The sequence below is a fragment of the Somniosus microcephalus genome, chromosome 31 (assembly GCF_052327205.1).
Source record: "Somniosus microcephalus isolate GS21.2 chromosome 31, FLI_Smic_1.0, whole genome shotgun sequence".
Taxonomy (NCBI): Eukaryota; Metazoa; Chordata; class Chondrichthyes; order Squaliformes; family Somniosidae; genus Somniosus; species Somniosus microcephalus.
The window spans coordinates 36,329,298-36,390,245 of record NC_141017.1 but is presented as its reverse complement, the minus strand read 5'-3'; the positions used below and the strand labels follow the sequence as shown (position 1 = coordinate 36,390,245).

The window sequence follows — 60,948 nt, the reverse complement described above, 5'->3', positions numbered from 1 at the left end:
GGCCGAAGACAAACTAATTGATGGCGCAGAGTTGGGCTTTTTGCCCACAAACTGCCCAGCAATCATGCATGGAAATTTTACGTTTGTTGCAAACAGGCGCAGGGCCTGTTTGCATCAGCGTAAGGGGATACATACCTCAGGCATGTTGTAACCAGTTTCATCTCGGAAATCGGATAGTTTCGTTGTATCAAATGAGTATCAAATCTTGTTTCTGCAAAGATTGGAGTTTTAATGAGGTCGATAATTACCAGCAGAATTCATGTTTTACTAACGGAACTAAGACCGAGGGAAGTTGGTGGAATGAAGCGAATTAGGAATTAAATTCCAATCCTGTGAAGTGATTGTTATTGAATCCCATTACGGGATTCCCTTCTGAAATGATGTAAAATCTAATTCTGTTTCCTGACCGGAGGACCAGGCCCACGTGATCCTAGGTATACCTCCACACAGACTGCGCCCCCGGGATCCCTGGGCCATTACGCTGCCCTCGAAGGAGGGCCCTTGCATCAGGTGGGTCTGTATGCTTCTCGCGGGTGCGCGGCGTCCTCCGGAGCTATGCCTCGGACCGTAATTCTTGGGCCGTTATCTTCTCATGGTTTTTTTTTTCTCGCCCTATTTCTGGTGACAGTGGTGGGGGGGGGGTGGGTGCGGGGGGAGGGGGGTTAAACCTGCTCCTTCCCTCCCTCTGCCAGGAAGTGGGGAGTAAGAAACAGAAAAATGGCGGTGAGGGACAGGTAACCTCCCGTGTGCCGTCAGTGTCCATGCTTCGACACATCAGCTGGTTTGGTTTCTCATGTGCACTGGTCAACACGTGTCCATCAGATCTCTGCCTGCGCTATTTTAACTCTAGCTCAAGCTCAACGAAAATAGAAGGGCTAATTAAAACGTTGGACGACAGGAAATGAATGCGAACCCATTAACCCGTGCTGAAAAAACCCACATGCACACACAGACAAAGGGAATTAACGCTGAGCGGTTTTATTACCATCTCTTAAATCGACTAGAAATACAACAGGAGTAACTCAGTCATGGTGGAGAGAGAGCAGAAAAGGAATGAAAATGAAGAAATATAACATATTTGTCTTTATTCAGGCAGCTGTAAGGAGAAACAGAGCGCGCAAAAAAAAAACCAGGCAGAGACCAACGTTCCCGCTAAGCCCCTCGACCGCGCGGTGCGCTCTGGAGTGCCCCCCGCAGGCCGCTCACCGGGGGGGGGCGGGGGGGGAAACCAGCGTTTGCACGAAAATTTAAACAGGCCGCGCAGCCAGTTAAAGGAACCGCGAATGAAAAGAAAATGATGAGAGGGAACACTGGCACAGATTGCAAACAATCTCGATAAAGCAAGCACCTCTGCGGTTAATACTGTGGCGTGTTAATGCACCGAGTGATGTGGGCCACACGGAAGCGAAAGAAAGACTCGCGTGTATACAGCGTCTTTCACGGTCCAATGGGCTTAACGGCCAATGAAGTACTTCTGAAGCGTAGTCACTGTTGTAATGTGGGGAAACTCATGCCAACCTGGGTGTCTGGCCTCCGCTTGGCACGGTTGAGTTGAGCTGAGTTGAATATCGTGCCCCCTCAACCTGGCACATGGTACTTATTTCAGGTACCGACGGGCAGTTCGGAAAATGTGCGTTAATTTGTATTTTCGCGTGGCGCGGCAAGAATTTCATTCTGACTTTTCCTTTTGCTCGCAAATCCAGAATAATTTTGCGGTGCACGAGTTGTCGTTCCAGCTCCCTTTATTGTCGGTTTGGACGCAGTCCTCGCCTTTCCCCACGTTGTTGGGTTCTCCGGCAGCCCAGAACCTTTAAACATAAAAACCCGCAGAGGTGAGACTCAGGGAGTGATTTTGCCAATGGGGGCGCGTTGGAGGCGGGACTGCTGCTTGGGGGCTCGATGTCCCGCCTCCATCGATTTGTGGCCAACCCACGCTTTTGTCCCTTGGTTGACCTTGTTCAGCTCGCCCAGCGGGCTTAGCCGGCCAATGAAGGGAAAGCCGGTTACAGAGAACGTGAACGTATGACGTTTAATGTGTCAAACATTTTTGACAGATGAATTGTCATCGTTTGACAGCTCTGTGAAACTGTCAAACACTGACATTCTCTGTAGTTTGATGAGTTCTTGAATTCAAGACTCTCATCAAACCTCTTTCTTTTGCAGAAATTAGATGGTTGTTGCATTGGAGAATGCAACGGCCATCTGTCATCTCTACCGCGGAGGTGCGAGACTCTCCGCATACCCACCGATTGAAGCCTGCAGGAAGAAACACTTTTTCTAACACTTTCCACTTACCTCACATACTCACCTCTCCACACACCCATCACTTACCTTCACAGTGCACTTTTGGACCCCTCCGACCCCCGCAGACCCACTACTCGCTTTGGTGACTCTGGCGGGGTTCGGAGCCCTCGGGAAGCCCGCACTTTTGTGGGTAAAATGGGGATAATCCTCTTATCTGCCTGTTAACTATCTGTTAACAGGCAGTTAAGTGGCTGTAATCCACTTCCTGCCTCCAAGGAGACGGGACCCGGCGTGGGATGGCTACCCGCCTCCTGGCATAGAAACATAGAAGATAGGAGCAGGAGTAGGCCATTCGGCCCCTCGAGCCTGCTCCGCCATTCAATGAGATCATGGCTGATCATCCAAATTCAGTACCCTGTCCCTGCCTTCTCCCCATATCCCCTGATCCCTTTAGCCTTAAGAAATATATCCAACTCTTTCTTGAATATATTTAATGAATTGGCCTCTACTGCCTTCTGTGGTAGAGAATTCCACAGGTTCACCACTCTTTGGGTGAAGAAATTCCTCCTCATTTCAGTCCAAAATGTCCTAACCCTTATCCTTAGACTATGACCCCTGGTTCTGGACTCCCCGACCATCGGGAACATCCTTCCAGCATCTAGTCTGTCCAGGCCTGACAGGATTTTATAGGTTTCGATGAGATCCCCTCTCAATCTTCTAAACTCCAGTGAGTATAAACCCAATCGACCCAATCTCTCCTCATACGTCATTCCTGCCATCCCAGGTATCAGCCTGGTGAATCTTCGCTGCACTCCTTCCATGGCAAGAACATCCTTCCTCAGATAAGGCGACCAAAACTGCACACAATACTCAAGGTGTGGTCTCACCAAGGCCCTGTACAACTTGTGGTAAACCACGTTCACTATCGTATCACTGTTAGTAGTTAGCACTGTTCACCACTGTTCGTTATAACTGTATCACTGACCACTATTGTATCACGGTACGAGGTCGCCTCTTGCCACACTGCTATACCTGGGATGACCACTGCCGACTCCGCCTTGGCTCCACCCACCAGGCCAGGTATAAAGGTGAGCGACTGGCTGGTATTCCTCCTGCTTGGATCGGATCACCCACGAGAGTGGGCTCTGTTATTTAGTCAATAAAAACCTTTAGTCACCTTCGTAACTCTTCGCCTTTTATTGGAGGAATTGATAGGTATATCACAACTGCAGCAAGACATCCTTGTTCTTGTACTCGAACCCTCTTGCTACGAAGGCCAATATACCATTTGCCTTCTTAACCGCCTGCTGCACCTGCATGCTTACCTTCAGCGACTGGTGCACATGGACACCTAGGTCTCGTTGCACTTCCCCTTCTCCCAATCTATTGCCATTCAAATAATAATCTGCCTTCCTGTTTTTGCCACCAAAGTGGATAACCTCACAAGATGGCATGGGGGCGGGTTGGGGACGGGATGGGCACCCGCCCCCAGATTCTGCCATTTTCCCGGCAGTTCCGCCTCCATACCCACCTCCCCAGGGCTGGCAAGATCGCGCCCCCAGTGTGACACAGCAGATTACTCTAGAAGCAGCTACTGTTTGAATCATTGCATTTATATAGCGCCTTTAACGCAGTAATATGTCCCAAGGTGCTTCACAGGAGCTGGGTCATGTAGCGCCCATTTTTCAGGCACTAAGTCCCCAAAATGGCGGGCAAGAAACGCACGCACCCTTCCGACAGGCAGTGCGCCGCCCGCCATAATGGGTAAGGACAAACCGGGGGCGTTCTTTACCTGCGCCGGAAGCAGGCATTCGGCCCTTTGCACGTGGAAAGAAACTGCCTAACGCTTGCCTGAGGTCCCCTCTCCGACCTCGCTTTGGCCTGAGGCGTGAGTGTTGCTGCCTTATTCGGGCCAAGGAGAGCATCACAGCCCAGAGCTGGGCCTTGTCCTGAACAGAGGTTCACGCCTGCACACTTCGCAGTGGGAGGCCCTGCATGATTTGGGTTTTTTCCCCTTCCTTAGCCCTTTCTTAGAAGTTTTCTTTATTTGAAAGACCATTTGAAGAGAGGGTCTCCATAAGAACTCTTTTTTTAATCAGGAATCAGACCATCAGGATCGCACTACATATCAGACGGATGTTGTTCACCACTATGATAGTTTCCGTGTCTCTCTAACACAATAGCAATTGTTTCTCACAGTATCCAGCTATGGGACTATGTGGCATTATTGAAAGTGACGATATCGGAACCTGCAGTTTTGCATAAAGTCATCTATTTTTCGTGCAGTAAAGTCAGCCGTACACTGTGCCGTAATATACAGGGCCTTGGTGAGACCACACCTGGAGTACTGTCTGCAGTTTTGGTCTCCTTACCTAAGAAAGGATATACTTACCATAGAGGGTGACATAAGAAAACTACTAGGCACATGGTCTGAGTATTAAATAAGGCTTTAGTCAACTGTTTTTCAACATGGAGATCTAGTTGTGTCCTTCACTAGTTCCTGTTAAAGAATGTCCTGAGCAAGCTGGGCCCGTGCCCGAGTATTTATACTCTCCCTGGACAGCGCCACCAGCAGGCCGCCCAGTATTATTTCATAAGTCATTTCCACATGAATGGCAAGATTCATGTCAGAGGGAGTGTAGCGAAGGTTCACCAGACAGATTCCTGGGATGGCAGGACTGTCGTATGAGGAGAGATTGGGTCGACTAGGCCTGTATTCACTAGAGTTTATAAGAATGAGAGGGGATCTCATTGAAACGTATAAAATTCTGACAGGGCTAGACAGACTGGATGCAGGGAGGATGTTTCCCCTGGCTGGGGGGTCACAGTCTCAGGATACGGGGTAGGACATTTAGGACTGAGATGAGGAGAAATTTCTTCACTCAGAGGGTGGTGAACCTGTGGAATTCTCTACCACAGAAGGCTGTGGAAGCCAAGTCACTGAATATATTTAAGAAGGAGATAGATAGATTCCTAGACACAAAAGGCATCAAGGGGTATGGGGAGAGAGCAGGAATATGGTATTGAGATAGAGGATCAGCCATGATCATATTGAATGGCGGAGCAGGCTCGAAGGGCCGAATGGCCTACTCCTGCTCCTAGTTTTCTATGATTCTACGTGGGTCACTCAGACGGCCAGTGCCTGGCACTTGTTGTGCACAAACTTACGTTGGTGTTGTTTCGTAAGATGTGCCATCCACCCATTGCCAGTTGTCCTCGTTCACATGATCAGTCAGACCAATCCAGAATGCCTTGGAGTTACTTTCCATCGTAACAAAATGCTGCACAAGGATGGAAATAGAATTAGTAGTTAAGAAAAGGGAAAAAGTTTAATACGTCATGTTCTCGGCAGAGTCTGCAGTTGGGGGCCTCGGGCAGGCTTAACTCTAGGGGTTTGCCTACCTTCCAGGATTGGCCTGGAGTCTCCAGGAGTTGAAGATTCATCTCCAGGACACTGCGGCGAGCAAGACCCGGGAGAGAAATCACAGGGGCAATTTAAAAAAAATGGTGTTTTAAAAAAGTTTTTGTTTGCTTGTCATAAAAATATAGAACGCGTGAGAAAAGGCTGTTAGACTGACAATCAAGAATCACCCAATTGGATAATGAAGAGTCGGTTTGCGTTTTGATTGGCCGGGGGATGAGGATGACCATATCGGGCGACCAATGGCGGGAGTGTGGGGGGAGGGGGCGGGGCGTTTGGAGGCAGGAGGTCACGTGAGGAATACGGCCAATCAGGGCTTGTAACACCTTGCACCTTGTGTCAGGCACTGCCTGGCTCATGTCAAGTCGTCGGCGGGGCTTTGTGGTGTGGTGTGATGTGCTGCCAGTGGTAGAGTCGGCAACAGCCTCCATTACTGGTTCAGGCCTGGTTCTGCTCCCGGTTCCCCGTGCCAACTGATCTGTGGGCGGCGAGCTGACCTCACGGCAGCGGTGAGGGGACTGAAGCCTCTTGTCAATGAACAGCACTTGCTGCAGCTAAACCTTTGCTGTGTCCTCATCAAAGCTTGGTTTCCATCTCCGACCTAGCATGGTGCTTCACCGTCTTCAAATGCTTCTCCTCTTCCGGCTAAATAAGCCATTTCACCTTTAATCGGCGCGCAGATTCCCTCCCTGCTGTCGGGCGAGCCCAGATTCTGAGGCGCTAGTCCCACCTGGCGCTGGATATTAATAATACAGCCAGGTTCAACTGGGATCAAGTAGGACACCTGGGGAAAGCACAGTGTCTAACACACACTGAGGTGACGGAGGAGGATAACTGGTCCCATTAGATCTTTATTGGGGTTCTGAATGAATTCCCATCAGCGTTACAGGAAGCCACAGTACTCAAGCCATGGTCCCATCTTCTGTCCTGTCCCACCCACCCTGCCCTCCTCCAACACCCCCCCCCACCCTGCCCTCCTCCAACATCCCCCCCCACCCTGCCCTCCTCCAACATCCCCCCACCCTGCCCTCCTCCAACACCCCCCCACACTGCCCTCCTCCAACATCCCCCCCACCCTGCCCTCCTCCAACATCCCCCCACCCTGCCCTCCTCCAACATCCCCCCCACCCTGCCCTCCTCCATCACCCCCCCACCCTGCCCTCCTCCAACATCCCCCCCACCCTGCCCTCCTCCAACACCCCCCCACCCTGCCCTCCTCCAACATCCCCCCCACCCTGCCCTCCTCCAACATCCCCCCCACCCTGCCCTCCTCCAACATCCCCCCCACCCTGCCCTCCTCCAACATCCCCCCCACCCTGCCCTCCTCCAACATCCCCCCCACCCTGCCCTCCTCCAACATCCCCCCCCACCCTGCCCTCCTCCAACATCCCCCCCCACCCTGCCCTCCTCCAACATCCCCCCCCACCCTGCCCTCCTCCAACATCCCCCCCCACCCTGCCCTCCTCCAACATCCCCCCCCACCCTGCCCTCCTCCAACATCCCCCCCTGCAGGACCCTTCCTACACTGCCCCTTGCCCTGCCTCACTGGGGCCACCCTATCCCTACCTCATCTCCTTAGCTGCCACAGTCATAGGCACATAGGGACAGGAGGAGGCCATTCAGCCCTTCCAGTCTGTTCCGCCATTCAATTAGATCATGGCTGGGCTGTATCTTGACTCCATCTTGGTTCTGTAATCCTTAACACCCTTGCCTAACAAAAATCATACTGGTTTGGATCTACAAAACCTTGGCAATCCCATCTCGAATAGGGAGACGAAACAGCGCTCGTTGTGCAAGCTTAGCTTTACCTGCTCATTAATGTTGTTAATGACGAGGAGGTTGGAGTTACGGAGGGAACAGTACAAGTTGCTCGAGTTCCAAGTGGCTTTGCTTGTTGAAAAATAGTAACAGCTCCCATTAAAGTGTAGCCAGTGCCGGGGGCATTGAAGGTCTTGGCAGGCTGAAAAACATTCGACATTCACCTGCCAATCCACAAAGTAGCAGACGTTTCACTAAATCAATACAGCGCGGCGGAAGTGACTTTCAGCCAATCACAGTTGTCAGTGTGAAGAGGGCTTCCGTGATGTACTTGTTCCTCAACCTTCAAAGTAATGATTTCCCTCCGATTCTGGCCTCTTGCGCATCCCCGATTTCAATCGCTCCACCATTGGTGGCCGTGCCTTCTGCTGTCTGGGCCCTAAGCTCTGGAATTCCCTCCCTAAACCTCCCCGCCTCGCTCTCTCCTCCTTTAAGATGCTCCTTAAAACCCTCTTTGACCCAGCTTCTGATCACCTGTCCTGATATCTCCTCATGTGGCTCGGTGTCAAATTTGGTTCGAGAAAGCCCTGGTGAAGCGCCCTGGGACGTTAAAGGCGCTATATAAATGCAGGTTCTTGTTGTTTACTAGAAAGATATCTTCTCCCTCTGATGTTCCCGCACGGCGAAGCATTCAGGCTTCCCAAAAGAAAACCGAATCCCACCACCGCCAGGTTGTCTACAGCGGAGTGAGAGGAACCCAGCCCTCCATGGTCGCTGGACACTGCAGATTTCATTGGTCAGTTAGGCTGGCTGTCTGGCCAGGCACCAGGAACCTCCTGGAGAAGTCGGGAGCTGCTGGAGCGGACTCCTGGGTGTACCGCCCACAGCTGACTTGGCTCGGAACTCCCATCAGCAGGCGTGTCCTTTTGGAGCCACTTTGTCACGTGGACCCCCCACATCCCCCATACAAAGACACCCCCCCCCCCCGGGGATCGGGAACCCCCCAAACCCCCAGCACTCCCACCATCAGCTGCAGGCTCCTTACCTGCTCCCGCCGTCTGCCCCCCCGCCCGCTGGGAGTCGAGCCTGTCACTCAGGCTGACCTTTGGCCGAGAGTCTGTCAGGGCCACAAGACGGGCGCTGTGGAGTTGGAAGATTTCCGGGTTTCCCGTCCGAAACTCTGACACCGCCCCCACCCCCCGCCTACAACATCCGCCCCTGTCAATATCGGGGCCTCACTTTATTTAAGTCGATTATCTTCAGACAACTCACCAGGTTCTGGCAGCATTTCCAGTTTTCTGGAGATCTTTTCTATTATTTCAACATTCTTCTTCAACAACGCTGCCAAAACTGAACAGCAAGAGGGAATCAAGAGTAGATCAGCAGGTGGTAAATACACTCACACTCACTCATACACACACTCACACACAGACACACTCACAGACACTCACACACACTCACACACAGACACACGCAAACACTCCCTCCTATTCACACACCGACACACACCTATAGGCACAAGTATTCACAGACACATTTCCAACACACAAGCCCGCACATCTTTACTCACAGACTCAATCCTATCAATAATGCTTGCATTTGTTCTCTTCCTTTTCACTCAAAATATCCCAAAAGTGCTTCAGGCGATGAATGACTTTTTAATGTGATTAAGGGTGGCTGCTCTCCCGTGTCACAAACCTCCCCCAGCGCCGCGGGAGGAATGAGCCGTCAGTCTGTTTCTGATGGTGTTGGCTGAGCCAGGAATATTGCCCAGCACACCGGGAGAGCTTCCTATTTTCCCCTGAATTGTGCCTCAGGTTTTTTTAATATCAATCTAAATCACCTGGGGTCACCAACTCTCCAGGATTGGCCTGGAGTCTCCAGGAATTCGAGATTAATCCCCAGGACACTGTCGTGAGTGATCCGGGAGTAAAATCACAGGGGCCACTAAAAAATTGTGTTATTCATTTATAATTTATTAGGTATAAAAATATTAAAGATGGGTAAAGGACCGTTTTACTGAGAGTCAAGAATCAGCCAATCGGGTAATGAAGAGTCTGATTGCTTCCTGATTGGCCGTGAGCAGGCGGGGAGCCGCGAGGTTGGACGTGCCGGCGACCAATGGCGGGCGTGTGGAGGCGGAGCAATTGGAGGCAGGAGGTCATGTGATGACCCCTCCGGGAATACGGCCAACCAGAGCTGGCGACCGTCGCATCACCAGGACGGGCAGATTTAGCGTCTCGTCTGAAGGGCGCCATCTCCGACAAGGCAGCACGGCCTCGGTGCCGGGGCTGGAGCCCCCAAATCTAGATCAGCCGGCACAGGCTCGAGGGGCCGAATGGCCTCCTTCTGCACTGCAGCGTTCTGTGCGGTCCCAGAGGAGGCCTCGACCCTACAGCATAGAGACAGAGGAACAGGAGGAGGCCTCGATCCTACAGCATAGGGACAGAGGAACAGGAGGAGGCCTCGATCCTACAGCATAGGGACAGAGGAACAGGAGGAGGCCTCGATCCTACAGCATAGGGACAGAGGAACAGGAGGAGGCCTCGATCCTACAGCATAGAGACAGAGGAACAGGAGAAGGCCTCGATCCTACAGCATAGAGACAGAGGAACAGGAGGAGGCCTCGATCCTACAGCATAGGGACAGAGGAACAGGAGGAGGCCTCGACCCTACAGCATAAGGACAGAGGAACAGGAGGAGGCCTCGATCCTACAGCATAGGGACAGAGGAACAGGAGGAGGCCTCGACCCTACAGCATAGGGACAGAGGAACAGGAGGAGGCCTTGATCCTACAGCATAGAGACAGAGGAACAGGAGGAGGCCTCGATCCTACAGCATAGAGACAGAGGAACAGGAGGAGGCCTCGATCCTACAGCATAGAGACAGAGGAACAGGAGGAGGCCTCGATCCTACGGCATAGGGACAGAGGAACAGGAGGAGGCCTTGATCCTACAGCATAGAGACAGAGGAACAGGAGGAGGCCTCGACCCTACAGCATAGGGACAGAGGAACAGGAGGAGGCCTCGATCCTACAGCATAGGGACAGAGGAACAGGAGGAGGCCTCGATCCTACAGCATAGAGACAGAGGAACAGGAGGAGGCCTCGACCCTACAGCATAGGGACAGAGGTCCCAGAGGAGGCCTCGACCCTACAGCATAGGGACAGAGGAACAGGAGGAGGCCTTGATCCTACAGCATAGAGACAGAGGAACAGGAGGAGGCCTCGACCCTACAGCATAGGGACAGAGGAACAGGAGGAGGCCTTGATCCTACAGCATAGAGACAGAAGAACAGGAGGAGGCCTCGATCCTACAGCATAGAGACAGAGGTCCCAGAGGAGGCCTCGACCCTACAGCATAGGGACAGAGGAACAGGAGGAGGCCTCGATCCTACAGCATAGGGACAGAGGAACAGGAGGAGGCCTCGATCTTACAGCATAGAGACAGAGGAACAGGAGGAGGCCTCGATCCTACAGCATAGGGACAGAGGTCCCAGAGGAGGCCTCGACCCTACAGCATAGGGACAGAGGAACAGGAGGAGGCCTTGATCCTACAGCATAGAGACAGAAGAACAGGAGGAGGCCTCGACCCTACAGCATAGGGACAGAGGAACAGGAGGCCTTGATCCTACAGCATAGAGACAGAAGAACAGGAGGAGGCCTCGACCCTACAGCATAGGGACAGAGGAACAGGAGGAGGCCTCGATCCTACAGCATAGGGACAGAGGAACAGGAGGAGGCCTCGATCCTACAGCATAGAGACAGAGGAACAGGAGGAGGCCTCGACCCTACAGCATAGGGACAGAGGTCCCAGAGGAGGCCTCGACCCTACAGCATAGGGACAGAGGAACAGGAGGAGGCCTTGATCCTACAGCATAGAGACAGAGGAACAGGAGGAGGCCTCGACCCTACAGCATAGGGACAGAGGAACAGGAGGAGGCCTTGATCCTACAGCATAGAGACAGAAGAACAGGAGGAGGCCTCGATCCTACAGCATAGAGACAGAGGTCCCAGAGGAGGCCTCGACCCTACAGCATAGGGACAGAGGAACAGGAGGAGGCCTCGATCCTACAGCATAGGGACAGAGGAACAGGAGGAGGCCTCGATCTTACAGCATAGAGACAGAGGAACAGGAGGAGGCCTCGATCCTACAGCATAGGGACAGAGGTCCCAGAGGAGGCCTCGACCCTACAGCATAGGGACAGAGGAACAGGAGGAGGCCTTGATCCTACAGCATAGAGACAGAAGAACAGGAGGAGGCCTCGACCCTACAGCATAGGGACAGAGGAACAGGAGGCCTTGATCCTACAGCATAGAGACAGAAGAACAGGAGGAGGCCTCGACCCTACAGCATAGGGACAGAGGAACAGGAGGAGGCCTCGATCCTACAGCATAGGGACAGAGGAACAGGAGGAGGCCTCGATCCTACAGCATAGAGACAGAGGAACAGGAGGAGGCCTCGACCCTACAGCATAGGGACAGAGGTCCCAGAGGAGGCCTCGACCCTACAGCATAGGGACAGAGGAACAGGAGGAGGCCTTGATCCTACAGCATAGAGACAGAAGAACAGGAGGAGGCCTCGACCCTACAGCATAGGGACAGAGGAACAGGTGGAGGCCTCGACCCTACAGCATAGACAGAAGAACAGGAGGAGGCCTCAACCCTACAGCATAGGGACAGAGGAACAGGAGGAGGCCTTGATCCTACAGCATAGAGGCAGAAGAACAGGAGGAGGCCTCGATCCTACAGCATAGGGACAGAGGAACAGGAGGCGGCCTCGACCCTACAGCATAGAGACAGAAGAACAGGAGGAGGCCTCGACCCTACAGCATAGGGACAGAGGAACAGGAGGAGGCCTTGATCCTACAGCATAGAGACAGAAGAACAGGAGGAGGCCTCGATCCTACAGCATAGAGACAGAGGTCCCAGAGGAGGCCTCGACCCTACAGCATAGGGACAGAGGAACAGGAGGAGGCCTCGATCCTACAGCATAGGGACAGAGGAACAGGAGGAGGCCTCGATCTTACAGCATAGAGACAGAGGAACAGGAGGAGGCCTCGATCCTACAGCATAGGGACAGAGGTCCCAGAGGAGGCCTCGACCCTACAGCATAGGGACAGAGGAACAGGAGGAGGCCTTGATCCTACAGCATAGAGACAGAAGAACAGGAGGAGGCCTCGACCCTACAGCATAGGGACAGAGGGACAGGAGGAGGCCTCGACCCTACAGCATAGGGACAGAGGAACAGGAGGAGGCCTCGATCCTACAGCATAGGGACAGAGGAACAGGAGGAGGCCTCGATCCTACAGCATAGAGACAGAGGAACAGGAGGAGGCCTCGACCCTGCTGCATAGAGACAGAGGTCCCGGAGGATGCCTCGACCCTGCTGCATAGAGACAGAGGTCCCGGAGGATGCCTCGACCCTACAGCATAGGGACAGAGGAACAGGAGGAGGCCTCGATCCTACAGCATAGGGACAGAGGAACAGGTGGAGGCCTCGATCCTACAGCATAGGGACAGAGGAACAGGAGGATGCCTCGACTCTACAGCATAGAGAAAGAGGTCCCGGAGGAGGCCTTGACCCTACAGCATAGAGACGGAGGAACAGGAGAAGGCCTCGATCCTACAGCATAGGGACTGAGATGAAATATATGCCTTCATCAGCCCATGTGTTTTACCTGTGTGTTTTACCTGCTTGTATTGTGTGAACCGCCCCCTTTTGTTCCTATTGTGTGTATTGGCTACGCCCCTGTCTTTTGCCATAGAAAGGTCTCAAGAGCTGTATGAGTCATTCCTACCAGACGCCCGATGTGGGAAGACCTGTAATGCTGCAATGTTCTTAGTGATTAAAAGCCTTAGTTGAATCCTTTAAACTCCTTGTCTTTGAGTTATTGAAGGCACATCAATTTTAATCACTAAAACATCAGGATGGATCGACTCCTGAAACCAGAGCGCTTGGATCTGGACCCCCATGCCTCAGACGCAGCCACACAGTTCGGACACAGGTTCCAATGCTTCGAATTTTTCATTGCAAACTCATCCACCACCATAGCAGCCGCAACCGCTACCGGAGACATGAGACTGGGAATCCTGCGAAACTGGGTGAGCCATCGGGTCTCCCCTCTCATCCAAGATGCCACCAGCTACGGGGATGCCTGCACCATTCTGAAGGCCCACTACGTGCGGCCAATAAACGAGGTGTACGCCAGGCATCTTCTGACTACTCGCACGCAGCGGCATGGTGAGTCACTAGAGGACTTTATACTAAGCCTAAAAGTACTGGGCAGAGACTGTAACTGTAAGGCCGTGTCTGCCATCGTGTACACGGAGGAGCTGATTCGAGACTCCCTTATTGCAGGCCTCAGTTCAAATTACATTCGGCAGAAACTGTTTGAAAAGGAGGGACTGGACTTAAAACAGGCTATAGACATAGCGTGATCGCTGGATATGGCCCAGAAGAACTCTGAATCCTGTTCCCCAGGCCACGCGGCCCACTCTGCCTCGTGCGCGCCGTGGGGGCCGCCATCTTGGAAGCCATCTTCACCTCCCAGGTCTCAGGCCAGCCCAGCACCATCGGAGCCCCAGCCTCCACCCAGGAGCCCCACTACTGCCGCGATGCATCGGGGCCCGAAATGCTACTTCTGCGGCCAGGACAAACACTCCAGGCATCTGTGCCCAGCGAAGGGCACCACCTGTTTTAAATGCGGGAAGAAAGGACATTTCAGCAAAGTCTGCAGAGGGAACCCCGCCTCCAACTCCACCACCGCCGCGTGCGCGCCGTGGGAGCGGCCATCTTGGAAGCCATCTTGTCCACCCTCATGGAGTCCACCATCTTGCCCCGACTACACGGACCTCCAGGACCCACTGGTGGCCTCGATCACAGTGGATCAATCCAGGCCACATCCGTTGTCCAAATCGATGATGGACATAGAGGTAAACGGGAACAAGGTTAAATGCTCGATTGACTGCGGGAGCACCGAAAGCTTTATTCATCCTAGCCTGGTAAAACGACTTTCACTAACGATAGTCCCCACACAGGGCACAATCGCCATGGCCGATAAGACTCGTACCTCAAAAATTACAGGTTTCTGCGCGGTTATGTTGTCGGTAAAAGGCAATGATTACAGAGATTTTAAACTATTGATAATGCCAGATCTCTGTGTGAGCGTGATCTTGGGTCTGGACTTCCAGTGCCACCACCAAAGTATCACGCTTACCTACGGTGGGTCCCAGCCGCCCCTCAGTGTGCGGTCTGGCTACCCTGAAGGTCAAGCCGCCCTCTCTGTTCACCAACCTCGCACCCAACTGTCGACCCATAGCGATCAAGAGTAGGCGGTACAGCTGGGAGGACAGACGGTTCATTGCGTCGGAAGTAGAAAGACTCAAGCGGGAGGGTATCATCGAATGCAGTACCAGCCCGTGGCGCGCCCAGGTAGTAGTAGTTAAGGGTAGCGAAAAGAAGCGGATGGTGATAGATTATAGCCAGACGGTTAATCTATACACCCAGCTAGATGCCTACCCTCTGCCCTGCATAGCGGATATGGTTAACCAAATCGCGCAATACCGGGTGTTTTCCACCATCGACCTAAAATCGGCATACCACCAGCTCCCCATTAGGCCAAAGGACTGTCCATACACCGCCTTCGAGGCGAACGGACGTCTCTACCACTTCCTCAGAGTCCCCTTTGGGGTAACGAACGGGGTCTCGGTCTTCCAGCGGGAGATGGACCGCATGGTCGATGAGAACCAGTTAACAGCCACCTACCCATACCTAGACAACGTCACCATCTGCGGCCACGACCAGCAAGACCACGACTCGAACCTCGCGAGATTTCTGAAAACCGCCCTCAGACTCAATCTCACCTACAACGAGGATAAGTGTGTCTTTAGCACCACGCGCCTCTGTATCCTGGGCTGCGTGGTGGAAAACAGGGAAATCGGTCCGGACCCCGACCGATTGCGCCCCCTACGGGAGGTACCCCTACCAAACACCCCCAAGGCCCTGAAAAGGTGCCTGGGGTTCTTCTCCTATTACGCCCAATGGGTCCCCAATTATTCCGACAAGGCCCGTCCCCTCCTGAAATCAACGTCCTTCCTGCTCACGGCCGAGGCCCACGCCGCCTTCAACAGCATTAAACACGACATTGAGAAGGCCGCGCTGCGGGCAGTGGACGAAAACATCCCTTTCCAGGTCGAAAGCGATGCGTCCGACTTCACTTTAGCAGCCACCCTCAACCAGGATGGGCGGCCCATAGCCTTTTTCTCAAGAACCCTCCAAGGGCCCGAGATCAGGCACTCCTCGGTAGAGAAGGAGGCCCAGGCCATAGTGGAGGCAGTGCGGCACTGGAGGCACTACCTAGCTGGCAAACGCTTCACCCTGCTTACCGACCAGCGGTCGGTAGCCTTCATGTTTAACAACAAACAGAGGAGGAAGATCAAGAACGACAAAATTCTCAGGTGGCGGATCGAACTCTCCACGTTTGAGTACGACATAATATATAGGCCGGGGGCCCTCAACGAATCCCCCGACGCCCTATCACGAGGGATGTGTGCCAGCATCCAGGGGGACAGGCTACAGGGCCTCCACAATGGCCTCTGCCACCCAGGGGTCACCCGGCTATTCCACTTTATAAAATCCCGTAACCTGCCCTATTCCATCGAGGAGGTCCGGTCTATGACCAGGGACTGCCGCACTTGTGCGGAATGCAAGCCCCGTTTTTTCAGGCCCGACCGAGCCCACCTGATCAAAGCTACACGGCCATTCGAGCGCCTGAGCTTAGATTTCAAGGGACCACTCCCCTCCACCGACCGCAATGTGTACTTTCTCAACATTGTGGACGAGTACTCCCGCTTCCCATTCGCCTACCCCTGCCCAGATATGACCAGTGCCACGGTCATCAAGTGCCTCGGCAACCTGTTTTGCACGTTCGGCATGCCCAACTACATCCACACTGACGGGGGCGTCGTTCATGAGCGATGAACTGCGCCAATACCTGCTGTCAAAGGGGATCGCCACGAGTCGGACCACTAGTTATAACCCCCGGGGTAATGGGCAAGTGGAGAGGGAGAACGCGACAGTGTGGAAGGCGGTCACCCTAGCACTAAGGTCTAAAGGCCTCCCCACCTCCCGCTGGCAGGAGGTCCTCCCAGATGTACTCCACTCGATAAGGTCGCTACTGTGTACTGCTACTAACGCCACTCCTCACGAGAAGATGTTTGTTTTTCCCCGCAAATCAACCTCAGGAGTATCCCTACCCTCGTGGCTCTCCACCCCAGGGACAGTCCTGTTATGGAAGCATGTGAGGGGCCACAAAATGGATCCCCTCATGGAGGCAGTACACCTACTCCACGCAAACCCACAGCACGCGTACGTCAAGCACGCCGACGGGCGTGAAGACACCGTGTCCATAAAGGACCTCGCCTCGGCAGGAAGCGACGACGACGACCCATCACCACCACCCCCAGAAGAACCTCCACCATCCCCAGAGGTATCCCCACCACCCCCAGCACATGGGTATGCCCAGGAGGGCACCACGGACCCCCGGTCGGAACCCGAGGTACTGTTGCGACGTTCAGGAAGGACTATCACACCCCCGGACAGACTAAATCTGTAGAAGGGGTGAATGTGATGAAATATATGCCTTCATCAGCCCATGTGTTTTACCTGCTTGTATTGTGTGAACCGCCCCCTTTTGTTCCTATTGTGTGTATTGGCTACGCCCCTGTCTTTTGCCATAGAAAGGTCTCGAGCTGTATGAGTCATTCCTACCAGACGCCCGATGTGGGAAGACCTGTAATGCTGCAATGTTCTTAGTGATTAAAAGCCTTAGTTGAATCCTTTAAACTCCTTGTCTTTGAGTTATTGAAGGCACATCAGGGACAGAGGAACAGGAGGAGGCCATTCAGCCCATTCAAGCCTCTCCCACCATTCAATGAGATCATGGCTGATCTGCATACTCTTGCATTCGTGTCCATGAGGTACACACACTTGTACATTCAAACTCAGATCGTCTGCAGTGCTGTAGGGACCTGGAAAGACAGTGATTGCAGAAATGGTGATGTTTAAGAACCTTCAATGGTCTCTCTCTCTCTCTCTCTCTCTCGTGACACTAATCCTTTCAGCAGAGACCGTGTCAATCATAGAACCATAGAAATTTACAGCACAGAAGGAGGCCATTCGGCCCATCGTGTCCGTGCCGGCTGACAAAGAGCTCTCCAGCCCAATCCCACTTTCCAGCTCTTGGTCCGTAGCCCTGCAGGTTACGGCACTTCAGGTGCATATCCAAGTACTTTTTAAATGTGATGGTGGGTTTCTGCCTCTACCCCCCTTTCAGGCAGTGAGTTCCAGACCCCCACCACCCTCTGGGTGAAAAAAGTTCTCCTCAACTCCCCTCTAATCCTCCGACCAATGACTTTAAATCTGTGCCCCCTGGTTATTGACCTCTGCTAAGGGAAATAGGTTCTTCCTATCCACTCTATCTAGGCCCCTCATAATTTTATACACCTCAATTAAATCTCCCCTCAGCCTCCTCTGTTCCAAAGAAAACAACCCCAGCCGATCCAATCTTTCCTCATCGCTAAAATTCTATTGTCCAGGCAACATCCTCGTAAATCTCTTCTGCACCCCCTCTAATGCAATCACATCCTTCCTGTAATAATAATACAACTTTATTGTCATTGTACAACGAAATGTGACCTTGCAAGCTCCCATGAGTCCAGTACAAATAACATTAAACATAAATAGCACCGTCCTGGGAGAAGCAAAGCCACTGCGTTTGTGCGCACCGCTATTCCATTTCCACCATTCCTCCTGTCCGACAATCTTCAGCCCAACGCCCAGGCCTGCTCACCAGCCGCCTCTCCCAGGGCTCCTTCCGTGACCTCACCAACCGCCCCTCCTCAGGGCTCCTTCCGTGACCACCTGCACCTGGTCTTCCCTGATGGTCACCCCTCCAGGTACTAACCAGGCCTGGCTCTGCTTAGCTTCGCAAAGCCTTGCCAGTGACCCTGTCCCTAGTGACCAGAACTGCACGCTGTATTCTAGCTGCGGCCTAACTGGTGTTTTATACAGTTCAATCCTCATAACACAACCGTGGGAAGGAGCAGGGTTGACCGCTGCTGCCACCTGCAGGCGTTTGGTTCTGACCCGCACTCGGTGCTCTCCACTCTACAAGAATTCACTTCAATCAGATTGGAGGCTGATGTGTGCAAGTGGAATGAGGGCGGTCACGGTTATTAACCGCCCCCCCCACTGCTAATTTAACAAAAAGTCACATTGGACAGAGTTCTTTTCTGACCGCCACACATTTCTCCTGCTCCTCTCTTGAAGGCGCTGAGTCCAGTGGGATTCCACGGGTGTCAGGAGAGCAGGCTTCCCCAGGTGAGCTTAAACAGTGAGTGCCGGCAGGCTATTCGGGCATGGGGTGCATTACAGCCAGGCTCCGATTCCGCCCTCGCCCGACGTCCGCGCCTACGCACTCGCCAGTCGGGGAAACACGGGATGGCAATCGCGAAGTGGGATCCCCCCAGCTGATTCTTCTTTCCCACCCCCTCCTCTCCCGGTCCAGCGACGATGCAGTGAATTGTACTGCCTTATCCTGTCTTAAGATCAGCAAACTCAGCCCCAAAATGGGCATCAAACGTGGGAGCTTCCGGCTCTGCCTACCTCACAACAGCTGCATTGAACAGTGCAGTGAGCCATGCAGCAACTGAGCTGCTTTGAATCCGTACTCTGAACAGGAGGGACGAGCCAGCAGATTTCCTGCACTGTATCGTACCAGAAATAGGCATCAGATGGCTTATCAATCCATCAACAGGCGGCTATCAGCCCCTCAACAGAAGGCTACGAGCACCTCAGCCGGTGCATATTATACAATCACACAGCACAGGAGGAGGCCATTCGGCCCATCGTGCCTGTGCCGGCTCTTTGAAAGACTAATTGTAGTCCCACTGCCCCCCCTGCTCTTTCCCCAGAGCCCTGCAAATGTTTCCCCTTATCAGCCTCTTAACTGGGGATGTAAGTCGCTCAATGATAGATATAAGTCCCCCAACAGGGTATATGATTTCCTCAATAGCACACATCAGTCAGTCCCTGGACAGGTACAAACACACTTCAGGTCATTTCATTCAAGCCTTTGTTTGTATTGGAAGATGACTAAGAGTTGGAACTTCATTGTTGCTCCTGATTGAAGATCAAGAAGTGCGATGGTTGGATCATAGATTGAAATATTCCATTGCGGAACACCTCATCAGTTTGTTGTGATTGAATATGATGAACATATACTGAGTGAGGTGGGTGATATCTGCTCCCGAGTCCCCAGTGACTGATTCCTGCTCAATGTTCCTGATGCTGACACTCAATTGCCTCAACAATGTCCCACTCACTTGTTGCGCCCATCTGTGCCATGTCATTCCGAATACGGAGCTCGAGGTCCTTCAGCTCAGATTTCTCTGAAACTAACATGTGAGAAATAATTTAGACTTCAAGGTTAGAATTTGTTACCCTCTAGACTTGACCAGTCCAACACACTCCTGGCCGGCCTCCCACGTTCTACCCTACGTAAACTTGAGGTCATCCAAAACTCGGCTGCCTGTGTCCTAACTCGCACCAAGTCCCGTTCGCCCATCACCCCCTGTGCTCGCTGACCTACACTGGCTCCCGGTCCGGCAACGCCTTGATTTTAAAATTCTCATCCTTGTTTTCGAATCCCTCCATGGCCTCGCCCCCTCCCTATCTTTGTAACCTCTTCCAGCCCTCACAACCCTCTGAGATCTCTGCCCTCCTCCAATTCTGGCCTCTTGAGCATCCCCGATCACTGAACCATTGGCGGCCGTGCCTTCAGCTGCCTGGGCCCTAAGCTCTGGAATTCCCTCCCTAAACCTCTCTCTCTTCCTTTAAAATGCTCCTTAAAATCTACCTCATCTGTCCTAATATCTCCTTATATGGCTCAGTGTTAAAGTTTGTTTGATAATCGCTCCTGTGAAGCGCCTTGGGATGTTTTACTATGTTAAAGGTGCTATATAAATGCAAGCTGTTGTTGACCTATGTTCTCTATACCTGTCTCGTCCACTCTTCCTCTTCGCTGAGCTGCAATCAAGATTCATCCCACCATCTCCCACTCTAACCTATTTAACTCACCATTAACCAGCGCGTGAGAGACTTGCATCTGGACTTGCGACTGAAATTCCTCCACCGTCTCGTTGGTCTCTGAAGCTTAAAAGTCGACAAGAATTTAGGTGCAAAGTTCATTTAGTGCAGCCGCGAGATTTGAAAGTAAATTCTCCAAACCCGAATTACTAGCAGCAAACCCTTCAAATTGTGCCAATAAAATGATCCTTCATAAAAGTCAGGATGACCAACAGATCTTTAACAAGTCTGGATCCGGTGTGGGAGCACCTTCACCACACCAACTGCGGCGGGTCAAGAAGGCGGCTCACCACCACCTTCTCGAGGGCAACTCGGGACGGGCAATAAATGCCGGCCTTGCCAGCGACGCCCACATCCCAAGAAATGAATCATAAAAAACCAACATGGACATGAAGTGTAAAGTTACTTACATTTAATGACTCCAGTGATCAGGAGAATAAGGAAGACACTCAGAAGGATGAAAATGAGGAACATCAGCCCCTTTCCACAGAAAAGTGACTTGAATCGGCGAGCTGAGATATTTCAAACAAGGCACTAGTTAGAATATCACATTATATAGTATTAAAATCTTCAAAATAATGTGACACATAATTGTGGCCAAATTAGCTCACTTTTATCATTTATTCCTGAAAGCCATAAGCCTTGAAAAAGCCAATACCAAACACCACGAACACAAGTAAAAGAAACCTTGCATTTCTATAGCGCCTTTCACAACCTCAGGACGTCTCGAAACGCTCTGCGGCCAATGAAATACTTTTTGAAGTGTAGTCACTGTTGTAATGTAGGAAACACGGTAGCCAATTTGCGCACAGCAAGCTCCCACAAACAGCAACGCGATACTGACCAGATAATCTGTTTTAGTGATGTTGATTGTGGGATAAATATTGGCCCCAGGACACCGGGGAGAACTCCCCCCTGCTCTTCTTCGAAATAGTGCCCTGGGATCTTTTACATTCACCTGAGAGAGCAGACAGGGCCTCAGTTTAACTAAAAGATTGCCTGCCTGACAGTGCAGCGCTCCCTCAGTACTGCACTGGAGTGCCAGCTCAGGTTATATGCTCGCAATCTTCTGACTTGGAGGTGAGAGTGATACCACGGAGCCAAGACAATGACTATCTCCAACAAGTGAGTGTCTAACCACCGCCCCTTGACATTCAACGTCATTACCATCGCTGAATCCCCCACCACTAACATCCTGGGGGTCACCTTTGACCAGAAACTTAACTGGACTAGCCACATAAATACTGTGGCAACAAGAGCAGGTCAGAGGCTGGGTATTCTGCGGCGAGTGTCTCACCTCCTGACTCCCCAAAGCCTTTCCATCATCTACAAGGCACAAGTAAGAAGTGTGATGGAATACTCTCCACTTGCCTGGATGAGAGCAGCTCCAACAACACTCAAGAAGCTCAACACCATCCAGGACAAAGCAGCCCACTTGATCGGCACCTCATCCACCACCTTAAACATTCACTCCCTCCACCACCGGTGCACCATGGCTGCAGTGTGCACCATCTACAAGATGCACTGCAGCAACTCGCCAAGGCTTCTTCGACAGCACCTCCCAAACCCGCGACCTCTTCCACCTAGAAGGACAAGGGCAGCAGGCGCATGGGAACACCACCACCTCCAAGTTCCCCTCCAAGTCACACACCATCCTGACTTGGAAGTATATCGCCGTTCCTTCATCGTCGCTGGGTCAAAATCCTGGAAGTCCCTCCCTAACAGCACTGTGGGAGCACCTTCACCACACGGACTGCAGCGGTTCAAGAAGGCGGCTCAACACCACCTTCTCAAGGGCGATTAGGGATGGGCAATAAATGCTGGGCCTTGTCAGCAACGTCCACATCCCATGAATGAATAAAAAAAAGTAAAAGAAACCTTGCATTTCTATAGCGCCTTTCACAACCTCAGGATGTCCCAAAACGCTTTACAGCCAATTAAGTATTTTGAAGAGTAGTCACTGTTGTAATGTAGGAAACGCTGCAGTCAATTTGTACACAGCAAGCTCCCACAAACAGCAATCTGATAATGACCAGATCATCTGTTTTAATAAGCTTGGTTGAGGGATAAATATTGGCCCAGGACACTGGGGCGAACTCCCCCCTGCTCTTCTTCAAATAGTGGCCATGCGATCATTTACATCCACCTGAGAGAGCAGACATGGCCTCGGTTTAACGTCTCATCTGAAAGATTGCACATCTGACAGTGCAGCACCCCCTCGGTACTGGACTAGATTATGTGCTTAGATTATGTGCTCGCAACCTTCTGACTCGGAGGTGTGAGTGCTACCATGCAGCCAAGGCTTACGTCTTAAAGGAGCTCGAGCGCTCCATCAACTGCTGAACCCAGGAATTTGGGCCTCACAGGACTTGTCTACAAATGTAAAACAAAGTTGGAAAGACACAGCAAGTCTTATTGTTGCTGAATTGATTGCAGTGGGGTGGTAGGGCACATGACTACAGTCAGTTAGACTTTGTCACATCTTCAAAGTGGAGGTGATTTTTCTTGCTGACTGAACTTCAGCTGTATAATCCTTGATTCTGATCCTCGTTTTCAAATCCCTCCATGGCTTTGCCCCTGCCCCCCCTCCCTATCTCTGTAACTTCCTTCAGCCCTACAACCCTCCGAGATCTCTGCGCTCCTCCAAATCTGACCTCCTGCGCATCCCCCGATTATAATCCCTCCACCATTGGCGGCCGTGCCTCCAGCTGCCTAGACCCTAAGCTCTGGAGTTCCCTCCCTATTCCTGAAAGCCATAAGCCTTGAAAAAGCCAATACCAAACACCACGAACACATCTTAATACAAGTGAAAGAAACCTTACATTTCTCCAGCGCCTTTCACAACCTCAGGACATCTCGAAACGCTCTGCGGCCAATGAAGCTCTGGAATTCCCTCCCTGAACCTCTCCGCCTCGCTACCTCTCTTCCCTTAAGACATTCCTTAAAATCTACCTCTTTGACCAAGCTTTTGGTCGCCAGTCCTAATATCTCCTTATGTGGCTCGGTGTCAAATTCTGTCTGATAATCGCTCCTGTGAAGCGCCTCAGGACATTTTGCTACGTTAAAGGTGCCAGATAAATGCAAATTGTTGTTGTACAAACAGCTTGAGGTACGGGAGCAAACAGTGGGTTGCAAAGAGATTCAGCAAAAAACTGCAAGGACCCAACTGAAAGGAACAGGTCTCCCTAGCAGGGTCAGTCTTATTTGGACATTGCTCAGGAAGACATTATTGAAGAAGATTTTGACCAGCAAGATGTTGTCCTGACCGACATTCTGCCCCCCACCCCTGCCCGCCTCAGTCAAAACCAGCAAAACAAAAATCAGGTTAGCAGCTCTCCTGACTATTTATGCATCAAGGTACTCAAGGGAATACAAGCCCACTCTGGCACACCTATTCCGACCTTCACTTCACTTTAAAATACCTGGAATCCGCTCAGCCCGTTGCTGATTCTGTTGACTGTCGACATTGAAGTTCTCAAAATCGTCGTAGGTGGGTTCTTCAGCCATTCTGCAGGACAATGCAGAAACTGCCGCTGAGCTTCACGATGAGCTTAAGGGAATGGATATCTCACCCAGTGTCCTCAGTTTGCAGAATTGAAACCAGCTGAAGTAACGTTGAGACAGATGTTTATGAATTATATAAATATTACAGGAGGAAGGACAAGATGGCAAATGATCGAAATGACTAATCTGCAACACTCAGCATTATTAATGCACAGATTTCAGAAAAATAAGCAAGTGCTTTCTCGTATTTTGAACTTCAGGAGGTCAGAATCCCACCCAGGGTTTTGCTAGTTGGTGTGCGGAACGGTGGATAAGGATGGGCGCCGTATAATCCTGAGGAGCAATCACACCCACAGCTCGCGTCCCCCGAGCTTCCTCCTCCTGATCTGGAAGTGCCATTGGAACCCACGCAAAGGAATTCCCCCTCCGATTTACCCCCCTGGCGGAAGCGTGTAAGACGAAGAGTAGAATGTAATAAAAACAGGTCTTCTGATCGCACTCCCCCAATGAGTCATCACCTTCGCTGGTGTTCACACCGATTGCTGAATACCAATGAGTGACAGCTCCCAGAGGATCCCTGCACTGCACTGCCTGGTCCATCCACTCGTCTCCCCCTGAACTCCCTGTAGCTGCAGGCTGACCACCTCCTGAAATAGCTATCCTCGAGACTTTCAGCTTCCCGTGTGCACTGTAGTGACGGGTAGAGGGGGTACCATTCCGAATGAGACAGATTGACATGAATCTTGTCTTTCATGGGAAATGACTTATGAAATGATACTGGGCGGCCTGCTGGTGGCGCTGTCCAGGGACAGTATAAATACTCGGGCATGGGGCCAGCTTGCTCAGGACACTCTTTAACAGGAACTAGTGAAGGACACAACTAGACCTCCATGTTGAAAAACAGTTGATTAAAGCCTTGTTTAATACTTAGACCGTGCCTAGTAGTTTTCTTACGTCACGGATGATACAAAATATGGTAACGTAGTAAATAGTGAGCAGGATAGTAGCGGACTTCAGGAGGACAGAGACAGACTGGTGCAATGGGCAGAGACACGCCAGATGCAATTTCATGCGGATAAGTGTGAAGTGATGCACTTTGAGAGAAACAACACGGAGAGGCAGTATAATCTCAATGGTGCTATTTTGAGGGGGGTGCAAAAGCAGAGGGACCTGGGGGTGCAGATTCACATATCCTTGAAGGTGGCAGGGCACGTTGATAAGGCGGTTTCAGGAAGCGTATTGGGAATAGGGGCATTCAATACAAAAACAAGGACCTTTTTTCTAAACCTTTACAAATCTCTGGTCCGGCCCCAGCTGGAGTACGGTGTGCAATTCTGGGCACCACACTTTAGGAAGGATGTCAAGGCCGTGGACAGAGGACAGAGAAGGTTTACCAGGATGATGCCAGGAATGAGGGACTTCTGTTGTGCGGAGAGGTTGGAGAAGCTGGGATTGTTCTCCTTGGAGCAGAGAAGGTTAAGAGGTGTTCAGAATTATCTGGGGTTTTGATAGAGCAGGTAGGGAGATACTGTTTCCTCTGTCAAGTAGATTGGTATCCAGAGGTCATAGATTTATAATAATTGGTAAAAGAACTAGAGGGGAAATGATTTCACAGAGAGTCTTACACACTTCCACCAGCCTTCTCATTGCAGCAGGGAAATCGGATGGGAATTCCTTTGTATTGTGGTTAGGATCTGGAATGCACTGCCTGAAAGGCTGGTGGATTCAGATTCCAGAGGAACTTTCTAAAGGCAATTGAACATGTACTTGAAGAGGATTAATTAATGTTAACATCATTATGGGAAACAAGCCGGGGAGTGGGCATTAAATTGGGGAGCTCTATCAACACTGGCACAATGGGCCGAGTCTGTGCTGTAAGGTTCTATAACCTTATCAACAAGTCCTTCTATTCCTTTTTCCCTCACGTATTTATCTAAGCTATTCGCCTCATCTACTCCACGTGGAGTAGGTTCCACACACTCTCTGGGGAAAGAAGTTTCTCCTGAACTGTTTATTGGATTTATCAGTGACTATCTTATATTTATGGCCCCCTGTCTCCCCCCACAAGAGGAAACATATCTTCTCTACGTCTACCCTATCTAATCCCTTCATAATTTAAAAAAAAATTCATTCACAGGATGTGGGTGTCACTGGCAAGGCCAGCGTTTACTGCCCATCCCTAGTTAGTAGTGAGCCAGCTTGAAGCACTGGCAGTCCACAATACCTCTGAAGTACAACTGAGGGTCTTGCTAGGCCAGAGGGCCATTAAGAGTTAACCACATTGCTGTGAGTCTGGAGTCACATACCAGCCAAGGACAGCAGATTTCCCTTCCCTAAAGGGCATTAGTGAACCAGTTGGGTTTTTACAACATGGTTCATGGTCACCATTACCGACACTAGCTTTTTATTCCTGATTTATTTAATTAACTGAAGTTAAATTCCCCAGCTGCCGTGGTGGGATTGAAACTCACATCTCATATAATCCAGGATCACTAGTCCAGTAACATAACCACTCTGCTACCGTACCCCCTTCTTAAAGACCTCTAGTTCAGTTCAGTTTCTAGCCTGTTCAGTTCTAAGAATCACCTGGGCCTAGAAATTGGCCTCAGGCGCCCAAGCGGCGCAAAGTTCGCCTGGGCGCTGGAATTTGCGCCGTGATCGCCGCATTAGCGATCGCCGCAAATTCAGTTGAAGTGCCCCTAGAGGGAGACGGGGCGCGGCTCGAGGCGCTCCGCGTCCCTCTTAGGGCGCTGAAAGTGAATTTCGCAGCTCTACGTGCCGCAGCGCCACACGCTGCGGCACGGCACGCTGTGGTACTGCAGGCCTTCCTCCCGCTGTTAAGGGAGAGGGGCCTGCACCGGCGTGAGCCCCGATCGCGAGTGCCGGCAAAAGAGCCCGGCACCAAGGAGAAGTGCCGGGCTCTTGGGAAACAGCCGGCAATGCCGCGGGGGGGGGGGGGGGACCAGGAGGCCGGGGATGGAGGTGCTAGCAGGCGGCCACCGAAAAAGCAACCAAATATCGCGAACGGGGCGCGAATGGGGCGCTGCGCACACTGATGATGTCATCGGTGGTGGCGCAGCGCAAATGTCTAACGCCACCATTAGCGCCCCTGCTGAATATCGCGGGAGGCGCAGCCAGTGGCGCTACAGCCACTGCCTGCCTCTTTAGGCGCTAACAGGTGGCGCTACTCACCCAATTTCTCCCCCTTGGAGTTATAAGTCGACCGGGCAGGGAGGCCAGATCACTCGCTGAAGGACATTCGTGGCTCAGTTGGGTATTTATGACAAACCAGCAGCTTTCATCAGGAGAAAAAGAGAGAATTTGCATTTCTATCGCGCCTTTCACAACCTCAGGACATCCCAAAGTGCTTTACAGCCAATGAAGTACTTTTTGAAGTGTAGTCACTGTTGTATTTTGACATGATTTTCACATCTTCAGTTTGGAATCCAGGGGATGGGGTGAATATCCGATCGTCTGAGGCAACTTTGGTGGAAGATTGTGTTTTGTATAGTTTTGTTGTTGTAGTGTAGGAAACACTCTCCGGTCACATGTACCCACTTAGACCCTGCAATGTTTCATCAATTGGTGACTCGGGTCTCGCATGTGACCATTGCCCTGTTTGGGAACAGTTTTATGAAATCGGAAATGAGGAGGGATTTCTTCTCTCAGAGGGTCGTGAGTCTTTGGAATTCTCTTCCCCAGGGAGCTGTGGAGGCGGAGTCATTGAATATATTTAAGGTGGACAGATTTTTGAAAGGTAAGAGAGTCAAGGGTTATGGGGAGCGGGCAGGGAAGTGGAGTTGAGGTCAAGGTCAGATCAGCCATGATCTTATTGAATGGCGGAGCAGGCTCGAGGGGCCAAATGACCGACTCCTGCTCCTATGTTCTTATGAAGCATTGGAAATCCCAAATCAAAGTGAATTTGTGCTTAAAAGTTCAAGTTTAGATACAGAGGGGAGATATTCTGGAAGAGAGATAGTCTTAATGATCGGGCAGGGAAAGCTCGGAAAAACTTAGGGCAATTTTAACTTTACCTGCTCATCGGGAAATCGACGGGATTGGGTTGAACACTGGGTTTACAACCTGCCCGAGTCTACCCTCTGTTGAAGCCAATATTGGGCGCGGTGCAAAACCGGTGTTCCCGATCCCATGGGATTCCCTCCCGGAGAGTTAGGTTAAAATGACCTAGTCTAGTTCTGCTGCTCAAAAAAAAACACACACACGCAAAGGGAATTAATGCCGAGCGGTTTTATTATAACCTCTCAAATCTAATGAAGTGACAAATCGACTGGAAATACAACAGGAGTAACCCGGTCATGGGAGAGAGAGCAGAAAAAGAATTAAAATAAAGTAATATAACATTATTCTGGGTGTCTGGCCTCCGCTTGGCACAGTTGAGTTGAGCTGAGTTGAACGTAGTGCCCCCTCAACCTGGCACATTGTACTTATTTCAGGTACCAACAGGCAGTTCGGAAAATGTGCGTTTATTTGTATTTTCGAGACGCGCGGCAAGAATTTCATGCTGACTCTTCATTTTGCTCGCAAATCCAGGGGAATTCTAGGGTGCACGAGTTGTCGTTCCAGCTCCCTTTATCATCGATGTGGACACAGTCCTCGCCATACCTGGCATTGTTGGGTTCTCCGTTAGCCCAAAACCTTTAAACATAAAAGCCCACAGAGGTGACACTAAGTGTGACACTAGCAGATTGCTCCCCGGAAGTAATTTAACTCTAGAAGTAGCTACTTGCATTTATAGGGGGTGACATGAATCTTATCATTCATGTGGAAATGACTTATGAAATGATACTGGGCGGCCTGCTGGTGGCGCTGTCCAGGGAGAGTATAAATACTCGGGCACGGGCCCAGCTTGCTCAGGACATTCTTTAACAGGAACTAGTGAAGGACACAACTCGATCTCCATGTTGTAAAACAGTTAATTAAAGCTTTGTTTAATACTCAGACCAAGTGCCCAGTAGTTTTCTTACATCAGGGGGTCACAGTCTCAGGATAAGGGGTCAGCCATTTAGGACTGAGATGAGGAGGAATTTCTTCACTCAGGGGATTGTGAATCTTTGGAATTCTCTGCCCCAGAGGGCTGTGGAAGCTGAGTCATTGAGTAGATTCAAGACAGAGATCGATAGATTTTTGGACTCTCGGGGAATCGAGGGATGTGGGGATCGGGCGGGAAAGTGGAGTTGAGGTCGAAGATCAGCCATGATCTTATTGAATGACGGAGCAGGCTCGAGGGGCCGTATGGCCGACTCCTGCTCCTAATTCTTATGCTCTTATGATCTTATACAGCACCTTTAATGCAGTAATACGTCCCAAGGTGCTTCACAGGAGCGTAATCAGACACAAATGGCCGCGGTGATGTGCTCACGTCTCTGGAGTGGGGCTGGAACCCATAAGTCACCCTAGTTGCCTAAGCACTGAGGCCCAGAATTTGGGTCAGGTAGCACCCGGTTTTCAGGCACTGCGCCGCCCACCATAATGGGTAAGGACAAACCGGGGGCGTCCTTTACCCGCGCCGGAAGCAGGCATTCGGCCCTTTGCATGTGGAAAGAAACCGCCTAACGTTTGCCTGAGGTCCCCTCTCCGACCTCGCTTTGGCCTGAGGCGTGAGTGTTGCTGCCTTATTCGGGCCACGGAGAGCATCACAGCACAGAGCTGGACCTTGTCCTGAACAGAGGTTCACGCCTGCACACTTCGCAGTGGGAGGCCCTGCACAACAATCAGGAACTCCGGTCTGATTTGTTTACCCTTCCTTAGTCCCGTCTTAGAATGATACTTAAGTTGGTGCACAAGATGCACTGCAGCAACTCGCCAAGGCTTCTTCGACAGCGCCTCCCAAACCCGCGAACTCTACCACCTAGAAGGACAAGGGCAGTAGGCGCATGGGAACACCACCACCTCCAACTTCCCCTCCAAGTCACACATCATCCTGACCTGGAAGTATATCGGCCGTTCCTTCATCGTCGCTGGGTCAAAATCCTGGAACCCCCTCCCTAACAGCACTGTGGGAGCACCTTCACCGCACGGACTGCAGCGGTTCAAGAAGGCAGCTCACCACCACCTTCTCGAGGGCAATTAGGGATGGGCAATAAATGCTGGCCTTGCCCACATCCCGTGAATGAGAGAGGGACATTCAAGAAGTTGAAGGCAAGGAGTACTGACATGAATCAGTCATTCATGAAAGAAAGACTTATGAAATAATACTGAGCGGCCTGTGGGTGGCGCTGTCCAGGGAGAGTATAACTACTCGGGCACGGACCCAGCTTGCACAGGACATTCTTAACAGGAACTAGTGAAGGACACAACTAGACCTCCATGTTGTAAAACAGTTGATTAAAGCTTTGTTTAACGCTTAGACCAAGTGCCTAGTAGTTTTCTTACGTCAAGTACTTTGGATACTAAGTGGCTCAAGGGATATGGGGATAGTGCGGGAAGGTGAAGATGAGGTAGAAGATCAGCCATGATCTTATTGAATGACGGAGCAGGCTTGAAGGGCCGAATGGCCTACTCCTGCTCCTATTTCTTATGTTCTTATGAGTATAGTTGTAGAGGACTAAACGGTGAGGAAAGACTGCATCTACCCTCCCTTCGTCGCACCATTGGTGGCTGCGCCTTCTGCCATCTAGGCTCTACGCTTTGGAAACCCCTTCCTAAACCTATCTGCCGCTGCACCTCCCTCCCCCCTGACCAAGCTTTCAGCCACCCTTCCTAATATCTCCTTCATAGGCTTGCTAACTACCATTTGTGAAGCACCTTTGGATTTTTTCAACGTTGAAGGCACTATGTACACAGCACAGGCCAGAACATGTGGAGTGGAGGACAAGTAGCAGAATGGGAGAAGGGGTTAAAGGTAGCTACTCAGATTGGCAAAAGGTGGGAAGCAGTGTTCCAGAAGGATCGGTGCTGGGACCTCTATTGTTCACCATTCACATAAACAATTTGGACTCGGGAATCAGAAGTACAATTTCAAAATTTGTAGATGACACCAAATTGGGGGGAGTAGTTAATACAGAGGAGGACAGCGACAAAATACAGGAAGACATTAATAAACTTGCAGAATGGGCGTGTAATTGGCAAATGAACTTCAATATAAATAAGTGTGAGGTGGTACATTTTGGTAGGAAGGCTAAGGAGGCCACATACTGCTTGGAAAACCAGTGTCTAACTGGGGTAGAGGAGCCGAGGGATCTGGGGGTACAGATAGATGAGTTGACAGCACAAATAGAAATAAATGGGTATGATCTGATAGCCATTATAGAGACGTGGTTGCAAGGTGACCAAGGCTGGGAACTGAATATTCAGGGGTATTTGCTATTTCACAAGGACAGGCAGAAAGGAAAAGGAGGTGGTGTAGCTCTGTTAATAAGTGATGAGTTCAGTGCAGTAATGGGAAATGTTATTGACCTGGAAGATCAAGACGTAGAATCAGTTTGGGTGGAGATAAGAAATATTAAGGGTAAGAAGTCACTGGTGGCAGTGGTCTACAGGCCCCCAAACGGTAGTCACACTGTAGGACAGAGTATAAATCAAGAAATAATAGAGGCTTGTAAGAAAGGTATGGCTATAATCATGGGAGATTTTAATCCTCATATTGATTGGACAAAGCAAATTGGCAAAGGTAGACTTGAGGAAGAGTTCTTAGAGTGTATGTGGGATGGTTTCTTGGAACAATACATTGTGGAACCAACCAGGGAGAAGACTATTTTAGATCTGGTAATGTGTAACGAGGCTGGATTAATTAATGATCTCGAAGTGAAGGATCCTCTTGGGAAGAGTGATCATAGCACGGTAGAATTTCAAATTCAGTTTGAGGGTGAGAAAGCTCGGTCTCAAACTAGTGTCCTGAACTTAAACAAAGGTAATTACAAAGGTATGAAGGCAGACTTGGTTAAAGTGGACTGGGAAAATATATTACAGGGTAAGACTGTAGAAAAGCAGTGACAAACATTTAAGCTGATATTTCATAACTCTCAGCAAAGATATATTCCAGTGAGAAAGAAAGACTCTAAGAGAAGGATGAACCATCCGTGGCTAACTGAGGAAGTAAAGGATGGTATCAAATTGAAAACAAAGGCATACAATGTTGCGAAGAATAGTGGAAGGCCAGAGGATTGGGAAATTTTTAAAAACCAGCAAAGGACGACTAAAAAAATGATAAAGAGAGAAGATAGCTTATGAGAGTAAGCTAGCAAGAAATATAAAAACAGGCAGTAAGAGCTTCTACAGGTATATAAAAAGGAAGAGAGTAGCTAAAGTAAATGTTGGTCCCTTAGAGGATGAGTCTGGGGAATTAATAATGGGAAACAGGGAAATGGTGGAGACTTTGAACAAATATTTTGTATCAGTCTTCACGGTAGAAGACACTAAAAGCATCCCAATAATGGATAATCAAGGGGCTATTGGGGTGGGGGTGGGGAACTTAAAACAATCACTATCACTAGAGAGAAAGTACTAGGCAAACTAAAGGTGGACAAGTCCCCTGGACCCGATGTCTTGCATCCTAGGGTCTTAAAAGAGGTGGCTGCAGAGATAGTGGATGCATTGCTTGTAATCTACCAAAATTCCCTGGATTCTAGAAAGGTCCCAGCGGATTGGAAAACCGCAAATGTAACGCCCCCTATTTAAGAAAGGAGGGAGACAGAAAGCAGGAAACTATAGACCAGTTAGCCTAACATCTGTCGTTGGGAAAATGCTGGAGTCCATCATTAAGGAAGTGATAGCAGGACATTTAGAAAATCATAATATAGTCAAGCAGAGTCAGCATGGTTTTGTGAAAGGGAAATCACGTTTGACAAATTTGCTGGAGTTCTTTGAGGATGTAACGAGCAGGGTGGATAAAGGGGAACCAGTAGATGTCGTGTATTTGGATTTCCAGAAGGTATTCGATAAGGTGCCACATAAAAGATTACTGCACAAGATAAGAGCTCACGGGGTTGGGGGTAATATATTAGCATGGATAGAGAATTGGCTAACTAACAGAAAACAGAGTCGGGATAAATGGGTCTATTTCAGGTTGGCAAACTGTAACTAGTGGGGTGCCACAGGGATCAGTGCTGGGGCCTCAACTATTTACAATCTATATTAATGACTTGGATGAAGGGACCAGGTGTAATGTAACCAAATTTGCTGATGATACAAAGATAAATGGGAAAGCAAATTGTGTGGAGGATGCAAAGAATCTCCAAAGAGATATAGATAGGCTAAGTGAGTGGGCAAAAATCTGGCAGATGGAGCACAATGTGGGAAAATGCGAGGTTATCCACTTTGGTAGGAAAAATAAAAAAGCAAATTATTATTTAAATGGGGAGAGATTACAAAATGCTGCGGTACAGAGGGATCTGGGGGTCCTCGTACATGAAACACAAAAAGTTAGCATGCAGGTACAGCAAGTAATTAGGAAGGCAAATGGGATGTTGGCCTTTATTGCAAAGGGAATGGAGTATAAAAGTAGGGAAGTCCTGCTACAACTGTACAGGGCGTTGGTGAGACCACACCTGGAGTACTGCGTACAGTTTTGGTCTCCTTATTTAAGGAAGGATATACTTGCATTGGAGGCAGTTCAGAGAAGGTTCACGAGGTTGATTCCGGAGATGAAGGGCTTGTCTTATGAGGAAAGGTTGAGCAGGTTGGGCCTATACTCATTGGAGTTTAGAAGAATGAGAGGGGATCTTATTGAAACATATAAGATTCTGAAGGGGCTTCACTGGGTAGATGCAGAGAGGATGTTTCCCCTCGTGGGGGAATCTAGAACTAGGGGGGCGTCAGTTCAGAATAAGGAGGCGCCCATTTAAATCGGAAATGATGAGGAATTTCTTCTCTCAGAGGGTCGTGAATCTTTGGAATTCTCTTCCCCAGAGAGCTGTGGAGGCGGAGTCAGTGAATATATTTAAGGTGGAGATAGACAGATTTTTGAACGGTAAGGGAGTCGAGGGTTATGGGGAGCAGGCAGGGAAGTGGAGTTGAGGCCAAGATCAGATCACAGAAACATAGAAGATAGGAGCAGGAGTAGTCCATTCGGCCCCTCAAGCCTGTTCCGCCATTTAATAAGATCATGGCTGATCATCCAAATTCAGTACCCTGTCCCTGCCTTCTCCCCATATCCCTTGATCCCTTTAGCCTTAAGAAATATATCTAACTCCTTCTTGAATATATTTAATGAATTGGCCTCAACTGCCTTCTGTGGTAGAGAATTCCACAGGTTCACCACTCTCTGGGTGAAGAAATTCCTCCTCATATCGGTCCTAAATGGCTTACCCCTTATCCTCAGCCATGATCTCATTGAATGGCGGAGCAGGCTCGAGGGGCCGAATGACCTACTCCTGCTCCTAGGTCTTATGTTATACACAAATCACTAAAAGTAGCGACGCAGGTTAATAAGACCATTAAAAAACCCAAACAATGCACTGGGGTTTATTTCTAGAGGGGTAGAATTGAAAAGCAGAGAAGTGATGTTAAACTTGTATCGAGCTTTGGTTAGACCACACTTGGAGCACTGTGCACAACTCAGGTCTCCTTATTATAAAAAGGATATCGAGGCACCAGAGACGGTGCAAACAAGATTTACTAGAATGATACCAGAATGGAGAGGTAATAACTACCAGGAAAGATCGAACAGGCTGGGGCTCTTCTTTATAGAAAGGAGAAGACTGAGGGGTGACCTGATAGAGGTCTTTAAGACAATGAAAGAGTTTGACAGGGTAGAGAGAAGATTCTTCCAGTTGTAGGGGAGACCAGAGCTAAATATAAGATAGTCACTAATAAATCCAATAGGGAATTCAGGAGAAACTTCTTTACCCAGAGAGTGGTGAGAATGTGGAACTCGCTACCACAGGGAGTGGTTGAAGCGAACAGCACAGATGGTATTTAAGGGGAAGCTCGATAAACACATGAGGGAGAAAGGAATAGAGGGATATGTTGATAAGGTGAGATGAAGAGGGGCGGGAGGAGGCTGGTGTGGAGCATAAACACCGGCACGGACCAGTTGGGCCGAATGGCCAGTTTCTGTGCTGTACATTCTCTGTAATATAAATGCAAGTTGGTTGTTGTAGTTTTACTCACGTTGGTGTTAAACTATAATTCGTGCTGTCCACCCAGTGCCAGTGTCCTTCAATGGATTCATCGCTCAGCCCGATCCAGTACCTGTTAGACTTTGCCGCTCTCTTCATAAAATTCTGTAAAAAGATTAAAAATCAAGAGTGAGAGTAAGAGAAAGTAGCAATCCTTTCACGGCCAGACTATTAAAACAACAACAACAACAACTTGTATTTATATAGCACCTCATGTGTTTATCGAGCTTCCCCTTAAATACCATCTATACTATTCGCCTCAACCACTCCCTGTGGTAGCGAGTTCCACATTCTCACCACTCTCTGGGTAAAGATGTTTCTCCTGAATTCCCGATTGGATTTATTAGTGACCGTCTTATATTTAGCTCTGGTCTCCCCTACAACTGGAAGCATCTTCTCTCTACCCTGTCAAATTCTTTCATTATCTTAAAGGGTCATCGACCTGAAACGTTAACTCGGTTTCTCTCTCCACAGATGCTGCCTGACCTGCTGAGCATTTCCAGCATTTTCTGTTTTTATTTCAGATTTCCAGCATCCGCAGTATTTTGCTTTTGTACAGATGTAGTTGCAGGATGGGACGTGTCAAAGCAGCTCCTCGCAGGCAGGGACTGTCAATACTCCTACTTCAGAAATACTTACAGAGGTTAGTTATCATCCTTTGAATAATGACTCATTTACAAAAAGGCACGAGCTTATCAATCATCCTTACTCTCCCAGGCACCTGTTCATTTCCCCACAAGTATAAGCAGAAAACCCTGGAAATGGCACTGGAGCAGAAACCCAGAAGCTCAGGTTCCAATCGTGGCCAGTTGTGAAATCGAATTTCAACTCATCTGCACATTTGGACACGGGCACCAGAAGCCTAAACTACAAAAGCTGCCCGATTGACGTCATAACCCAGCTGGTTCATCCATGGAGAAGGAAAGAAGGAACTTACATTTCTATAGCCTTTCACAACCTCGGGACATCCCAAACAGCTTTACAGCCGATGAAGTACTTTTTGAAGTGTAGGAAATGTGGGAAATGCAGCAGCCAATTTGCACACAGCAAGCTCCCACACACAGCAATGAGATAATGAGCAGATAATCTGTTTCTTAAATGACATTGGTTGAGGGATAAATATTGGCCAGGACACTGGGGAGATCTCCTCATCTCTTCTTCAAAATAGTGCCAGGGGACCTTTTACGTCCACCTGAGGGAGCAGACTGGGCCTCGGTTTAACATCTCATCCGAACAATGGCACCTCCGACAGTGCAGCGCTCCCTCAGTACTGCCCCTCCGACAGTGTGGCGATCCCTCAGTACTGCCCCTCCGACAGTGCAGCGCTCCCTCAGTACTGCCCCTCCGACAGTGCAGCGCTCCCTCAGTACTACCCCTCCGACAGTGCAGCACTCCCTCAGTACTGCCCCTCCGACAGTGCAGCGCTCCCTCAGTACTGCCCCTCCGACAGTGCGGCGCTCTCTCAGTACTACCCCTCCGACAGTGCAGCGCTCCCTCAGCACTGCCCCTCCGACAGTGCAGTGCTCCCTCAGTACTGCCCCTCCGACAGTGCAGCACTCCCTCAGCACTGCCCCTCAGACAGTGTGGTGCTCCCTCAGTACTGACCCTCCGACAGTGCGGCGCTCCCTCAGTACTGCCCCTCCGACAGTGCAGCACTCCCTCAGCACTGCCCCTCAGACAGTATGGTGCTCCCTCAGTACTGCCCCTCCGACAGTGCGGCGCTCCCTCAGTACTGCCCCTCCGACAGTGCGGCGCTCCCTCAGTACTGCCCCTCCGACAGTGCAGCACTCCCTCAGTACTGCCACTCCGACAGTGCGGCGCTCCCTCAGTACTGCCCCTCCGACAGTGAAGCACTCCCTCAGCACTGTCCCTCCGACAGTGCGGCGCTCCCTCAGTACTGCCCCTCCGACAGTGCGGCGCTCCCTCAGTACTGCCCCTCCGACAGTGCGGCGCTCCCTCAGTACTGCCCCTCCGACAGTGCGGCGCTCCCTCAGTACTGCCCCTCCGACAGTGCGGCGCTCCCTCAGTACTGCCCCTCCGACAGTGCCGCGCTCCCTCAGTACTGCCCCTCCGACAGTGCCGCGCTCCCTCAGTACTGCCCCTCCGACAGTGCGGCGCTCCCTCAGTACGGCACATGGAGCATCAGCCTAGATTTTTACACCCAGGTCTCTGGAGTGGGACTATTTAGAGGCGTGATGTGCTACCTTCTGAGCCACTGCTGATACCACCACCCTTCCGGGCAGGGAACCTGCCACCACTAGTGTTTCCACATGTCATACAAATAAATCATCTAACTTATACACCCCTACCTGCTCCAAAATGCTGTTGATCACAAGCAGGTGTGAATTCTTCAAGGAGCATAGCTGTTTTGCCTTTTGCCAGGTGCCTTTTCTGATTGAAAGATAATAACAGGCCTGATTGAACTGAAGCCAGTCACTGGGACACTGGTGACAGGAGCACCCTGAAGAGAAGGGAGAAACGAAAATGAAAGGAAAAATCAAGCACTCTCCTGGGCTGGAGAATTACCCTCCCTTGATAGTTGAGAGAATAAAGGTATAAACTGTCCAGGCAGCCCCAGGTATAACTAGGAGCAGGAGTCGGCCATTCGGCCCCTCAAGCCTGCTCCGCCATTCAATAAGATCATGGCTGATCTTCGACCTCAACTCCACTTTCCCGCCCGATCTCCATATCCCTTAATTCCCCTAGAGTCCAAAAATCTATCGATCTCAGCCTTGAATATACTCAAAGACTCAGCATTCACAGCCCTCTGGGGTAGAGAATTCCAAAGATTCACAACCCTCTGAGTGAAGAAATTCCTCCTCATCTCAGTCTTAAATGGCCGATCCCTTATCCTGAGACTATGCCCCCTAGTTCTAGACTCTCCAGCCAGGAGAAACAATCTCTCAGCATCTACCCTGTCAATCCCCCTCAGAATCTTATCTGTTTGGGTCTAAATCACTTAGCATTCTGGACAATAGGGCTGTTGCATTCTCTTTGTTTCAGCCCAGGGAGCTCCGGAAGACACATTAACCCAGTCTAACCACTTTGAGTTAGCCAATCACAGCTTTCTCTTGTGTATTGGACCCTTTGGGCGGGGAATTTTGCACACAGCCCTTGCAAGGCAGAACGGCAGGGACCTCACCAGGTATAAAGATAGATGCTGAGAAGCTATCTCTCTCTCTTACTTCGCTGGACCACAGGTGAGCAGGGTGTTCTGACTCCTCAACAAGGCAGCCTAGCAGGAGTTTGGGGTGGTGATTTGAGGGTAATTGCTAAGATTGTTTAAATAACATTGTAGTCATTTTATCCCTCGTTTTCGCCGTCTGCAACCCCGTTATATAGTTTTAATGTAATTACTGTGTTCGTGTGGTATAGTTTATTCTTTGGATTGTAGTTTATTTAGGTAATAAAACTTGATTTTTTTCTCTCATCCAAACCACTTGTTCCGTTTTAATATCATTAATTATAAGTTCCTCCACTCAGAACTAGAGGAGGGGTAGCGATTCGGAACCGCTGTTTGTAAATTGGTTTTATTGGAATTGGTCTGGTGCAGGCAAAGGCTGCGAGACCAGGAAAATTACCTTAAACCAGTTTAAAGAAGCCCCCAACCCTTACAATTGTAGTAAGACTTCCTTACTCTTATACTCCAACTCCCTTGCAATAAAGGCCAACATGCCATTTGCCTTCCTAATTGCTTACTGTACCTGCATGCTGATTCTCTGTGTTTCTTGTGGCAGCGAGTTCCACATTCTCACCACTCTCTGGGTAAACCAGTTTCTCCTGAAATCCCTATTAGATTTATTAGAACTTATATTTATGGCCCCTAATTCTCGTCTCCACCCACAAGTGGAAACATCTTCCCTATATCTGCTCTATTGAAACCCTGCCTAATTTTAAAGACCTCCATTCGGTCACCCCTCAGCCTTCTCTTCTCTAGCGAGAAGAGGAAAATTAATAAAGAATAATGATTGTAGAAAATAACCAATTGTAAATGATAAAAACACAAAGGGCTAGATTTTCATTGAGGAGGCGGGTAGGAGGTGGGACTACAACTTTTGGGGTTGTAGTCCCGCCTCCATCGAGTTGTGGCCAACCCACGCGATTTTCACTTGATTGACCTTGTTGAGCCCGCCCAGTGGGCTCAGCAGGCCAATTAAGGGCCACACGGCAACAGGTGATGTCACAGATTGACATTTCATTTGTCAAAAGCTTTTGACAGATGAAATATCAGCGTTTGACAGCTCTTTGAAGCTGTCAAACACTGACAATCTGTACACTAAGTTAATTCCTTCCTCTCAGGCTGATTTAGAGATCTCTCCAGAACAGGAAGCTGAGTGCTGCAGCTTTTGACAGCTCGCGGCCATTCTGCTTTCTGTGCCGGTGAGATGAGGGACTCCCGAGACCTGAAGGGAGGAAGGCTGTAAAGGTAAGTAAAGGTTAGTAGAACTTCTTTAAACACTTTACACAGACCAAACACACTTACCTCTGCACTCATGCACCCATCACTCACCTGAACACCGGACATCTCGAACCCTCCAAGCCCTTCAGCCCGACGGTCCGCCTCGCTAACTTGGCGTGGTTTGGAGCCGTCGGGAATCCCACACTTCAGGAATAAAAATAGGGATTAGGCTAAAAACTGCCTGTTAATAGGCAATTAATTGGCACTAATCCCCTTCCCGCCTCGGGGAGGCGGGTCCCAGTGCAGGTCGGGTATCCGCCTCCTTTGAAACTGGCATGGAGGCGGGATGGGTTCGTGCCCCCCGATTTCGAGATTTTAACCCCCCAGACGCCTCCAATCCCGCCTCCATGGCCCAATGAAAATCCTGCCCAAAGACTTAAAACTCGACCCACTGGGTACTTTATTCGATTTTGAGTTTGGCTTCCCACAACATTCCCAGCGAGGGGCGACCCGAGCTCCAGCTCGGAATTCTGGGTTGACATCCAGCGGGATCCTCGCGTCCGGTGGGTGTGGATGACCCGTTACCCCCCCACCCCACGTTGTATAGGTTGTGGGAATCCATGAAACCCTCCCTCTGTATAGGACTAACCCGCCGATCAACTGGGATAAAGACTCTTCCGAGGGGAAGAGTGTGAAAATAAACAGCAACCAAGAGACACAATTAGTTCACAGGTTGAAGGGTTCACAACTTACCTTTCTTCATTACCTTAGAAAGCTCACCTGATATATTGCTGTGGCTTCTCTCTACTTCTTCAGACACTACAAAGCAATGAAAAGTTGAAACATTAACCGGCAGAGCTCCTGCAGTCTTGCTTATAGTAGGTTTTGGCAGGCACTGTTCATAAGGGCAAGAGCATCAATGCCTATAACACACGGTGTATTATTCTGCTGCTAATAGGGGGAGCGCTACATGTTCTGGCCTGTGCCCTTAAGGCCGTAAGAGCTAATTGCTGCAGACAGGCACATCCTGAGGTCAAGTAGAGGCTAATTGCTCTTAGGCAGGTCCCGAGGTGAATTTGAGCCTATTTTCTTTTGCTGGTTAAATTACGAGGACAGGTTGCACAGACTCGGCTCGTATTCCCTCGAGTTTAGAAGATTAAGGGGTGGATCTACTTGAGGTGTTTAAGATGATTAAAGGAGTTGATAGGGTGGAGAGACAGAAACTATTTCCCCTGGTGTGGGGGGAGGCCAGAACAAGGGGGCATCACCTTAAAATTAGAGCCAGGCCGTTCAGGGGTGATGTCAGGAAGCACTTCGTCACACGTACAATAGCAAAATACTGCAGATGCTGGAAATCCAAAATAACAACAGAAAATGCTGGAAAAACTCAGCAGGCCAGGGCAACATCCGTGGAGAGAAAATAAAGTCGACGTTTCGGGTCAAAACCCTTTTTCAAAACTGGAAAGGAAATAAAATAGATCGAAGGCAGGGCTGCGATAGAACAAAAGAAGTAAAGAGACATTAAGAGGTATTCAAAACCAGACGAGATGGCGATAGGACAGTGGAGACAAAAGACGGCTCAGATTAGGTGTGAAGTGTCGAGGAACAGCACCTCATCTTCCGATTAGGCACTTTGCAGCCTTCCGGACTCAATATCGAGTTCACCAATTTCAGATCATAACCTCGGCCCCTATTACATTTTTACTTATATTTTTTATCCACCCCTTTGTTTTGGTTTTTCCCTCCCTCCCCCCCCTTTCCTTTTTTTTCTCTCTCCCACATGGCAGCCGTCTCTCATTCTGCCAGAACATTTCACACCTAATCTAGAGCCGTCTTTTGTCTCCACTAGTCCCATCACCATCTCGTCTGGTTTTGAATACCTCTTAATGTCTCTTCACTTCTCTTGTTCTCTCCCAGCCCTGCCTTTCGACCTATTTCATTTCCTTTCCAGTTTTGAAAAAGGGTTTCGACCCGAAACGTCGACTCTAATTTCTCTCCACGGACGTTGCCTGGCCTGCTGAGTTTTTCCAGCATTTTCTGTTGTTATTTAGCACTTCTTCACACAAAGGGTAGTGGAAATCTGGAACTCTCTCCCCGAAAAAGCTGCTGAAGCTGGGGGTCAAATGAAAATTTAAAAACTGGGATTGATAGATTTTTGTTAGGCAAGGTTGTTAAAGGCTACAGAACCAAGGCGGGTCGATGGAGTTAAGATACAGATCAGCCGTGATCGAACTGAATGGCGGAACAGGCTCGAGGGGCCTCCTCCTGTTCCTATCTTCCTAAATACCCAGTGTTGGAGAGCTAGGTCCGGCGTCACCTGTTACTTCGAACCATACTAGGCTTACCACATGTCATGTCTCAAATTACTCATATACTGGATCCCAAAATGCTATTTTCTGAAAGAATTCTATCTAATTTTCTTTTGAATGAATCAATACAAACTGCTTCTACCGTCTCCCTCAGGAGTCTTTTCCATAGATAACGTGCAGCCTCTATTTAAGTTTTTTTTACATAGAATTACACAGAATTTACAGCACAGAAATAGGCCTTTCGGCCCAACCAGTCCATGCCGGTGTTTATGTTTCACTCGAGCCTCCTCCCATCTTTCCTCATCTCAACCCATCAGCATAACCCTCTATTCCTTTCTCCCTCATGTGTTTATCCAGCTTCCCCTTAAATGCATCTATACTATTCGCCTCGACCACTCCCTGTGGTAGCGAGTTCCACATTCTCACCACTCGCTGGGTAAAGAGGTTTCTCCTGAATTCCTTATTGGATTTCTTAAATCTTACAGCACAGTGGCATAGTGGTTAGCACTGTTGCCTCACAGCGCCAGGGACCCGGGTTCGAATCCGGCCTTGGGTGACTGTCTGTGTGGAGTTTGCACATTCTCCCCGTGTTTGCGTGGGTTTCCTCCGGGTGCTCCGGTTTCCTCCCACAGTCCAAAGATGTGCGGGTTAGGTTGATTGGCTATGATAAATTGACCCTTAGTGTTAGGGGGATTAAATACGTGGGGTTACGGGGATCAGGTGGGATATGTGTCGGTGCAGGCTCGATGGGCCGAAATGGCCTCTATCTGCACTGTGGGGTTTCTGTGATTCTGTGAGTAACAGGCCATTCGGCCCAACTGGCCTGTGCTGGTGTTTATGCTCCACGCGAGCCTCCTCCCACCCTGCCCCCATATCCCTCTATTCCCTTCTCCCTCGTGTATGCATCAAGCCTCCCCTTTCAATACATCAATGATCTCTGCTTCTCAACTACTCCATGCGGCAGCGAGTTCCACGTTCTCGCCACTCTCTCTGTAAGGAAATTCCTCCTAAATTCTTTATTTGATTTGTTAGTGACTAACACTGGTCTCCCCCACAAGTGGAAACAGTCTCTCCACACCCACCCTATCAAACCCCCTCGTAATTTTAAAGACCTCTATCAGGTCATCCCCTCAGTCCTGTCTTTTCCAGATTTTTCAAGGAGATTGGAATGCCCACTTCAAAGTGTAACTGAAGATAAAATGCCTGCGGTTCTGGCACGCTCACCGTTGTTTTTGAACTGAGCAAGATCCATCAGTAAGTTCCCTCGCAGTTCCTTCATTTCTGTGTATATCCCTGAAACTGAGAGACAAGAGATTAAGCAAGGGGACGTACGGTGGACCTGGCTCCCACCAGGGACCACTGAGACCTTTCCTTATATAAGAACATAAGAAATAGGAGCAGGAGTCGGCCATTCGGCCCCTCGAGCCTGCCCCGCCATTCAATAAGATCATGGCTGATCTGATCTTGGCCTCAACTCCACTTCCCGCCCGCTCCCCATAACCCTCGACTCCCCTGTTGCTCAAATATCTGTCTCTCCGCCTTGAATATATTCAATGACCCAACCTCCACAGCTCTCTGGGGAAGAGAATTCCAAAGATTCACGACCCTCAGAGAAGAAATTCCTCCTCATTTCCGATTTAAATGGGCGACCCCTTATTCTGAAACTATGCCCCCCAGTTCCAGATTCCCCCACGAGGGGACAACATCCTCCCTCCATCTACCCTGTCAAGCCCCTTCAGAATCTTATATGTTTCAATAAGATCCCCTCTCATTCTTCTAAACTCCAATGAGTATAGGCCCAACCTGCTCAACCTTTCTTCATAAGACAACCCCTTCATCTCCGGAATCAACCGAGTGAACCTTCTCTGAACTGCCTCCAATGCAAGTATATCCTTCCTTAAATAAGGAGACCAAAACTGTACGCAGTACACAAGGTGTGGTCTCACCAACGCCCTGTACAGTTGTAGCAGGACTTCCCTACTTTTATACTCCATTCCCCTTGCAATAAAGGCCAACATCCCATTTGCCTTCCTAATTACTTGCTGCTAACTTTTTGTGTTTCATGTACGAGGACCCCCAGATCCCTCTGTACCGCAGACAAACGCACAATTGGTAGAAGCAGTGGGCGATGGTGTATTAGCAATGTTTGAGCAATAAGGTATTATTGTACCTTATATTTGTTCCTTGCCACAGCTAGTGGGTGGCCTGCTTAGCACTTTGATATGGCAACATCACACCATGCCATAGCAGAATGTGAGCGCATTTAAAAAGATATAAAGGGAAGTTATGCTAAACCTTTCTAAATCACTGGTTCGGTCCTGGAGCACAACACTTTGGGAGGGAGATCAAGGCCTTGGAGAGGGTGTAGAGCAGATTTATTAGAATGGTACCAGGAGGTGAGAGACTTCAGTTATGTGGAGAGACTAGAGAAGCTAGACTAGAGATACTTAAGAAGGGGGATAGAACTTCAGCTTAACATCGGTGGTCGGAAAAATAATGGAATCCCGACTAAAGGAGAAAATAGAAGAACATCTAGAAACCAAAAATATGATAATGAATAGTCAACATGGATTTCAAAAGGGAAAATCTTGCTTGACCAACCTTGTTGAATTTTTTGAAGAGGTAACAGAGAGAGTAGACAAGGGTAATGCAGTAGATGTAATTTATCTGGATTTTCAAAAGGCCTTCGATAAGGTACCCCATAATAGACTGATGAACAATGTCAGAGAATGCAGAGTCAGGGGATAAGTAGCGGAATGGATTGCTGGCTGGCTTCAGGACAGAAAGCAGAGAGTGGGGTAAAGGGTTAACGATTCAGACTTTGGAATCAAAAACACAATTTCAAAATTTGCAGATGACACCAAATTGTGGGTGAGGGTAGTCAATACTGAGGAGGACTGAAACAAGTTACAGGATGACATTAATAAACTTGCAGAATGGGCATAAAATTGGCAAATGAAGCTCGGCACTGCACCAGGGAGTGGATTCGCCCGCACGATCTGAGCGGTTCAAACACTGCACTTACTTTTCACTGCCCCCACGACCAGAAGCAGCAGCGTGAAGAAGACACAGAGACCCAGGAGGCCAAGGATGAGTAGCAGGACATTCCTTCTTCTGTCATGCTCCACCTTCGGCCTTGCTGAAAGACAATAGGATGATATTCCGATTAGTGAAAGCACCGTGTGGTTAGATTACAGACAGTCCGAGACATGAGCACTCCACCCTGAACTGCCCGATCTTTCTTAATCCCAACTTTGTTGAGGTACCGCGGCAAACGTGGGAGTCGAGACCAGAGCTATTGAAAACACAACTGCTTTATTCCAACCACATGACAAACAGGAACTAGAAAAGCCCGCGCATCCACTTAAATACTTCCCAGACAGGAAGTGCTCCCGGCAGCCTGTCCCTGTGGGAAACAAGTTGCTGGAGGAAAGGGCACCCGGCTGGGGGCTTCTGCTTAGACTGTCTGTGCCGCCGTGAGCGGATTATGTCCAGTGGTGGCGTGTCGCCACAGAGCTCCCCCCAGAATCCGCTTAGGAGGAGTGGACGAGTCGTGACGGTGGTCTAATGGTTCTGCCGCAGCGGCTCTGGGTGGTCGCCGGTCTGGTTGGTTGGGTCGGGCGGTTCGCCGCCGGCTGTGCTGGCTTGCCGGGGGGACAGCCTCTAGTTGGAGGCTGGGCCACGGGGACCTGTTCCCCTGGTTCTGTGTGTGCTGGTTTGAGCCGGTCGATGGAGACTGTCTCGACCCTGTCGCCGAGTCGCAGCTTGAAGACCTTGTCCCCGGTTTGTAGTACCTCGTACGGACCGTCGTACGGGGGTCGCAGGGGCCCGCGGTGCGCGTCGTGTCGCACGAAGACGAAGCGCGCCTGCTGTAAATTTGGCGGGACGTGAGGTGCGAGTTCGCCGTGTCGGTTGACCGGAAGTGGGGCGAACTGCTGAGCGGAAGAGAAAGAGTCGAGCCGCTGCTGTTCGGCCGACCAAGGCTTGGTAGGCTCCGGAAGGAATTCGCCTGGGACGCGCAGCGGTTGTCCATAGACTAACTCCGCTGCCGAGGACTGGAGGTCTTCCTTGACCGCGGTGCGTAGGCCGAGTAGCACCCACGGTAGGCGGTCAGTCCAGGTACTGTCCTGCAGGCCGGCGCGGAGTGAGGCCTTGAGTGACCTGTGGAAGCGTTCACAAAGTCCGTTGGCCTGCGGGTGGTACGCCGTGGTGCGGTGGAGCGTCACCCCGAGGTTGCGTGCTGTGGCCGTCCAGAGTTCGGAGGTGAACTGGGCGCCTCTGTCGGAGGTTATGTCGGCCGGTACGCCGAACCTCGCAACCCAGGTGTTAACGAACGCCCTGGCGATGTCGGCTGTGGTGGTGGAGGTCAGCGGCACTGCCTCAGGCCAGCGTGTGTAGTGGTCGACCATCGTGAGGAGATAAGTTTGGCCTTGCGATGGCGGCAGGGGACCGACGATGTCGACGTGTACGTGGTTGAAGCGGCGGCTGGGTACCTCGAAGTCTCCCAGGGGTGCTTTGGTGTGCAGCTGTACCTTAGCCCGTTGGCAGGCGAGGCAGGAGGTGGCCCAAGTCCGAACATCTCTGCTGAGGCCGCGCCAGACGAAGCGCTTGGAGAGGAGTTTGACGGATGCGCGGGAACCCGGGTGAGAGAGCCCGTGGAGCGCGTCGAAGACGCGGCGGCGCCAGGTCTCAGGGACGACCGGCCTGGGTTGGCCGAGTGAGACGTCGCACGTGACTGCCGTGGCTTCGGGCCCGTGCGCGACCTTGGCTAGGCGTAGCCCTGGCAGGCTGGTAGCCGCCGAGAGGAGGTCTGGGTCCGTGAGCTGGGCCGCTGCTAGTTGTGCGTAGTCGACCGCGAGGTGATTCGCACAGACGGCGGGACGGGAAAGGCAGTCGGCGACCACGTTGTCTCTACCGGAGACGTGCTGAATGTCCGTAGTAAACTCGGAGGTGGCCGCGAGCTGGCGTTGCTGCCTAGCGGACCAGGGTTCGGTGTGCTTGGCCATCGCATATGTGAGTGGCTTGTGGTCCACATACGCGGTGAAGGGGCGGCCTTCCAGGAGGAACCTGAAATGGCGGACCGACAGGTGGAGTGCGAGAAGCTCGCGGTCGAAAGTGGAGTATTTGACCTCCGGGGGGCGCAGTTGGCGGCTGTAGAAGGCAAGTGGCTGCCACGCGCCATTGACCCACTGCTCGAACACGGCCCCGACCGCGTGGTCGGAGGCGGCGGTGGTGAGCGTGACCCGGGCATCGGCCCTCGGGTGCGCGAGCAGAGTGGCGTCGGCGAGCGCGTTTTTGGCGGCGTCGAAGGCGGCTGCCGTGTCAGTGGTCCAGGCTACGTCCATCTTGCCGGATTTTCCTCGGAGGGAGTCGTATAGGGGCTTCATGAGGGCTGCGGCTCTGGGGATGAACCTGTTGTAGAAGTTCACCATCCCGAGGAACTCCTGGAGGCCCTTGATGGTTGTGGGGCGGGGGAATTGCTGGACGGCCTGCACCTTGTTGGGCAGGGGGACGGCCCCAGCAGGGGTGATGTGGTGACCGAGAAAATCGATCTCGGTTAGGCCGAATTGGCACTTCGCCGGGCTGAGGATGAGCCCGTGTTGGGCTAGGCGCCCGAACAGGATGCGAAGGTGTTCGAGGTGTTCCTGTTTGGAGGAGCTGGCCACGAGAATGTCATCTAGATAGACGAATAGGAAGTTCAGGTCCCGGGGGACTGAGTCCATAAGGCGCTGGAAAGCCTGTGCTGCATTCTTGAGGCCGAAGGGCATCCTCAGGAACTCGAACAGGCCGAATGGGGTGATGACGGCCGTTTTGGGGATGTCCGCGGGGTGTACGGGGACTTGGTGGTAACCGCGCACCAGGTCGACTTTGGAAAAGACGGTTCGTCCGGCCAGTCGGGCCGAGAAGTCCTGGATGTGTGGCACCGGGTATCGATCGGGGGTGGTGGCGTCGTTGAGGCGGCGGTAGTCCCCGCAAGGGCGCCAGCCTCCGCCGGGCTTGGGGGCGATGTGGAGGGGCGAGGCCCAAGGGCTGCTGGAGCGGCGGATGATGCCGAGTTGTTCCATGGTGGTGAACTCAGCCCGCGCGATTTGCAGCTTGGCCGGGTTGAGTCTGCGGGCGTGGGCAGAAACTGGGGGGCCGGTGGTGGGGATATAGTGTTCCACACCGTGCTTGGCGGCTTTGGCCGAAAAGGTCGGGTTAGTGAGTGCGGGAAACTCAGCTAGGAGTGCCGAGTAGTCGTCCGTGGCTCTGGCGAGGCAGTAGGTCGTCAGGCCGGCCGAACGGGCCGGGGTAAAGGCGCCGGGGATGGGGGCCATAGTGTTGATGTCGACGAGGCGGTGCCTCGGAATGTCGACAAGGAGGCCGTGGGCGCGTAGGAAGTCGGCGCCGATGAGTGGGCAGAGGACCTTGGCTGTGAGGAACTCCCAGCAGTAGCGGCGGCCCGCGAGGTCGAGCGTGACCATGCGGGTGCCATATGTGCGGATTTCAGAGCCGTTGGCTGCAGCCAGTGTGATACCCCGTGTGCCGCGTTGGATCTCGAGGGCGGAGGCGGGGGTGATGCTGTGCTGGGCCCCTGTGTCGCACAGAAATCGGCGGTTGGTTCTGTCGTCAGTGACGTGCAGTAGGGGCTCCTTCTGCCCCGCGGCCATCGCGGGGGCCGGTGCGGGGGGGGGTTTGAAGGTACACGGTGGCGTGCAGCGTTGAGCCCTAGCGCCAAAACGGGTGTGGTAGTAGCAGTGACCCGGAGTGGTAGGGCGGTCGGGCCTAGCGGCCCGGGAAGACCGCGTGGTCATTGCCGTGAGGTCGGGCGCGACGTCGCGAGCGGCCTGTGCAGAGAGCAGCCGGTCGGCCTTTTCGGCTATATCATTCAGGTCCGTGGAGTCAGACTCCACAATGAGCGGGCGGATGCTGGCGGGGAGCTGCCGAATGAAAAGCGTGCGAAAAAGTGCGCCGGGATTTTTGTCGTCTGAGAGGGACAGCATGTGGGAAAGCAGGTCTGATGGTGAAGCGTCACCAAGGCCGGGGAGGTCCAGGAATTGGCAGTGGCGCTGGTAAGAGGACATTTGAAATTTTTTAAGTAGCGCAGCCTTCAGATGTTCGTACTTGCCATCCATTGGTGGATTCTGCAGCGCTGCCCAAACCTTGGGGACTGTAGCATAGGTGAGTGAGGCGACGAGGTAGTCGTACTTCGTGGCGTCGACTGTAATGCCTTTCAGCCGGAATCTGGACTCAGCTTGAACGAACCAGGCTTCGGCGAGGTTCTCCCAAAAGTCTGGTAATTTAACCGTGACTGCGTTTGTATCCGCCATGCTAGCTTAGGATTCGTCCTGAGCGTCAGGGTCACCAGTGTTGAGATACCGCGGCAAACGTGGGAGTCGAGACCAGAGCTATTGAAAACACAACTGCTTTATTCTAACCACATGACAAACAGGAACTAGAAAAGCCCGCGCATCCACTTAAATACTTCCCAGACAGGAAGTGCTCCCGGCAGCCTGTCCCTGCGGGAAACAAGTTGCTGGAGGAAAGGGCCCCCGGCTGGGGGCTTCTGCTTAGACTGTCTGTGCCGCCGTGAGCGGATTATGTCCAGTGGTGGCGTGTCGCCACAACTTCACTATTTCATGAGTCCTGTGCGATGTACGTAAGGGGGCAGGGGGCAGGGGAGGGAGGGCTAGGGTCGCCAGCCCTCCAGGACTGTCCTGGAGGCTCCAGGAATTAGAGATCAATCTCCTGGACACCACTGCGAGCAACTCAACATCATCGGGGCATTAAAAACAATGTCTTCTCTTTTTCATTTTCTTCGAACGCTTTTATAGATTAGTTATTGAAATACTGAAGATTGGGGAAAAGGGCTGTTTGACCGGCCGGGAGTGTTTGGAGGAGGGCGGTCATGTGAGGAAATCTTTAAGAATAGGTCCAACCAGTGTTGGCAATGGTAGGAAGGGTGGACATGTCTAGTCACGGCACTCCGGCCATCACGGTGTGGGGCAGGCTTGATGATCCAGCTGCTCTTTCCCTGCCCGCCAATTTCGTATGTTGGTAACTGTCCATCTCCGTAAGCTCCAACTGCCCTCATTATCAGGGGCCTGGTACATTTCAGGCAGAATCTATCCAGCTTCCTATATCTTTGTAGAATTGCAGATAGACAAACTTGCATTTCTGTAGCGCCTTCCACAATCTCAGGACGTCCCAAAGCGCTTTACAGCCAATGAAGTCGTTTTTGGAAGTTTTGTAGGAAAAGCAGCAGCCAATTTGTGCATAGCAAGCTCCCACAAACCGCAATGTGATAATGATGATGTTTGAATGATAAATGTTGGCCAGGACACCAGGAAGAACTCCCCTGCTCTTCTTCGAAATAGTACCATGGGATCTTTTACATCCACCTGAGAGGGTAGACGAGGCCTTGGTTTAACATCTGAAAGACGGCACCTCCGACAGTGCGGCGCTCCCTCAGTACTGCCCCTCCGACAGTGCGGCGCTCCCTCAGTACTGCCCCTCCGACAGTGCGGCGCTCCCTCAGTACTGCCCCTCCGACAGTGCGGCGCTCCCTCAGTACTGCCCCTCCGACAGTACTGCCCCTCCGACAGTGTGGCGCTCCCTCAGTACTGCCCCTCCGACAGTGCGGCATTTCCCTCAGTGCTGACTCTCCGACAGTGCGGCACTCCCTCGGTACTGCCCCTCCGACAGTGCGGCGCTCCCTCAGTACTGCCCCTCCGACAGTGCAGCGCTCCCTCAGCACTGTTCCTCCAACAGTGCAGCACTTCCTCAGTACTGCCCCTCCGACAGTGCGGCGCTCCCTCAGTACTGCCCCTCCGACAGTGCGGCGCTCCCTCAGTAATGCCCCTCTGACAGTGCGGCGCTCCCTCAGTACTGCCCCTCCGACAGTGCGGCGCTCCCTCAGTACTGCCCCTCCGACAGTGCGGCGCTCCCTCAGTAATGCCCCTCCGACAGTGCGGCGCTCCCTCAGTACTGCCCCTCCGACAGTGCGGCGCTCCCTCAGTAATGCCCCTCCGACAGTGCGGCGCTCCCTCAGTAATGCCCCTCCGACAGTGCAGCACTCCCTCAGCACTGCTCTGGGAGTGTCAGCCTAGATTTTTGTGCTCGAGTCTCTGGAGTGGGACTTGAACCCACAACCTTCATGACATCAGAGACGAGGGTGCTGCCCACCGAGCCACGGGCTGACACCAGTTCCCCCACTGGCTCAGGGCGGAAGGTTACTGCTGTAAACCATACGGGTCTCTGGTCTCACGTGAGTGATCTGATCTCAGGCGGGGCATCAATTGGGTCTCAGCAAAGAAATCACTCCTGATCGTTCTTATTTTCATTCTATCAGGAGAACAGGTCGATCGGTCATTCACCTCATTGCTGCTTGTGGGAGCTTGCTGTGTGCAAGGTCCTGCCACATTTGCCTACATAACAGTCACGGCAATTCAAAGTTGCCCACTCGTGTGAAGAGCCCTGAGATGTGATAACGCACTGTATGAATGCAAAGTGTTTGGTTAAAGGAAAGGAGAAAGAAAGAGGGACGAAGGCAAGGAACTGAAGGAAGGGTGGAAGAGGAGAGATGGAATGAAAGAAAAGAATTGCTGGACAAATAAGTTAATCTGATTCATGAGCAGCTAACGTTACGCTTCTAAATCCAGCTGTTTCATCAATGACCTTCCCTCCATCATAAGGTCAGAAGTGGGGATGTTCGCTGATGATTGCACACTGTTCAGCACCATTCGAGACTCGTCAGATACTGACGCAGTCCGTGTCCATATGCAGCAAGACCTGGACAACATTCAGACTTGGGCTGACAAGTGGCAAGTAACATTCGCACCACACAAGTGCCAGGCAATGACCATCTCCAACAAGCGAGACTCTAACCATCTCCCCTTGACATTCAATGGCATTACCATCGCTGAATCCCCCACTATCAACATCCTGGGGGTTACCATTGATCAGAAACTGAACTGGACCAGCCAGATAAATACTGTGGCTACAAGAGCAGGCCAGAGGCTGGGAATTCTGCGGCGAGTGTCTCACCTCCTGACTCCCCAAAGCCTTTCCATCATCTACAAGGCACAAGTCAGGAGTGTGATGGAATACTATCCACTTGCCTGGATGAGTGCAGCTCCAACAACACTCAAGAAGCTCGACACCATTCAGGATAAAGCAGCCCGCTTGATTGGCACTCCATCCACCACCTTCAACATTCACTCCCTCCACCACTGGCGCACTGTGGCTGCAGTGTGTACCATCTACAAGATGCACTGCAGCAACTCGCCAAATCTCCTTCAACAGCACCTTCCAAACCCGCGACCTCTACCACTTAGAAGGACAAGGGCAGCAGACACATGGGAACATCACCACCTACAAGTTCCCCTCCAAGCCACAAACCATCCTGACTTGGACCTGTATCGCCGTTCCTTCACTGTCGCTGGGCCAAAATCCTGGAACTCCCTTCCTAACAGCATTGTGGGTGTACCTACACCATATGGACTGCAGCGGTTCAAGAAGGCGGCTCACCACCATCTTCTCAAGGGCAATTAGGGATGGGCACTAAATGCAGGCCTAGCCAGCGACGCCCACATCCCATCAATGAATTAAAAAAAAAAATCAGGAGAATATTTGGAAAATATTTCATTCGAGCTTATGGCTTCCTGATAGTCACTCCACAAGAGCTCCTATTTCCCTGCTCTTGCTGTCTCACATCCCCCACTTTGTAACCCAGCAGATACCTTCATCTTCGTGGGTCTTCCCTTCATCTTCCTTTCCTTGCTGCTCCGCCACAGAAAACGATTCCACATTTTCGTAGATGCTCAGCTGGGACATGCTGCCGGGCCTTGAGCTGTGATTTGGGGCTGAGAGATCCCGTACTACTCGCTCTGATACTGCGGAGTCTGGGTCTGCCCGAAGTCTCAATTCCTCTTTGTTTGCCTGACCTCAGATTTCAAGATCAACTGCCTCGCCAACGAACCTCGTGCCTACACCTCCATTTCTCCTTTTCATGGAAACGAAACTAACAATTTCACATAGGTTCTCATGCCAGACTTGCTTTGCCAATTTCAGCACTTAAGGGCCATTGCATCTGTGGCACTGAGATTGTCTTCTGTTCCTCAATCTTGCTGTTAGCTATTTGTTTTCTTATTCGTTTATGAGATGTGGGCGTCGCTGGCAAGGCCAGCATTTATTTTCCGTCCCTAGTTGCCCTTGAGAAGGTGGTGGTGAGCCGCCTTCTTGAACCGCTGCAGCCCGTGTGGTGAAGGTGCTCCCACAGTGCTGTTAGGGAGGGAGTTCCAGGATTTTGACCCAGCGACGATGAAGGATCGGCCAATATACTTCCAAGTCAGGATGGTGTGTGACTTGGAGGGGAACTTGGAGGTGGTGGTGTTCCCATGTGCCTGCTGCCCTTGTCCTTCTAGGTGGAAGAGGTTATGGGTTTGGGAGGTGCTGCCGAAGAAGCCTTGGCGAGTTGCTGCAGTGCATCTTGTAGATAGTGCACACTGCAGCCACGGTGCGCCGGTGGTGGAGGGAGTGAATGTTTAAGGTGGTGGATGGGGTGCCAATCAAGCGGGCTGCTTTATAAAGCATAATAATAGGTAGAGAGTGGGGAAAATAAACACAGCCAGCATTCCCACTCGTTGTCACGCAGAGACTTCTTCAAGGTGTCAGCCGTGGCTCAGTGGGCAGCACTCTCGCCTGTCACAAGGTTTACAAAGCTGGGTGGGAATGTAAGTTGTAAGAAGGAGGCTTCAAGGGGATCTCGACAGGCTAGGCGAGTTAGCAAGAACATGGCAAATGGAATATAATAGGAGAAATATGAAGTAATCCACTTTGGTAGGAAAAATAGGAAAATAGAGTGACGTAAGAAAAGTCACTGAGCACTTGGTTTGAGTATAAAACAAGGCTTTAATCAACTGTTTCACGACCATGAGATTCTAGTTACATCACTCGTTCCTGGTTACAAAAACGTCCTGGGCAAGCTGGGCCCACGCCCGAGTATTTATACTCCTTGGACGGCGCCACCAGCTGGCCGCCCAGTGTTATTTCATGAGTCATTTCTTCATGAATGGTAAGGCTCATGACACAGAGTATTTTTTAAATGGTGAGAGATTGGGAAGTGTCGGTGTTCTTGTACACGAATCACTGAAAGTTAATATGCAGGTACAGCAAGCAATTTCTCACAGCTGTCGATCATTCTGCCATCGCCATTCACACCTCATCTCGACTCATCTTTTGTTTCTTAACTTGTCCCATTACCATCTCTTTTTGCCTCGCACCCTCATCCCCCTTGTCATTCAATCTCTCCTGCCTTCCATCCTATCACACACCTTCCCTTTGTTCTTTCCTCCCCTCCTCCCTGCCCCGGCTTAAATATCTCTCCTCTCTAACCTTTTCCAGTTCTGACAAAGGGTCCTCGACCCAAAACGTTAACTCTGTTTCTCTCTCCACGGATGCTGCCTGGTCTGCTGAATGTTTCCAGCATTTTCTGTTGTTATTTCAGGTTTCCAGCATCCGCAGTATTTTGCTGTTGTGTAAGCAAATGGTATGTTGGCCTTTATTACAAGAGGATTTGAGTATAGGAGTAAAGAGTAAAGCAATTATACAGGGCCTTGGTGAGACCACACCTGGAGTACTGTGTACAGTTTTGGTCTCCTTACCTAAGGAAGGATATACTCGCCATAGAGGGAGTGCCACGAAGGTTCATGAGACTGGTTCCTGGGATGGGGGGATTGTCCTATGAGGAGAGATTGAGTAGACTAGGCCTATATTCTCTCGAGTTTAGAAAAATGAGAGGTGATCTCATTGAAACATACAAAATTCTTACCGGGCTTGACCGGTAGATGCAGGGAGGATGTTTCCCCTGGCTGGGGAGTCTAGAACCAAGAGTCACAATCTCAGAATAAGGACTGAGATGAGGAGAAATTTCTTCACTCAGAGGGTGGAGAATCTTTGGAATTCTCTACCCCAGAGGGCTGTGGAGGCTCAGTCGTTGAGTATATTCAAGACAGATCGATAGATTTTTGAATATTAAGGGAATCAAGGGATACGGGGATAGTGCAGGAAAGTGGAGATGAGGTAGAAGATCAGCCATGATCTCATTGAATGGCGGAGCAGGCTCGAGGGGCCGAATGGCCGACTCCTGCTCCTACTTCTTATGCTCTTATGTTCTTAAGGTTGTGGGTTCAAGTCCCACGCCCTAGACTTGAGCTTAAAATCTAGGCTGACACATCTAGTGCAGTACTGAGGGAGTGCTGCACTGTCAGAGGTGCCGTCTTTTAGATGAGACGTTAAACTCGAGGCCCCCGTCTGCCCTCTCAGGTGGACGTAAAGGATCCCATGGCACTATTTCGAAGAAGCACTGGGTGCCCTGGCCAATATTTGTCACTCAACCAACAGATGATCTGTTCATTGACTTCATTACCGCTTGTGGGAGCTTGCTGTGTGTGGATTGGCTGCTGCCGTTCCTACATTACAACAGTATCTATACTTCATTGGCTATAAAGCCTTTCTTTCTTTCCCGACTGGAAAACGTCCTGCAGCTGCTAATTTGCATGAAACTTCGGGGAGGTATGTTTAGTATCAAGGCGATTTAGACAAGTTGAGTGAGTGGGCAAATACATGGCAGATGCAGTATAACGATGATAAATGTGAAGTTATCCACTTCGGTAGGAAAAACAGAAAGGCAGAGAATTATTTAAATGGTGATAGATTGGGAAATGTTGATGTACAGAGGGACCTGGGTGTCCTTGTACACCAGTCACTGAAAGCAAGCATGCAGGTGCAGCAAGCAGTTAGGAAGGCAAATGGTATGTTGGCCTTCATTGTAAGAGGGTTTGAGTACAGGAGCAAGGATGTCTTACTACAGTTATACAGGGCCTTGGTGAGACCACACCTGGAGTACTGTGTGCAGTTTTGGTCTCCTTACCTAAGAAAGGATATACTTGCCATAGAGGGAGTGCAGCGAAGGTTCACCAGACTGATTCCTGGGATGACAGGACTGTCGTATGAGGAGAGATTGGGTCGACTAGGCCTGTATTCACTAGAGTTTAGAAGAATGAGAGGGGATCTCATTGAAACGTATAAAATTCTGACAGGGCTAGACAGACTGGATGCAGGGAGGATGTTTCCCCTGGCTGGGGTGTCTAGAGCGATGGGTCACAGTCTCAGGATACGGGGTAGGACATTCAGGACTGAGATGAGGAGAAATGTCTTCACTCAGAGGGTGGTGAACCTGTGGAATTCTCTACCACAGAAGGCTGTAGAGGCCAAGTCAGTGAATATATTTAAGAAGGAGATAGATAGATTTCTAGACACAAAAGGCATCAAGAGGTAAGGGGAGAGAGCGGGAATATGGTATTGAGATAGAGGATCAGCCATGATCATATTGAATGGCGGAGCAGGCTCGAAGGGCCGAATGGCCGACTCCTGCTCCTATTTTTCTATGTTTCTATGTTTACATAGGGTTGCAAAGGGGAGGTCCATCTTTCGCTTTCCTTAATGCTCAGAGGGCGGACCAGGAATATTTTATGTCTTAGACTAAAGGGGGGGTTTTAAACCCTCCGCTCAGTGTAAACCTGGCGGAATGGGAGTTAGGATCGAGAATCCCTATTTGCTGCTTTATGACATAAGAAAACTACTAGGCACTTGGTCTAAGCGTTAAACAAAGCTTTAATCAACTGTTTTACAACATGGAGGTCTAGTTGTGTCCTTCACTAGTTCCTGTTAAGAATGTCCTGCGCAAGCTGGGCCCGTGCCCGAGTATTTAGACTCTCCCTGGACAGCGCCACCCGCAGGCCGCTCAGTATTATTTCATAAGTCTTTCTTTCATGAATGACTGATTCATGTCACTTTATTTCTGCCCAGAGCAATTTTAACCCTCATTAACATATCTTAATCAGGGTCTTATGACATACATTGGACTCCAAATGCATTTTAATGGAGTACTGAGTCAGAAACCCAGTTGGGAAGAGCCTATCAAGACACTTAAGATAGATAGGAGGGAGCTCATTGATAATCTAGACAAACTTAGAGAAGATAAAGCTCCTGGGTCCAGGTGGATTTCATCTGCGCACACTCAAAGAAGCCAAGGAAGAGATAGCAGAGGCATTATTCGATATTTATAAAAGCTCAATAGAAAAGGGATTAGTGCCAGAGGACTGGCGGACAACAACGTTAGGCCTATATTCAAAAAGGGAGCTAGAACAAGTCCAGGGAACTATAGACCAGTTAGCTTAACGTCAGATCATGGGATCTTTACTCAAAGATGTATTAGAAAAACATCTAGAAACCAAAAATATAATGAAGAATAGCCAGCACGGATTTCAAAAGGGAAGGTCATTCCTGACCAACCTTGCTGAATTTTTTGAAGAAGTAACAGAATGAGTAGACAAGGGAATGGAGTAGATGTAATATACCTAGGGCTAAAAATGGGGCGCTAAACTTTAGCACCCCGGAAAAATTAGCACTCCCATGCCGGAAATTGAGTGGTTGCGCCCCAAGAGGGAAGCGGGGCGCTACTGGAAGCGCCCCGCATCCCTCTTGGGCGCTGCGGCAAGTCGCGCTGTGGTATTGCAGGCCTTCCTCCCCTTCTTAAAGGGGAGGGGCCTTGCACAGCCTGACCCGGGGCCCAGCTGGGTCCCCGGGGATCGGGAGTGCCGGCAAAAGAGCCCGGCACTCAAAAGAAGTGCTGGGCTCACGGAGCGCAGCCGGCACTCCACGGGGGGGGGGGGGGGCGGGTCAGGAGGCCGGGGACAGGAGCGCAGGCAGGTGCTGGCAGGCAGCCAGCAACAAAAATGGCCGCCCCACAGCTCGCCTTTAAATAGCGCCTCCTCGGCCGCAGGTGGGCCCCCCTGACCCTGTTGGACATAGCGTCTGGCGGTAAGTCAGGGGGCGCTCCCGAAGATCGCGGCCGGGCCACAAGCGGGACGCTGCGCACGGCGATGACGTCATCGGTGGCGGCGCGGCGCCGCAGGGCGCTACCGGTTATTTTCGCTGAATTTCGTGGGAGGCGTGGGCGGTGCCGCGCCCGGGCGCTAGTTGCTTTGCTAACAGGAGGCGCAAAGCAACCCAATTTTTTCCCCCCTGGACTTGCAAAAGGCCTTTGATAAGGCTCCACATAGTAGACTCATGACTGAGGTCAAAACATGTGGAGTCAGGGGACAAGTAGCAGAATGGACAGCAAGCTGGCTACAAAACAGAAAAGAGAGAGTCAGGGTTAAAGGTAGTTACTCAGACTAGTGGAAGGTGGAAGTGGCGTTCCACAGGAATCGGTGCTATTTCAAATCACCTGCACCATTATGGGCTTGAAGGAAAGGAAACTTTCCTTTCATTAAACCTTTATTGAGTCCAAATTCCTGGATGGTGGGTTATGAATTATCACTAAGGCAAACAATCTCATGGTCATTATTGAGTTCAGCCTTCCCTCCTATTAATTTATTAATGAGAACAGCAGAGAGCCATTAATCGGATCGGTGCGGGATACTTACATGGTGAATCAGACTGTGTGCATCAGCAGGACGTACCTGGAAGATGCTGACTGAATGGCTATTCCTGCTCTTTGAGTCCAGCTTACCGCCAAGCTCCTTTTAAAAAAAATTAAGTTACAAAGTGCAGCAGATGCTGCGAATCTGAAGCGACAACAGGAAATATTGGAAAGACACCAGATCAGTGCTCGTCCTTTGGAGACCCTCCTTCCAAACATCTCTCCGTCGAGTACGGTTGTGGTTGAAATCTGGTTGTGCGGTGATAATGTGCCTCGTCGATCGCCAAGCTCACTCACTCTTGAAGAAGCACCCGAAATATCAGAGAAATGTCTGTTCTCATAGAGTTATACAGCACAGAAAGAGGCCCTTCGGCCCATCGTGTCCGCGCCGGCCATCAAGCCCTGTCTATTCTAATCCCGTTTTCCAGCACTTGGTCCGTAGCCTTGTATGCTATGGCGTTTCAAGTGCTCATCTAAATGCTTCTTGAATGTTGTGAGGGTTCCTGCCTCTACCACCCTTTCAGGCAGTGAGTTCCAGATTCCAACCACCCTCTGGGTGAAAAAGTTTTTCCTCAAATCCCCTCTAAACCTCCTGCCCCTTACCTTGAAACTATGCCCCCTGGTTATTGACCCCTCTACTAAGGGGAAAAGTTCCTTTCTATCCACCCTATCTATGCCCCTCATAATTTTGTACACCTCAATCAGGTCCCCCCTCAGCCTTCTCTGCTCCAAGGAAAACAACCGCAGCCTGTCCAGTCTGCCTTCATAGCTGAAGCGCTCCAGCCCAGGTAACATCCTGGTGAATCTCCTCTGCACCCTCTCCAATGCAATCACATCCCTCCTATAGTTCTCTCCATCTGGTGCTGAATGACTTGCCCTCTGTGCAAGAATCAAAAAGAATCCACCAGTTAAAAAGAGTTGGGAATCCCCTTTCTCCTTCCCCAGGTGGCTGAGTGGACCTCCTTGACCAAGGTGTTGGGTTACCTGTCCTAAGATCTCCTGAAGTGACTAATGGGACTAATTTGGAGAGCTCGTTCAAAGATCCGATGGCACAGGCACGCTGTGCTGCATCATTTTATGATTCCATGTGGTTGGGTGCCAAATTTTGTTTGATAATCGCCCCTGCGAAACGCCTTGGAACGATAAAGGCGCGATATAAATGCCAGTTGTTGTCGTTGCTGCGTTTACTAACTGAACCACCGGGCGGAGCTGTTTGGGGAGTGTCCTTAACCACGATGGTGAATGTTCGGGCCGGTCAACTTTCTGACATTAGCAGGCCTTTTGGTTCTTCTTGTATTGGGATACACTTTTCAAAACTAGTGGGCTTAATGCTGAAATAACGTTGCCGTGGCAGTAGGGGTTGATGGTGGAATGCAGAAAGCTGCTCGGGTTTCACTCTGGTGTACCGGGATCCCATCGCTCCTGAAGAGCTCACGGTTGGGGTCGCCAACCCTCTCCAGGATTGCCCCGGAGTCTCCAGGAATTGAAGACCAATCTCCGGGACACTGCGACGAGCAATACCCAGGAGAAAAATCACCGCAGGGCCGTTAAAAAAAAATCGTCATTTTTTTTTTTCTATTTCTTTGAACATTTTTCTTTATTGTTCTAAATATTTAGGAGAGTGGTGGGGGTGGGGAGAAGAAAAGCCGTTTGACTGACAGCCAGGAATCAGCCCATTGGGTAATGAAGAGTCTGTTCGCTTTGCGATTGGCCGCGGGTAGGCCGAGGGTCACGAGGAGGACGTGCTGGGCGACCAATGGCGGGAGTGTGGGGGCGGGGCGGTTGGAGGTCATGTGATTAAACCTCCAGGAATACACGCAACTGGAGTTGGTAACCCTACTCAAGATGGGAATGTAATCGGGTGTGACAGTAGCACAACACATCGTCCGCCCTGTGCATTGCAGCAGACAGAATGGTTGTGACAGTACCCTGAAAGTAGAACATCCATAGTGACGTCCTCTACAGCTATGCTGTCAGATATAATGTCATGTTAACATCTGACATATCTGCTCTTGGGTCAGCTGCCAGCACCTATTCCAGACTCCCCAGTCAACGGGTGCCTATTCTGTAAGGACTTCAATGTTACTCACGAGACAGCTCAGCATCAACTCAGGTTAGAAAGGAAGAATTTGCATTTGTATATCGACTTTTACAACCTCAGGACGTCCCAAAGCACTTTACAGCCAATGAAGTACTTTTTTTGAAGTGCAGTCACTGTTGTAATGTACGAAACGCGGCAGCCAATTTGCGCACAGCAAGGTCCAGAGTGTCAACAGACCACGTGACCGTGGGGTGGGGCCACCCAGTGTCAATAGACCATGTGACCGTGGGGTGGGGCCACACAGTGTCAATAGACCAAGTGACCATGGGGTGGGACCACCCAGTGTCAACAGACCATGTGACCGTGGGGTGGGACCACCGAGTGTCAACAGACCATGTGACTGTGGGGTGGGACCACCCAGTGTCAATAGATCATGTGACCGTGGGGTGGGACCACCGAGTGTCAGCAGACCATGTGACTGTGGGGTGGGACCACCGAGTGTCAATAGACCATGTGACCGTGGCGTGGGACCAACCAGTGTCAACAGACCATGTGACCATGGGGTGGGGCCACCCAGT

At 50.8% G+C, this 60,948-nt stretch overlaps 2 protein-coding genes across 4 annotated transcripts; both read right to left on the bottom strand.

Annotated features, from left to right (window-relative positions):
- Nucleotides 1-953: 953 nt before the first annotated feature.
- Nucleotides 954-24,184, bottom strand: LOC147097744 (hepatic lectin-like). Of its 3 annotated transcripts, XM_085971801.1 has the most exons (8): nt 23,994-24,184; nt 20,982-21,083; nt 20,563-20,637; nt 19,809-19,880; nt 8,696-8,773; nt 7,474-7,625; nt 5,413-5,525; nt 954-1,808 (listed from the first exon to the last, which is right to left on the bottom strand). In XM_085971801.1, exons 1-8 carry the CDS (start codon nt 24,076-24,078, stop codon nt 1,670-1,672), a joined length of 816 nt encoding a protein of 271 aa, XP_085827927.1. In that variant the 5' UTR covers nt 24,079-24,184; the 3' UTR covers nt 954-1,669. The 3 variants fall into 3 exon arrangements, with proteins under 3 accessions (XP_085827927.1, XP_085827928.1, XP_085827929.1); XM_085971802.1 differs by lacking the exon at nt 8,696-8,773 and having other exon boundaries at nt 23,994-24,179; XM_085971803.1 differs by lacking the exons at nt 8,696-8,773; nt 19,809-19,880 and having other exon boundaries at nt 23,994-24,175.
- Nucleotides 24,185-28,303: 4,119 nt separating this feature from the next.
- Nucleotides 28,304-52,741, bottom strand: LOC147097743 (hepatic lectin-like). The gene is made up of 7 exons (XM_085971800.1): nt 52,583-52,741; nt 44,887-45,000; nt 43,086-43,160; nt 40,333-40,371; nt 37,463-37,614; nt 35,146-35,258; nt 28,304-28,731 (listed from the first exon to the last, which is right to left on the bottom strand). The coding sequence occupies exons 1-7, from the start codon at nt 52,674-52,676 to the stop codon at nt 28,593-28,595; spliced, it is 726 nt and encodes a 241-aa protein (XP_085827926.1). The 5' UTR covers nt 52,677-52,741; the 3' UTR covers nt 28,304-28,592.
- Between the last annotated feature and the right edge of the window lie 8,207 nt (nt 52,742-60,948).

Excerpts from the sequence above, each read along its gene's own strand:
- LOC147097743 (XM_085971800.1), bottom strand. The coding sequence starts at position 52,676 with ATGTCCCAGCTGAGCATCTACGAAAATGTGGAATCGTTTTCTGTGGCG. Across the intron at positions 40,372-43,085 it reads TGCTCAGTTCAAAAACAACG|TGTCTGAAGAAGTAGAGAGA; the intron begins GTGAGCGTGCCA and ends ATTGCTTTGTAG. Across the intron at positions 35,259-37,462 it reads TCAACAGCATTTTGGAGCAG|AATTTTATGAAGAGAGCGGC; the intron begins GTAGGGGTGTAT and ends ATCTTTTTACAG.
- LOC147097744 (XM_085971801.1), bottom strand. The coding sequence starts at position 24,078 with ATGGCTGAAGAACCCACCTACGACGATTTTGAGAACTTCAATGTCGAC. Across the intron at positions 8,774-19,808 it reads GGCACAGATGGGCGCAACAA|TTTTGGCAGCGTTGTTGAAG; the intron begins GTGAGTGGGACA and ends CTTGCTGTTCAG. Across the intron at positions 1,809-5,412 it reads TCTTACGAAACAACACCAAC|GTTCTGGGCTGCCGGAGAAC; the intron begins GTAAGTTTGTGC and ends TTATGTTTAAAG.